The following is a 71,108-nucleotide window of genomic DNA, read 5'->3' as shown; positions in this document are numbered from 1 at the left end:
CACGGCAACGTGGCGTGGAAGGAAACCTTTGAAGGTTAATTGATAGACATGTCACCCAGGATTGCATTCCTCTTCCTGGTGGAAAAACGGGATATAAATGAAGCCAAAACAGGAACTGATTGTAAATTTCATAACGGCAGCTAGATTAGCGACGGCTAAATATTGGGACGGCCATTGTGAGCGACCTGTTTTACGACCGTCATGGGCAGTCCCCGTTACAATCATACGTCAAAGATCACCTCCATTCGATTTGGATTCATTTGCGTTGTTAAGTGTCTGGTTTTGTAACCTCGCTTGCCCCAGGTATCCAGTGAATTCCTGCCGTTGTTAAATGAGTCACCGGGTTGTAAAGCGAGCCTGGCTTTCCCCCCATTGACTTGGCTGGTCCTAAGGTCGCAAAAAGGGAATCAGGAGACCCCAGGACACTGCGACCATCGTCAATGGGAGGCAGTTGCTGAGCGGCTGAATTTGGATCACCTGACCACGGGGGTGCTGCGGTGGTCGCCAATTTTGATAAACGGTCGTAAATCATGTTTTTCAGGACCGTTGTAAGTCGAGGACTGCCTTTATTTTGACGGGACGGTCACAAGAGAGAGCTCTGGAGCTAGGATAGGATTGGCTGAATGGGTAGAAGCCACTGTGGGTAGTCCTCGCATTACAACCATCCTCACTTAGCGTCCAATCAAAGTTACCATGTCCCTGAGAAAAGGGATGATCGGATTTACTTAACAACCGCCATAAACATGGTTGCAAAACCTGGTTGGTCCATGGTACTCACCCAAATGACCTGTTTTACGACCGCCACGAGTTATAATCCAGAAGGACAAGCTCCGTTACAATCGTAGCTGTCTTGCATTACAACCAGCGTGGAGCCCCCCCCCAATTTTTGTGGCGCTAAGCGAGACACTGGTGAAGTGCCCCATCAGACGACCTTTCTCACCAATGTTGCTAAGCGAATCGCTGCGGTTCTTAAATGACGTCACACGGTTGTTAAATGAATCCGGGTTTCCCCCTTGATTTGACTTGTCAGAAGGTCACAAAAGGGGACACTGCAACCGTCGTAAATACGAGTCAGTTGCCCAGCATCTGAATTTGGACCAAGTGACCTGCAACGGTCGTTAAGTGTGAAAAACTCTCATTTTATTGACTTTTGTACCTCGTGGTTTAACTTTGCTATGACTAAAAGAAAATACAGGGGCCTGAGTCGCTTTCTTCGGTGCCGTCGTCCTAACTTCGGACGGTCGCTAAACAAAACGGTCGTAATGCGAGGACCGAATAAGAGGGAAGAAATCTGCTCTCACCAAGATCTGCTACAGTGCCTCCTTTCACCGGCGTGTTTTCGCTGTCCTTCTTCGGATTGACTGCCAAAAAAAAAAATAAAAAAAATCAAATCTTTTATTTTTAATCGATCAATATTCTTAATTTGAATTTGAATTATATTTCTGATTTCTGATAAAAATCAAAATCTTCCGCCCAGTTAGCCTGACGCAAACATCAGAGTTACTCTCCGAGAGTTCAGCCCCGTGACGGTCCTAAAACGAGTCACGTCCGCAAATGGAGCCCAAAATGTCCGTTGGTAAGCGGGAGATTTGTGAAGGGCGTTTGGTCCCCAGTTTTACGACCGTTCTTTGCCACAGGTGTGAAAACGGATCGCTGCAGTCGTCACAGGAGTCACACGGTTGTCGTTAAACGAATCAAACCCTTGTTAAAAGAATCGGGCTTGGCCCCGTTGACTTTTCTCGTTCGAGGCGGATCACGTGACCCTGGGATGCTGCGACCGTCATAATTACGAGTCGGTGGACAAGCGTCTGGATTTTGATCACGTGACCCCGGGACGCTGCGACTGTCATAAATACGAGTCGGTTGCCGAGCGTCTGAACTTTGATCACGTGACCCCGAGATGCTGCGACCGTCATAAATACGTGTCGGTTGCCGAGCATCTGAACTTGGATCACGGGACCCCGCCGGGGAATGTTGCAATGGCCGTTAAGCTTCCCAAAGGTTTCACTTTTGCAACGCAAATTCTGGATCGACGGGCGGTCGTGAAGTCGAGGACTTGCCTGCATTGAGAGCCCTCGGATAAGGGTCTCAAAAGCTGGAAAACTCTCCCTCCCCCGGAAACACGGTGGACAAAGCACGGAAGATTTGCGTGGATCGTTGACTCACCATTTTTGGGAAGGGCCACCTCCTCCATGTTGGGCACCGGGATGGGGTCCTCCATGTCCTTGGTGAGGTCCTCCTGCTCGTCTTCGTCCTTTTGCCCGCGTCTCTTCCCGTAGAGGCTGGCTTGTCTGGGGGAGGGGGGGTTGAGGAGAAGACGGAGAAGATGGCTGATGTCTACTGGGCCATGGATGTTCTCCACCATGACAGGTTGAAGATGGGTGGGCTTCAAGTCCCAGAGTTCCGTGGCCAGCACGTTGAGGAATGATCTGTGTTCTCTCCATCCTTTCATAGATCCACCCACAGATCCAACCATCCATACATTTCTCAACCACGGCGGCTTGAAGATGGGTGGATTTGGATGCCCAGAATTCCTCACCAGCACGTTGGGACATTCTGGTCTATCTCTTTCTCTCCATCCATCCATCCATCCATCCATCCATCCATCCATTTCCCCATCCATCTTTCCATCCCTCCCTCCTGGAATTTCTCCATGTTGACCACCTGAAGATGGATGGACTTCAGCTCCCAGAGTTCCCCACCAGCATGTTAAGAAGTTGTGGTCTATCTCTTTCCATCCATCCATCTGTCCATCCATCCATCCATCCATCCAGGAATTTCTCCACGCTAACTACTTGAAGATGGATGGACCTCAACTCCCAGAGTTCCCCACCAGCATGTTAAGAAGTTGTGGTCTATCTCTTTCCATCCATCCATCCATCCATCCATCCATTTCTCCACGTTGACCACTTGAAGATGGGTGGACTTCCAGAGTTCCCCACCAGCATGTTAACAAGTTGTGGTCTATCTCTTTCCATCCATCCATCCATCCATCCATCCATCCATCCATCCATCCAGGAGTTTCTCCACGTTGACCACGAAGATGGATGGACTTCACCTCCCAGAGTTCCCCACCAGCATGTTAACAAGTTCTGGTCTATCTCTTTCCATCCATCCATCCATCCATCCATCCATATATCCATCCATCCATCCATCCATCCATCCATCCAGAGAATAATAGCTAGATAAATATAGACAGTCATAGAGATTAAGATAGGAGAATAAGATATAAGTAGAGAACAATAGATATAGACAGTCAGATAGAGAATATGATGCATATATAGATACATAGAGAATATGATAGACAGATACAGAGAGTATGATACATAGAGATAGATATAGACAGTCATATATCTAGAGAATATGATAGATAAATATGTCATAGAGAATAAGAGATATGTCAGATATAGAGAATGATAGATAGTCAGATAGTGACAGATATAGACAGTCAGAGAATATGATAGATAGACAGATAAATAGATAGACAGAGATAGAATATTATAGATAGACAGACAGAGAGACACATTAACGGGCTTTTTCTGCTGATCATCTGAGACTGGTAGGAAGGCTCGGGTGATCCAGGATGGATCCATCTTCTAAGGCAGCAGGTCCTCCCCTTCCTCCTCCTCCTCCTCTAACCAACCAACCAACCCAACCAACCAACCAAACTAACCAACCAACCAACCCAATCAACCAACCAACCAACCCAATCAACCAACTAACCAACCAACCAACCCAATCAACCAACTAACCAACCAACCCAACCAACCCACCAACCAACCAACAAACCCAATTAACCAATCAACCAACCCAACCAACCAACCCAACCAACCAAACAGCCAACCAAACAACCAACCAAACCAACCAACCCAATCAATCAACTAATCCAATCAACCTAAACCAACCAACCCAACCAACCAACCAACCCAACCAACCAACCAACCCAACCAACCAACCCAATCAATCAATCAATCAACCAACCAACTAAACCAACCAACCAACCCAACCAACCAACCCAATCAACCAATCCAATCAACCAACGAACTAAACTAACCAACCCAACCAACCAACCCAATCAACCAACTAACCAACCAACCCAACCAACCCACCAACCAACCAACCCAATCAACCAACAAACCCAATTAACCAATCAACCAACCCAACCAACCAACCCAACCAACCCAACAGCCAACCAAACCAACCAACCCAATCAATCAACCAATCCAATCAACCTAAACCAACCAACCCAATCAACCAACCAACCCAACCAACCAACCCAATCAATCAACCAACCAACCAACCAACTAAACCAACCAACCCAACCAACCAACCAACCCAATCAACCAACAAACTAAACTAACCAACCCAATCAACCAACCAACCAACCCAACCAACCAACCAACCCAATCAACCAACCAACCAAACAACTAACAAACCAACTAAACCAACCAACCCAATCAACCAACCAACCAACCAACCCAATCAACCAACCAACCAATCCAATCAACCAACCAACCAACCAGAAAATAAAGGAGCTTCGGACTACAGCTGTCCGGAGTTGCTTGACAGCTGAGATGGTGTGGCCCAATTCAATCCATCCATCCATCCATCCATCCATGAGACGTACCCTTTCTTGCCGACTTTCTTCCTGGATTCCACAGGGGTGGGAGGCAGCGGGGGCGAAGGGGAGGCCTTCCTCTTCCGGACGCCGCCCGCAGCTTTCCGATCTCGCCGCTCGGGGCTACGGACCAGCTGTTGACGAGAAAGAGAAATGATGGTCAACAAGGGTTCCCCAGCACCCACCATCCTCGGCTTGCCCAGCTTGCTGCTTCGAACCTTCCAAGGCCTAACGTGTTGTCTGAAGGACCCACTTTTCCCAGTTACATCCCCTAGCAGGGAGGGAGATGTTATGGGTCTCCTCTCTTAAGGAACTCCATTTGGTGGGACCCAGGAGAAGGGTCTTCTCCGTGGTGGCTTCCTCTTTGTTGTTTGAAGGACCTCTTCTCTCAGTTACATCCATCTGACCCACCAGAGCAGGGAGGGAGGGATGTTATGGGTCTCTTCTCTTGAGGAGGTCCATCTGGTGGGACCCAGGAGAAGGACCTTCTCCGTGGTGGCTCCCTTTTATTGTTTGAAGGACCTCTTCTGTCAGTTACATCCATCTGACCCACCAGATTGGGAAGGGAGGAGATATGGGTCCACTCTCTTAAGGAGGTCTATCAGATGGGACCCAGAAGGGTCTTCTCCGTAATGGCTCCCTTTTATTGTTTGAAGGACCTCTTCTCTCTTACATCCATCTGACTCACCAGAGCAGGGAGGGAGATGTTATGGATCTTGAGGAGGTCCATCTGGTGGGACCCAGGAGAAGGGCCTTCTCCGTGGTGGCTCCCTTTTGTTGTTTGAAGGGCCTCTTTTCTCAATTACATCCCTCCAACCCAACAGAATAGGAAGACAGGAGATGTTATGGGTCTATTCTCTTAAAGAGGTCCACCTGATGGGACCCAGAAGGTCCTCGTGGTTTGAAGGACCTTTTTTCTCAGTTATATCCATCCAATCCATTACAGCAGGGAGGCAGGAGATGTTATGGGTCTCCTCTCTTAAGAAGGTCCATTTGGTGGGACCCAGGAGAAGGGCCTTCTCTGTGGTGGCTTCCTCTTTGTTGCTTGAAGGACCTCTTCTCTCAGTTACATCCACCTGACCCACCAGAGCAGGGAGGGAGGGAGGGAGATGTTATGGGTCCCCTCCCTTAAGGAGGTCCATTTGGTGAGATCCAGGAGAAGGACCTTCTCTGTGGTGGCTTCCTCTTTGTTGTTTGAAGGACCTCTTCTCTCAGTTACATCCACCTGACCCACCAGAGCAGGGAGGGAGGGAGATGTTATGGGTCCCCTCCCTTAAGGAGGTCCATTTGGTGAGATCCAGGAGAAGGGCCTTCTCTGTGGTGGCTTCCTCTTTGTTGTTTGAAGGACCTCTTCTCTCAGTTACATCCACCTGACCCACCAGAGCAGGGAGGGAGGGAGATGTTATGGGTCCCCTCCCTTAAGGAGGTCCATTTGGTGAGATCCAGAAGAAGGGCCTTCTCTGTGGTGGCTTCCTCTTTGTTGTTTGAAGGACCTCTTCTCTCAGTTACATCCATCTGACCCACCAGAGCAGGGAGGGAGGGAGATGTTATGGGTCTCCTCTCTTGAGGAGCTCCATCTGGTGGGACCCAGGAGAAGGACCTTCTCTGTGCTGGCTCCCTTTTATTGTTTGAAGGACCTCTTCTCTCTGTTACATCCATCTGACCCACCAGAGCAGGGAGGGAGGGAGATGTTATGGGCCGCCTCTCTTGAGGAGCTCCATCTGGTGGGACCCAGGAGAAGGGCCTTCTCTGTGGTGGCTTCCTCTTTGTTGTTTGAAGGACCTCTCCTCGCAGTTACATCCACCTGACCCACCAGAGCAGGGAGGGAGGGAGATGTTATGGGTCTCCTCTTTTAAGAAGGTCCATTTGGTGGGACCCAGGAGAAGGGCCTTCTCCGTGGTGGCTCCCTTTTATTGTTTGAAGGACCTCTTTTCTCAATTACATCCCTCCAACCCAACAGAACAGGAAGACAGGAGATGTTATGGGTCTATCCTCTTAAAGAGGTCCACCTGATGGGACCCAGAAGGTCCTCGTTGTTTGAAGGAGCTTTTTTCTCAGTTATATCCATCCAATCCATTAGAATAGGGAGGCAGGAGATGTTATGGGTCTCCTCTCTTAAGAAGGTCCATTTGGTGGGACCCAGGAGAAGGACCTTCTCTGTGGTGGCTTCCTCTTTGTTGTTTGAAGGACCTCTTCTCTCAGTTACATCCACCTGACCCACCATAGCAGGGAGGGAGGGAGATGTTATGGGTCCCCTCCCTTAAGGAGGTCCATTTGGTGGGACCCAGGAGAAGGGCCTTCTCCGTGGTGGCTCCCTTTTATTGTTTGAAGGACCTCTTTTCTCAATTACATCCCTCCAACCCAACAGAATAGGAAGACAAGAGATGTTATGGGTCTATTCTCTTAAAGAGGTCCACCTGATGGGACCCAGAAGGTCCTCGTTGTTTGAAGGACCTTTTTTCTCAGTTATATCCATCCAATCCATTACAGCAGGGAGGCAGGAGATGTTATGGGTCTCCTCCCTTAAGGAGGTCCATTTGGTGGGATCCAGAAGAAGGACCTTCTCTGTGGTGGCTTCCTCTTTGTTGTTTGAAGGACCTCTCAATTACATCGATCTGACCCACCAGAGCAGGGAGGGAGGGAGATGTTATGGGTCCCCTCCCTTAAGGAGGTCCATTTGGTGAGATCCAGGAGAAGGGCCTTCTCTGTGGTGGCTTCCTCTTTGTTGTTTGAAGGACCTCTCAATTACATCCATTTGACCCACCAGAAAGAGGGAGATGTTATGGATCTCTTCTCTTAAGAAGGCAACTGAAAATAGATTTGACACGCCTTTTACGGGGGGAGGTGGTCAACTCAAAAATGGAACCCAAACAAGAAACAACGCCGACAACAACAACAAAAGGCTCACCTCTTCGTTCCTCAAGTAAACCCGCTGTCGATAGCTGACCGGCTTCTTGCCATCGTCCACCTCGTAGTCTTCCTCGTTCATCCACTCGTTGAAGACGTCCATGTCCAGGACCCATCGGGCGTGGACCTAGCCGAGGGACGAGAAAGCCGAGAATCGTCTTCGGGTCTCAAACGGGCCGCGTTGGGGGGGGGGGAGGAAATTTGCGAAGAAGAAATCGCGGTCGATTTCGGGATTAAATTTTTTTTTTTTTAAAAAAAAAACCAGAACACAACAGAAAACAAGTCGACGAGTCGCTTCGGCTACGTCGACGGAACGTTCGTCGTCGACGCGAGACGTTGGTATAGGGAGGGATAGGCAACCTCGGCTCGTTGATGACTCGTGGACTTCAACTCCCAGAATTCCTGAGCCAGCCACGCTGAGGGGAAAGGGAGGGGTTTCCAAGCTGAGCCATGCTGGCTGGGGAATTCTGGGAGTTGAAGTCCACCAGTCATAAAAGAGCCAAGGTGGCCTATTCCTGGTATAGGGTGCCATGCTAGCAGAGGAATTCTGGGAGTTGAAGTCCCCTCATCTTCCTAGTAACTTAGGGATAGGCAGCCTCGGCTCTTTTATGACTCATGGACTTCAACTCCCAGAATTCCTGAGCCAGCCACGCTGAGGGGAAAGGGAGAGGTTTCCAAGCTGAGACATGCTGGCTGAGGAATTCTGGGAGTTGAAGTCCACCTGTCGTGAAGGGGCCATAGTTCCCCACCCCTGTGCCTAGATCAGGAGTAGGCAACCTTGGCTCTTTTATGACTGGTGGACTTCAACTCCCAGAATTCCTGAGCCAGCCACGCTGAGGGGAAAGGGAGGGGTTTCCAAGCTGAGCCAGGCTGGCTCAGGAATTCTGGGAATTGAAGTCCACCAGTCATAAAGCGGCCTAGGCCTAGGCAGGCCACCTCGGCTCTTTTATGACTCGTGGACTTCAACTCCCAGAATTCCTGAGCCAGCCACGCTGAGGGGAAAGGGAGGGGTTTCCAAGCTGAGCCAGGCTGGCTGAGGAATTCTGGGAGTTGAAGTCCAGGAGTCATAAAAGAGCCAAGGTGGCCTACGCCTGAGTTACTAGGAAGATGAGGGGACTTCAACTCCCAGAATTCCTTTGCTAGCATGGCATCCTATACCAGGAATAGGCAACCTTGGCTCTTTTATGATTGCTGGACTTCAACTCCCAGAATCCCTCAGCCAGCCACGCTGAGGGGAAAGGGAGAGGTTTCCAAGCTGACCCAGGCTGGCTGAGGAATTCTGGGAGTTGAAGTCCACGGGTCATAAAGCGGCCTAAGCCTAGGCCAGAGGTAGGCCACCTCGGCTCTTTTATGACTGGTGGACTTCAACTCCCAGAATTCCTGAGCCAGCCACGCTGAGGGGAAAGGGAGGGGTTTCCAAGCTGAGCCAGGCTGGCTCAGGAATTCTGGGAATTGAAGTCCACCAGTCATAAAGCGGCCTAGGCGGGAGCGTCCTGGAACGCCGTGGATTGGGCGGCCGGCGCCGATGCCACGCAAAGCAGAAACACGCACCTTCCAGGGCTTTTCTGGAAACGGAGGGTCTTCGATCTCGGCGTCGACTTCGCTCGCCTGAACCCAGGTGTCGTAGCTGGAAGGTGGGGAAAAAAAAAAGGGAAGAGGCGAGCTCAGACAGGACGGAGGGCAAGAGACATCGGAAGCAAAATCAATCAATCTATCAATCAATCAATCTCTCTCGCTCTGTCTATATCTCTATCTATCTATTTCTATCTATCTCTATCTATCCATCTATCTATTCATCTATCTATATCTTTGTCTGTCTGTCTCTCTCTATATCTATCTGTCTGTCTGTCTGTCTGTCTGTCTGTCTGTCTATCTATCTATCTATCTATCTATCTATCTACCTAGCTAGCTAGCTATCTATATCAATTAACAATTAACCAGTGGAACCACCTGCCTCCAGAAGCAGTGAATGCTCCAACACTGGACGTTTTTAAGAAGAGACTGGACAGCCATTTGTCTGAAATTGTATAGGGCTTCCTGCCTGAGCAGGGGGTTGACTAGATGACCTCCAGGGTCCCTTCCAACTTTATTATTATCATTATTATCTGTCTATATCTATCCATATCTATCTATCCATCTATATCTGTCTATGTACCTCTCTACACACCTATCTATCCATCATCTATCTCTATCTAAATCTAATTCTATCTATATATATTTATCTATTTATACATACCTCTATCAATATCTATCATCTATCAATAGCAAGGGTTGGACTCAATGACCTCCAAGGTCCCTTCCAACATTATTATTATCATCATCATCATCATCCATCCATCCATCGGTATCTATCTATCCATCTATCGGTATCTATCTATCGGTATCTATCTATCGGTATCTATCTATCTATCTATCTATCTATCTATCTATCTATCTATCTATCTATCTATCTATCTATCTATCTATCTATCCATCTATCTATCTACCTACCTACCTATCTATCTATCTTATCTATCGGTATCTATCTATATCTATCTACCGGTATCTATCTACCGGTATCTATCTATCTATCTATCTATCTATCTATCTATCTATCTATCTATCTATCTATCTATCTATCTATCTATCTATCTATCGGTATCTATCTATTGGTATCTATCTATCTATATCTATCTATCTGTCTGTCTGTCTGTCTGTCTCTATCTGTCTGTCTGTATCTATCTATCTGTATCTATCGGTATCTATCTATCTACCGGTATCTATCTATCTATCCATCCATCCATCCATCGGTATCTATCTATCGGTATCTATCTTTCGGTATCTATTGGTATCTATTGGTATCTATTGGTATCTATCTATCTATCTATCTATCTATCTATCTATCTATCTATCTATCTATCTATCTATCTATCTATATCTATTGGTATCTCTCTCTCTCGGTATCTGTCTATTGGTATCTATCTATCTATCTATCTATCTATCTATCTATCTATCTATCTATCTATCTATCTATCTACCTACCTACCTACCTACCTACCTATCTACCTACCCACTTATCATCTCTCTCAATATCATCTATCTCTATGATATACCTGTATCATATACCATCTATCTCTATGTATCCATCTATCCATATCTACCTATAACTACCAATCTCTCTTTCTCTCTACCTACCTACCTACCTACCAAATAAACTGAGAAATAAATAAATCCTAAATCAATGAAATTAAGACATTATTCGATTAATTGGCCACTAAATGGCAGAGAAAGGTCTGGCGGTCTATGAAATCTGCCCCGTTGAGTTATTCGTTATTTGTTCGCTACCGGTAATCACCAACTGACAGTCACCGCCGCGTCCAAAATTTCCGTGGCCGTGTGAGCTGGGACCCCATTTGACGACCATTTTCTTGCCGTCGTTAAGCGAATCGCGGCAGGGGTGGAAGTTAGTCACGCGCGGCTGTTTAACCGAATCTGGCTTCGCCCCCGGACTTTGCTCATCAGAAGGACATCAAACCATGACCTGTCATAAATACGAGTCTGCGACCGTCATAAATACGAGTCTGCGACCATCATAAATACGAGTCGGTTGCCAAAGCTGGCTGAATTTTGACCGTGTGACCCAGGGGGACGCTGCAACGGTTGTGATGCGTGAGAAACAGTCCTAAGTCCCTGTTTTTCACCGTTGTGGCAACTCTGAACGGTCACTAAAACCGACCGTTGTAAGTTGAGGACTACACGCCTTCGAATCTCCGGATTGAACAGCCATAGCCGATTACCTGTCTGGATAATAACCCCAATGCACCAGGACCTGCTTGTCTTTCCTCGTCACCGGTCTCAGCCACTCATCTGACAGAAAGAGAGAGAAATAAAATAAAATAAAACAAAACACAAGATCAGGCTCAGCCGATTTGATTCATTCCCTACGACGGGAGCGAATCCGGCGGCATTCATGCGTAAAGATTCGCAAAACCAGTTTAAGGATGCCTATCAAAAGATAAAAATAATAATAATAATAACAACAATAACAACAATAATAATAAAGTTGGAAGGGACCTTGGAGGTCATCTAGTCCAACGCCCTGCTCAGGCAGGAGACCCTGCCCCATTTTGGACAAATGGCTGTCCAGTCTCTTCATCTTCATCATCATCATCATCATCATCATCATGATGAAGTTGGAAGGGATCTTGGAGGTCATCTAGTCCAACCCCCTGCTCAGGCAGGAAACCCTACACCATTTTGGACAAATGGCTGTCCAGTCTCTTCATCGTCATCATCATCATCATCATAGTAATGATGATGATGATGAAGTTGGAAGGGACCTTGGAGGTCATCTAATCCAACCCCCTGCTCAGGCAGGAAACCCTACACCATTTCGGACAAATGGCTGTCCAGTCTCTTCATATTAATAATAATAATAATAATAATAATAATGATGATGATGATGTGGGAAGGGACCCAGTGGGTCATCTAGTCCAACCCCCTGCTCAGGCAGGAAACCCTACACTATTTTGGACAAATGGCTGTCCAGTCTCTTCATCATCATCATAATAATAATAATAATAATAATAATAATAATAATAATAATAATAGTAATGATGATGATGATGAAGTTGATGAAGTTGAGCAGGAGTCCCTTACAGAATCACAGAATGACAGAGTTGGAAGGGACCTTGGAGGTCAATATTATAATAGTAATAATAATAGTGATGATGATGATGAAGTTGGAAGGGACCCTGGAGGTCATCTAGTCCGACCCCCTGCTCAGGCAGGAAACCCTACACCATTTTGGACAAATGGCTGTCCAGTCTCTTCTTAAAAACTTCCAGTGTTGGAGCATTTACTGCTTCTGGAGGCAAGCTGTTCCACTGATTAATTGTTCTCACTGTCAGGAAGTTTCTCCTTAGTTCCAGGTTGCTTCTCTCCTTGATCAGTTTCCATCCGTTGCTTCTTGTCCTGCCTTCAGGCGCTTTGGAGAAGAGCTTAACTCCCTCTTCTTTGGGGCAGCCCCTGAGATACTGGAACGCGGCTATCCTGTCCCCCCTCATCCTTCTCTTCGTTAAACTAGACCTGCCCAATTCCAGCAGCCGCTCCTTACGTTTTAGCCTCCAGTCCCCTGATCATCTTTGTTGCTCTTCTCTGGACTCTTTCTAGAGTCTCAGCATCTTTTTGACATCGCGGTGACCAAAACTGGATGCAGTATTCCAAGTGTAACCTTACCAAGGCCTTGTAAAGTGGTAGTAACCCTTCAAGTGATCTTGATTCTCTCCCTCTGCTGATGCAGCCCAGCACTGTGTTGGCTTTATTTGGCAGCTGCAGCTCACGGCCGGCTCCTATTTAAGGGATGGTCCACTAGGGCTCCCAGTTACTACTCCCAGTTGGTACTATTGAGCAAGGTACTCCCTATACTATACCTGTGTGCTTGGTTTTCCTTGCCTAAATATAGAACCTGCCTTTTTTTCACCCTTGAATTTCATTTTGTTCGATAGCACCCAGTGGCCCAAAGGTGGAGTCGCTGCATTTCCCAACCCCCCAAAGAGATTTCGCTTCTCATCCAGAGAAGCTTCTTCCAGTTCAGACTGAAGAACTGAAGTGTTAGTCAGACCGGAGGAAGCTTCACTGCAATAGGAGCGAAACCTCTTCAAAGGGGGGGAAAAAAACAGAAAAAGCTCCTTTGGGATAAGCAGGACCAGGATGGACTGAGCATCTCCACGGACACCAGTCCAGTGTCTGTTTTAATGTCGATTATGATGTTTATTGTGGTGGTGGTGGTGGATTAGATGACCTCCAAGGTGCCTTCCATAACTCTATCTGTGTGATTCTGGAAGGGTCTCCTGCTGGAGCGAAGAAGATGGGAGTGGACGAGCGTCAAGGTCTTTTCCAACGCTTCTATTCTATGTAATTTTATGCTGAGCTCCTTCTTGACCACGGGGTTGGACTAGATGACCTCCACGGTCCTTTCCCAATTGTTATTCTAGGATTCTATAAGGGTCTCCTGCTGGAGCGAAAAAGATGGACGGAAAGAGCTTCAAGTTCCCTTCCGACGCCGCTGTTCTGCGTCATTTTATAGCGGTCTCCTTCTTGAGCACGGGGCTGGACTAGATGACCTCCAGGGTCCCTTCCGACTCTTTGTCTTTCGATGATTCTGGAAGGGTCTCCCGCCTGAGCAGGGGGGTTGGACTAGATGACCTCCAGGGTCACTTCCGACTCTATCCGTTCTATGAGATTCTGGAAGGGTCCGCTGCTGGAGGGAAAAAGATGGGGACTGGAAGGTCCTTCAAGGCCCCTTCCAACTGGGCCAGTCTGCGTAAATTTTATAGCGGTCTCCTTCTTGACCAACGGGGTTGGACTAGATGACCTCCACGGTCCTTTCCAAATTGTGATTCTATGATTCTGTCAGGGTCTCCTGCTTGAGCAGGGGGCTGGACTAGATGACCTCCCAGGTCCCTTCCCAGTGTGTGATTCTGCAATTCTGTCAGGGTCTCCTGCTCGAGCAGGGGGCTGGACTAGATGACCTCCCAGGTCCCTTCCCAGTATGTCCTCCTATGATTCTGTCAGGGTCTCCTGCTTGAGCAGGGGGCTGGACTAGATGACCTTGAAGGTCCCTTCCCAGTGCGTGATGCTGCAATTCTGTCAGGGTCTCCTGCTCGAACAGGGGTTTGGACTAGATGACCTCCGCGCTCCCTTCCCACTCTGTGTTTCTAATGATCTCTAATGCTTCATCAGGAGGGTGGGACTAGATGACTTCTCTTCCAACTCTGTTATGCTGTGGTGCTGTCAGGATCTCCTGCATGAACAGAGGGCTGGACTGGATGACCTTTAGGGACCCTTCCGACTCTGTTCTTCTCTTCTTCACATGGGAAACCGGACCAGACAGGAGGAGAGGGAGATTTCCTAATGCATCTGGGAAAATGCTGCCCTCCAGTGACGACCAGAGGTAAGAGAGAAGAGAAGAGAATAGAATAGAATAGAATAGAATAGAATAGAAAATATGGAACGGAATGGAATAGAAAATATGAAATGAAATGGAATGGAACAGGATAGAAGATATGGAATGAAGAGAACAGAGCGGAACAGAATAGAATATATGGAATGGAGTGGAAGAGAACAGAACGGAAGACAATAGAATAGAAAATATGGAACGGAATGGAATGGAATAGAAAATATGAAATAGAATGGAACAGGATAGAAAATATGGAATGAGTAGAAGAGAACAGAACGGAACAGAACAGAACAGAAAATATGGAATGGAATGGAACAGAATAGAATAGAATAAAACAGAATATAATAGTGTAGAGTAGAATAGAATATAGAATACAATGTAGGATAAGAAATAATAACAGAACCGTATAGAAGCTGGAAGGGACCTTGGAGGTCATCTAGTCCAGCCCCCTGCTCAAGCAGAACAAACATTTTATCTATCTATCTATCTATCTATTTATATATATATAGATATAATATATATAGATATAGAGATATTATAGATATATAGATATAGGTAGATATATATAGACACATAGAGATATAGATATTGATAGATATAGATGATATTGATATATAGATAGTATATACAGATAAATATAGATGATATATATAGATACAGATAGAGATATATAGATAGATATAGATAGATGATAGATATATCTATATATCTATATAGTATATACAGATATATATATATAGAGAGAGAGATAGTATATACAGATAGATATAGATGATATATATAGATACAGATAGATTGATAGAGATACATAGATATATAGAGATAGATAGTATATACAGATATATAGATACAGAGATAGAGATAGATGATATATATAAATAGAGATATATAATGTATACAGATAGATAGGTAGGTAGGTATAGATATAGATACATACATATTTTAAGGCAAACCCCTCTGATATTTCAAATGCTAGCTGAAAAGAAAGTTACACAGCTGGGTCTCACCTTCATCCAGTGAGGTAGGAACAGGGTAGATGTGATGGGTGGCCTTCGATTTGTCGTCCGTGATGGACCCCTGGGGGGGGGGAGGAAAGCACAGAGAGGACCAGCCTGAGAAACCGCGTAGAGGGACCTGTCTTCGCGCACTCGTTGGGTCATCAGCGGCCCACCGGAGGACGGGGATGTGCTGGGAATCAGAATGGCACACTGGAAAGAGGGATGCTCGGGAGAGGCAGCTAAACCGGGAAGGGAAGCAGGCGGAGGGCAAACGTCGATGCCATTTTAATGCTCAAAAGTTAAAGTGTGTTTGTGTGTATACACACACACACACACAACCTATATATCTATATCTATCTATCCACCTACATATCCATATCTATATCTCTCTATATATATCTATATATTATATCTATATCTATCTGCCTATCTCTATCTATCTATTCATATCTATCTATTCTATCTGTCTCTATCAATCTATCCACCTATAGATCCATATCTATCCATATCTATCTATATATCTTTATCTATCTTTTCTATCCACCTATATATTCATATCTATATCTATCTCTATCCATCCATCCATCCATATCTATCTATTCTATGCCTCAATCTATCCACCTATAGATCCATATCTATCCATATCTATCTATATATCTTTATCTATCTATCTCTTATCCACCTATATATTCATATCTATATCTATATCTATCTATCCATCTATCCATCCATCCATCCATCCATATCTATTCTATGTCTCAAACAATCTATTTACCTATAGATCCATATCTATCCATATCTATCTATATATCTTTATCTATATATCTCTTTATCCACCTATATATCCATCTCTCTATATACATCTATATCTATATATCTATATATTATATCTATATTTATCTGCCTATATCTATCTATCTATCTATCTATCTATCTATCTATCTATCTATCCATATCTCTCTATCTATTCTGTCTATGTATCTGTCTCTATCAATCTATCCACCTATAGATCCATATCTATCCATATCTATCTATATATCTTTATCTATCTCTTATCCACCTATATATTCATATCTATATCTATCTATCCATCTATCCATCCATCCATCCATATCTATTCTATGTCTCAAACAATCTATTTACCTATAGATCCATATCTATCCATATCTATCTATATATCTTTATCTATATATCTCTTTATCCACCTATATATCCATCTCTCTATATACATCTATATCTATATATCTATATATTATATCTATATTTATCTGCCTATATCTATCTATCTATCTATCTATCTATCTATCTATCTATCCATATCTATCTATTCTGTCTATGTATCTGTCTCTATCAATCTATCCACCTATAGATCCATATCTATCCATATCTATCTATATATCTTTATCTATCTCTTATCCACCTATATATTCATATCTATATCTATCTATCCATCTATCCATCCATCCATCCATCCATATCTATTCTATGTCTCAAACAATCTATTTACCTATAGATCCATATCTATCCATATCTATCTATATATCTTTATCTATATATCTCTTTATCCACCTATATATCCATCTCTCTATATACATCTATATCTATATATCTATATATTATATCTATATTTATCTGCCTATATCTATCTATCTATCTATCTATCTATCTATCTATCTATCCATATCTCTCTATCTATTCTGTCTATGTATCTGTCTCTATCAATCTATCCACCTATAGATCCATATCTATCCATATCTATCTATATATCTTTATCTATCTCTTATCCACCTATATATTCATATCTATATCTATCTATCCATCTATCCATCCATCCATCCATATCTATTCTATGTCTCAAACAATCTATTTACCTATAGATCCATATCTATCCATATCTATCTATATATCTTTATCTATATATCTCTTTATCCACCTATATATCCATCTCTCTATATACATCTATATCTATATATCTATATATTATATCTATATTTATCTGCCTATATCTATCTATCTATCTATCTATCTATCTATCTATCTATCTATCTATCCATATCTCTCTATCTATTCTGTCTATGTATCTGTCTCTATCAATCTATCCACCTATAGATCCATATCTATCCATATCTATCTATATCAGTGTTTCTCAACCTTGACAATTTTAAGGCATGTGGACTTCAACTCCCAGAGAGAAACACTGATCTATATCTATCTATATATCTGTCTCTATCTGTATATCTCTATCTATACACCTATATATCCATATCTATATATCTATATCTATCTATCCATCCATCCATCCATCATTTCTCTCATCTATCATTATCTATCATCCCTCTCTCCCTCTCATCTGCTGCTCAGTTATCCCAGGTGCCCGGTGCTCTCTTGAGCTGGGTGGTTTCCTTGCAGACGTTTCATGACCCAACTAGGTAACATCATCAGGCTGGAGGGGGTGTATGTGAAAAGGAGGAGGAGGAGAGAGGGAGGAGGAAGAGGAGGAAAACAACTGTGGGGTCCTGGGTGCTAGTCTCTGAGCTAGGTGATCTTGCAGACGTTTCATGACCCAACTAGGGAACGCCATCAGAGGTTGAAGGGAGTGTTTGTGTGTAGGGAGGGAGGGAGGCAGCAGCGCCTTGAGCAACGCAACGCGAGGGGCCATTTTGAGATCTCCTGTTGTCAAGGCTGAACCATTTAACAGCCAACCCACCGACGGTAAAGATGTCATGTGGAGGACGCAAGAATCGGAACGAGTCCGCAGGTGTGTGTATCCCTTTAAGAGTCGGAGTTAGAAATGTAAAATTTACGCAGGCTCAAACATTTATAAAATGTTTTACAGCTGGCATTTGGATCCCAGAAAGCTGTCTTGTATGTATTCTAATTTACAGCCCAAATGTTGGGAGATGTGGTAGCTTGGATGCAACCCACTTTCATATTTGGTGGACTCGGATTAAAATTTGGTGGAACATTCCAAAGATTTGTAAAAGAAAAGATAAAAGTTTAGCCCTCAATTATTTTTGTTGGGTATTGTTGTAGATTTTGATGTTAAAGAAACTAGTTTGATGTTGAACTTAATAACAGCAGCAAGGTTATTGGTAGGGCAATATTGGAAGAAAGAGTCCTTGCCTACATGATGGACGTTTAAGGTGTCAAATTTAGCAGAAATGGGAAAAATTTCTGCTTATTTGAAGGATCATACCCTAGAAAGATATATTTCGGTTTGGAGAAGATGGCTAGATTATATTCAGAATAAAGCTGGGATTAAAAAGTTTCATCCAGCTTAGGAGTAAATTTTAGATTAGTATTGATAGTATAATAACTCATTTTAGATTTGGTATTACTATGGCTTAATTAATATTGACTTGTTTATATTATTCTTTTTGTTTTAATTTGCTTATATTTATCTTAAATGGGAGTTAAAGTATTGTATGGATTTGGTTACTTATATAGTTGGGTAATGTTAATTAGAATTTGATTATTAATTTGTAACCTCTGGGAAGTGGGGGGAGGGTAAGGGGTGGGTGGGTTTTGGGATATTGTATACTGTATAAAACTTTTTAATCATAATAATAATAAAAAGAGTCGGAGTACAAAAGGGAAGGGTTTTTTTGGCCGCTGTCTGTCTGTGTCTCTCGTCCCTTTGACTGCCGTTAAGTGCTGTGTGTTTCACCACGTGATTGTCTTTCTAGGGTCTACTGTAGATAGGGTAATCTAAACCACCACTGCATTGACAAACCACGGTTTGCTGTATTTACTCCTGGCTTACCTCGGCGCCACGAGACTGGCGCCTGCTCCGACGTCCTGGCCTCATGTTTCAAAATGTCTTCCCTCCCCAGAAAGAGAGGGAGAGAGAAAGAGAGGGGGGGGGAATAAAAAAACCGTCGCGATCGCTACCGCAGTAAACCGACATCTTCCCATCCCAGTTACCTGGTGGCGTTTGACAATCTCCTTGAGCTTGTTTGCCAGTTTCGGCTCAATGTCCGGAATGAGGTAGATGCTGGGTCTGCTCAGACAGTTATTCTAAAGGGGGGAAAGGTGGGGACAAAAAAAAAAGAATGGAGGAATTTAAAAAAAAAGGAAGCCGGCAAGGTAAATGGGTCGCGACGGTGGTCCACAATCGTCGGGTTTAAAGAGGTATGTTGCAAAACCAACCAACCAACCAACGAACCAACCAACCAAGGTCCATGTAGAGATTGTAATCCTACTTAATGGCAACTTCACGCAAGATGGGGTGAAGAGGAAGGGGCTACTACTGGACACCCCCCCCCCGACAAAAGGGACGATGCTCCCCATTGCGTCGGTATCTGAAAACGAAAGCCGCCCGAGTGAGGCGGTTAGTAAAAAAAAATAAAAATGAGCCAGACTGGGGGTTGGACTAGATGACCTCCGAGGTCCCTTCCAACTCTGTCATGCCATGATTCTGTAAGGCTCTCCTGCTTGAGCAGGGGGTTGGACTAGATGACCTCAGAGGTCCCTTCCAACTCTGTCTTTCTAGGATTCTGTAAGGGTCTCCTGCTTGAGGGTTGGACTAGATGACCTCCCAGGTCCCTTCCAACTCTGTCTTTCTATGATTGTGTCAGGGTCTCCTGCTTGAGCAGGGGGTTGGACTAGATGACCTCTGAGGTCCCTTCCAACTCTGTTTTCCTATGATTCTATAAGGGTGTCCTATTTGAGCGGAGGGTTGGACTAGATGACCTCCGAGGTCCCTTCCAACTCTGTTTTCCTATGATTCTATAAGGGTGTCCTATTTGAGTGGAGGGTTGGACTAGATGACCTCCGAGGTCCCTTCCAACTCTGTCTTTCTATGATTCTGTCAGGCTCTCCTGCTTGAGCAGGGGGTTGGACTAGATGACCTCTGAGGTCCCTTCCAACTCTGTCTTTCTATGATTCTGTCAGGCTCTCCTATTTGAGCGGAGGGTTGGACTAGATGACCTCCGAGGTCTCTTCCAACTCTGTCTTTCTAGGATTCTGTAAGGGTCTCCTGCTTGATCAGGGGGTTGGACTAGATGACCTCCCAGGTCCCTTCCAACTCTGTCTTTCTATGTTTCTGTAAGGCTCTCCTGCTTGAGCACGGGGCTGGACTAGATGATCTCTGAGGTCCCTTCCAACTCTGTTTTCCTATGATTCTATAAGGGTGTCCTATTTGAGCGGAGGGTTGGACTAGATGACCTCCGAGGTCCCTTCCAACTCTGTCTTTCTAGGATTCTGTAAGGGTCTCCTGCTTGAGCAGGGGGTTGGACTAGATGACCTCCCAGGTCCCTTCCCACTCTGTCTTTCTATGCTTCTGTAAAGGTGTCCTGTTTGAGCAGGGGGCTGGACTAGAAGCTCTCTAGTCTCTCCCAGATCTATTCTACTCTAAATAAACGGACATGGGGACTTTTTTTCCGACTTTTTCCCTCGCTCAGGCCTTTCCGGAAGACTCCGGAAAAGCCATGTCCGCATCCCGTAATCCCAAAGTGAAATTATTCGCCTTGCCTGCACTAATGTTTTCTCAATGTTCATGAACATTTCGACGTTGCGGTCCATCCGGGACGGGTTTTGCAAGTCGAATCTCCGCCTGCGAAGACAAAACGCGGGAGAAAAGGACGGACTTTGGGGTATTTCTCACGATTCGGGATGAAAATCAATGAAGTCGTGAAGTCGAGGACTTCCAGTAGGGAAAGGACCACTCACCATCCTTGCTCGTTCTTGTACTTGTAAGCCGCCCCGAGGATGTAACATAAAGTTCCTCCAGCTTTGAAGTCCAGGAAGCACTTGGCCTAAAAGAAGAATAATTAAAAAAAAAAGACAAGTGACATTTGCAAACACGCCGCACGGCACCGACGAGGCGCAGCCGTCTCGCAACGCAACCACAACGGGTTGGGGCAGAGGAGAGGGAGGGGCAAATCCGCAGAGTCCCGCCCCCAAGAGCTTTTTAAGGGAAGTCAGTTTGCTGGCTTGTTTGGTGAGCCAGGGGACCCCTTCGCTGTGTCATCGACACAAGCACAACGCACAACCGAACGACCAATGTCCCGTTTAAGGGCGGGGCGGAACAGTGGTTGGAGGCAGGGGGAGGAGCCTGTCAAGCAGCGGTGTCCAAGTCCTTCAACCAAACAGTTCTGTCCTCTTTTCGTCTTTCTGTTGCTTTCCTTCCTTCCCTTCCCTGCTTTTTCTTTCTTTCTTTCTTTCTTTCTTTCTTTCTTTCTTTCTTTCTTTCTTTCTTTCTTTCTTTCTTTCTTTCTTTCTTTCTTGGCTCTCTCCTCCCGTATTCTGCCTGCCTCGTTTTTCTTTTTCTTTTTCTTTCTTTTTTTCTTTCCTTCCTTCTTTCTCTTTCTTTCTTTCCTGTTTCCCTATACTTTCTTTTTTCTTTCTTTCATCTATTTTCTTTCTCTCCTTCTCTATCTTTCCTGTTTCCTTACTTCCTTTCTTTCTGTTTTCTTTCTTTCCTTCCTTCCCTCTCTATTTCCTTCCTTCCTTTTCTTTCTCTCCTCTCCCCTTTTTTCTTTCTTTTTTTTTCTTTCCTGTTTCCTTATTTTTTCTTTGGTTTTCTCCTTTCTGTCTCTCTCCTTCTCTCTTTCCTCTCCTTTTCGTTCCTCCCCTATCTATTTCCTTCCCTTTTTTCTCTGCTCTCCTCCCGCTTTCTTTTTCTTTTGTGTTTTCTTATTTCTTTCTCTCCTCTTTCCTCACTTCCATTCCTGTTTTCTTTCGCTTCCTCTCCTTCGTTCCAATCTATTTCATTCCTTCCTTTTCTCTCCTTCCCCTGCTTTCTTTCTTGTTCCCTTATACTTTCTTTTTTCTTTCTTTCATCTATTTTCTTTTGCTCCTTCTCTATCTTTCCTGTTTCCTTACTTCCTCTTTCCTTTGTTTTCTTTCTTTCCTTCCTTCCCTATTTCCTTCCTTCCTTTTTCTTTTTTCTTTCTTTCCTGTTTCCTTATACTTTTTCTTTTTGTTTTCTTTCTTTCTCTCCTTTTACTTTCCTTCCTTATTTGCTTCCTTCCTTTTTTCTCTCCTCTCCTCCTGCTTTTCTTTCTTTCTTTTCTTGTTTCATACTTTCTTTTTTCTTTCTTTCGTCTATTTTCTCTTTTTCTCCTTCTCTATCTTTCCTGTTTCCTTACTTCCTTTCTTTCCTGTTTTCTTTCTTTCCTTCCCTCTCTATTTTCTTCCTTCCTTTTCTCCCCCCTCCCTTTTTCTTTCTTTCTTTACTTCCTTTCCTGTTTTCTTTCTCTTCCTTTCCTTCCTTATTTCCTTCCTTCCTTTTTTCTCTCCTTCCTCCCCTCTTTCTTTCTTTCTTTCTTTTTTCTTTTGTTTTCTTATTTTTTTCTTTCTCCTTTTTTCCTTTTTCCTTACTTCCTTTCCTGTTTTCTTTCTCTTCCTCTTCCTTCCCTATTTCCTTCCTTCTTTTTCTTTCCTCTCCTCCCGCTTTTTTTCTTTCTTCTGTCTTTCTTTCTTTCGTCTCTCTCCCCTTGCCATCCTCCTTCCCTTCTCTTTCTCTTTGGGCATAAAGCCAGCTGGATGACTTTGGGCCAATCACCAGGCGAGAGGGAGTTCTAGTCCCGCCTTAGGCATGAAAGGCAGCTGGGTGACTTTGGGCCAATCAGCAGGAGACAATGAGTTCTAGTCCGCCTTAGGCATGAAAACCAGCTGGGTGACTTTGGGCCAATCACCAGGCGAGAGGGAGTACTAGTCCCGCCTTAGGCATGAAAGGCAGCTGGGTGACTTTGGGCCAATCACCAGGGGAGAGGGAGTACTAGTCCCGCCTTAGGCATGAAAGGCAGCTGGGTGACTTTGGGCCAATCACCAGGCGAGAGGGAGTACTAGTCCCGCCTTAGGCATGAAAACCAGCTGGGTGACTTTGGGCCAATCACCAGGCGAGAGGGAGTTCTAGTCCCGCCTTAGGCATGAAAGGAAGCTGGGTGACTTTGGGCCAATCACCAAGAGACGGTGAGTTCTAGTCCCGCCTTAGGCGTTAAAGCCAGCTGGATGACTTTGGGCCAATCACCAAGAGACGGTGAGTTCTAGTCCCGCCTTAGGTGTTAAAGCCAGCTGGATGACTTTGGGCCAATCAGCAGGCGAGAGGGAGTACTAGTCCCGCCTTAGGCGTGAACGCCAGCTGGGTGACTCTGGGCCAATCACCAGGCGAGAGGGAGTACTAATCCCGCCTTAGGCATGAAAACCAGCTGGGTGACTTTGGGCCAATCACCAGGCGAGAGGGAGTACTAGTCCCGCCTTAGGCAAGAAAGGCAGCTGGGTGACTTTGGGCCAATCACCAGGAGACGGTGAGTTCTAGTCCCGCCTTAGGCATGAAAACCAGCTGGGTGACTTTGGGCCAATCACCAGGCAAGAGGGAGTTCTAGTCCCGCCTTAGGCATAAAAGCCAGCTGGTTGACTTTGGGCCAATCACCAGGCAAGAGGGAGTTCTAGTCCCGCCTTCGGCATGAACCCCCAAGTTAAGGCATCCGTCCCAGAATGTTTTCTTGCTGAAGCATCAAAACCTTGGAACTCGGCTCAAATACAAGGGCAAAACTTTGGCCTCTCATCTTCCACCCACAAAAAGAGTGCCCCCCCCCCAGATATCCTCAATACTGACCGGAAACTTGGTGAAGGCAGGATTGGCCACGTGTTTTCCAAAAGCATCTTCCTGGAACTGCAGCAATTGAGCCACCAGCCCAGCCAGGGTTTTATTCGTCGGCGCGTCGGCCTGGACGTACTGTGAAACAAAGAGAGGGCCCTCCGTTGTTGCGGGTGTTACTTTTTCAGCCTGGAGTCACAACCGCACGTCGCCTGCCAAGGTGAGCGCACAACGATTGGTCGTCTTTAGTTTTGTCTTAATCCTGGTTCAGGGGGCTGGACTAGATGACCTCCAAAGGTCCCTTCCCATCTCTGTCATTCGGTCAGTGTCTCCTGCTTGAGCAGGGGGTTGGACTAGATGACCTCCAGGATCCCTTCCAAGTGTTAGTTTATGATTCTGTAAGGGTCTCCTGCTTGAGCAGGGGGCTGGACTAGATGACCTCCCAGGTCTCTTCCCAGTGTTTCCTATGATTCTGTAAGGGTCTCCCACTTGAGCAGGGGGCTGAGCTAGATGACCTCCAGGGTCCCTTCCAACTCTCACTCTATGATTCCGTAAGTGTCTCCTGCTTGAGCAAGGGGCTGGGCTAGATGACCTCCAGGGTCCCTTCCAACTGTTAGTCTATGATTCTGTAAGGGTCTCCACCTTGAGCAGGGGGCTGGACTAGATGACCTCCAAGGTCCCTTCCAACTTTATTATTATTATAGGGTCTCCTGCTTGATCAGGGGGTTGGATTAGATGACCTCCAAGGTCCCTTCAAACACTTGTTATTCTGTAATTCTGTAAGGGTCTCCACCTTGAGCAGGGGGCTGGACTAGATGACCTCCAGGGTGGCTTCCAACTGTTAGTCTATGATTCCGTAAGGGTTTCCTGCTTGAGCAGGGGGTTGGCCTAGATGACCTCCAGGGTCCCTTCCAACTCTCATTCTATGATTCCGTAAGGGTCTCCTGCTTGAGCAGGGGATTGGACTAGATGACCTCCAGGGTCCCTTCCAACTCTCATTCTATGGTTCTGTAAAGGTCTCCTGCTTGAGCAGGGGGTTGGCCTAGATGACCTCCAGGGTCCCTTCCAACTCCCATTCTATGATTCTGTAAAGGTCTCCTGCTTGAGCAGGGGGTTGGCCTAGATGACCTCCAGGGTGCCTTCCAACTGTTAGTCTATGATTCTGTAAGGGTCTCCTGCTTGAGCAGGGGGTTGGCCTAGATGACCTCCAGGGTGGCTTCCAACTGTTAGTCTATGATTCCGTAAGGGTCTCCTGCTTGAGCAGGGGGCTGGACTAGATGACCTCCAGGGTCCCTTCCAACTCTCATTCTATGATTCTGTAAAGGTCTCCTGCTTGAGAAGGGGGTTGGCCTAGATGACCTCCAGGGTCCCTTCCAACTGTTAGTCTATGATTCTGTAAAGGTCTCCTGCTTGAGCAGGGGGTTGGACTAGATGACCTCCAAGGTCACTTCCAGCCCCTAAGATTCAAAGTCATCTCAAAGACATCCAGCAGCCCTGCAGCCCTTGAACGGTGAGAAACGGCACCTTGAATTGTCCCAGGAAGCAACCAGCGCTCCTCATACGGATACGGGAAGTCCTCGACTTACAAGAGTTCCTTTAGCGACCAAAGTCGCTAAACGAAAAACTTACGTAACTTCACGTGATCAAAATTCGGACCCACGGCCAGTGCTTCATATTTACGACCGTTTCTGTGGCTCCGGGGTCACGCGATCCCCCGTTTTTGGTGACCATTCGATGAACCAACTCAATGGGGGAAGCTGGATTCACTTAACAGCCAGATTGCTGCCGAGACTCACTTAACGACGGTGGGCGGAAAAGTCATCACACGGGGCAAAAATTCGCTGAGCCCCGGGAATTTTGGGCTCTCTTCTGGTCGTAAAGGCGAGGAGTGTCCGTATTCGGGGGTGAGGGGGAGGTGGGGGCACAAAGCTCAGGATCCAGACAGTATCCATAATTGCAGCGGCGTCAAGGCTGGGCCCCACGGCGAGCCCGGTGCAACAGTCTAGCTCATTGGCGACCACCGAGGTACCCCAAACTTCTGGCGCGAAAGACATCTGGGCGATGGTGAAATAGGCGACCCCCCGCCTATCCCATGCTCAGGTCCAATCGGACCCATATTCCACAGCCGCCGGATATGTCAGGGGTGCGATTCGGGCTGCTTTGACCCCATTGCTTTGGGGGGGGGAAGGATGACCCCATGTAGGGTTGAAAAAGGAGGGGTGAGGAATCATCCCCCCAGCTCCAGCTGGCGCCATCATCCACAGCCACCTCTCTCCCCCAGACCGTCCAGCTGGCCCCATAATCCACAGCCATCTCCCCCTCTCCCAAACCCCAAAGGGCAGAAAGGTGAAGACGGTAGGACATTATTACTTGGGGGGAGGAGGGAGAATGACCCTATGTAGGCCCCATCATCCACAGCCACTCCCTTCCCCCAGACCATCCAGCCGACCCCATCATCCACAGCCACCCCCCCTGTTCCAGACCCCAAAAGGCAGAAAGGTAAAGACGGTCGGACATTATTACTTGGGGGGGGGGAGAATGACCCCATGTAGGCCCCATCATCCACAGCCACTCCCTTCCCCAAGACCGTCCAGCCGGCCCCAATCATCCACAGCCACAGCCACCCCCTCCCAAACCCCAAAAGGCAGAAGGGGAAATAGGACGTTATTGGTAAAGCAGGCCCCATCATCCACAGCCACGCCATTCCCCCAGACCCTCCAGCTGGCCCCATCATCCACAGCCATCTCCCCTCTTCCAGGACCCCAAAAGGCAGAAAGGTAAAGACGGTAGGACATTGTTACTTGGGAAGGGGGGAGGGGGGGAAGAATGACCCCATGTAGGCCCCATCATCCACAGCCACTCCCTTCCCCAACACCGTCCAGCCGGCCCCATCATCCACAGCCACCCCCTCCTCTTCCAAGACCCCCAAAGGCAGAAAGGTAAAGACGGTAGGACATTATTACTTGGGGGGGGAAGGAGAATGAGCCTATGTTGGCCCCATCATCCACAGCCACTCCCTTTCCCCCCAGACCGTCCAGCAGGCCCCATCATCCACAGCCACCCCCCGTTCCAGACCCCAAAAGGCAGAAGGGGAAAGCCAATAGGCCGTTATTGGTAAAGCAGGCCCCATCCTCCACAGCCAGGGACCGTCCAGCAGGGCCCATCCTCCACAGCCAGGGACCGTCCCGCGGGGCCCATCCTCCACAGCCAGGCGGTGGAGGATGGGTCCCCCTCCCCCTGCCTGGCCCCGCCTCCTCCTCTCCTGACCTCACTTGGGGAGGGGGGAGGAGAGAGGAGGGGTCAGAGGTCAGAGGCCTAGTCCTCCATCCAGACCCCAGCTCGAGTGAGGGGGGGGTGTGGACTCCATCCTTTGGGCAGGCCTGTCAGCAGGAGCCGCCGGGCTGGAGGCGGGGTCAGAGGTCAGGGGTCAGAGGCCAAAGCCCCTGCCGAGGCCCGAAGGAGGAGGAGGAAGAGAAGGCCTCACCTTCTTGTAGTGCTTGGCCAGCCAGGCCCGGGCCGCCTCCAGCTGCGAGGCCGTCTCGGCGCTCTCCCAGAACTTGCCGGCGGGGCCTCCGTCCTTCCGGCGGGAGGCCGACAACGGCGGGCCGGCCGAAGACGAGGCCGACGACGAGGCCGAGCCGGGCCCGCTCCCGCCGGCGGGCCCCGAGACGACGGGCAAAGGACTCGCCGCCGAGCTGACCGAGCCCGCCGCCGACGCCGTCGCCGCCATTGTCCTGCCGGGCCTGCCGCGCCGCCGACGCCGCCACCGCCGCCGGGGCCCCGCGCCGCCTCCTTTCCTCGCTCCGCGCATGCGCGGCGCCGCGCGGGGAGGAGGGGGGAGGAGGAGGAGGAGGAGGCGGCGGCGGAGGAGGCGGAGGAGGAGGCGCCGCGACGGCTGCGGCAGCGGCTCGCCGGCGCTCGCTGGCTCCCTCCGCGCACGCGCACCACGCCTCGCGCCGCCTGACGCCGAACTTTCCCTTCTGTTCTCCCCCCCCCCTTCCCTCCCCTCCCCACCCACACGCTCGCGCGAGAAGGCGGCTGGCCAGGCGGTAGGCAAGGCCGGCGCTGCGCATGCGGCTCCGCAGTCGACAACCAAGGCGCCTGCGCGATGGGAACGCCTTTTTTTTTTCTCTCGCCTCTGCGCACGCGCGGTTCGGACTTTCCCCCCGAAAGTGGCCGTCGCTTTTTGTTTTTTGGGGGGGGGGTCTTTGGCGCAAGCGCGGCTGGACTTGGACTGGACTGCGCCTGCGTGCGAGGAGACGGTGGCCGGAGACCCTAGTCCAGGGGTAGGGGACCTTGGCTCGTTGATGACTCGTGGACTTCAACTCCCAGAATTCCTGAGCCAGCCATGCTGAGGGGAAAGGGAGAGGTTTCCAAGCTGAGCCAGGCCGGCTCAGGAATTCTGGGAGTTGAAGTCCACGAGTCATAAAAGAGCCAAGGTGGCCTACCCCTGCCCTAGAAGAGGTTCGGGCGCTGGAGGAGGGGAAGCTCCGCCCCTGGCTGGAGGGCAGGCCCCGCCCACCCGGACCCAGTCGTGCCACGTGGCGGACTGGACTTCCAGGCCCATGCTCCACTTTCATGGCTGGCCCAGGCGAGGAAGGAAAAGGCAGCTTGAGACCCTAGATCCCCCGTACACCCCACCCAGACTGCCAAACCCGGATTCGTCCAGACTGCACGTGTGAAGGGCTATATACACGTGTATGCTGCGAGTTTTTTTCCGGGCTGTGTGCAACCTCTGACCCGGGTCAAGCAGCCAGACAGGGATTTTCCCCCGCTGTTTTAAAAACTACAGGTAGCCCTTGACTTACGACCGCCACTGAACCCAAAGCTTCCGTCGCTAAGTCAGACAGTTTGGTTTGGTCCGTTTTACGACCGTCCTGTCCACGGTCGCTAAGTGAATTGCCGCAGTTGTGAAGCTGAGCAACCTGGTTGTGAGAGAGACTCCTGCTTCCCCCCTTGACTTTGTGGTTCAGACGGTCGCCAAAGGGGATCATCCCTGTGACCGTCGTAAATACGAGTCACTTGCCAATTTGGATCCCGTAACCCTGGAGATGCTGCAACGTGAAGTCACGACTCTGCTGGTCAGACGGTCGCAAAAGGGAATCGGGCGACCTCCCTTCGACCGTCGTAAATACGAGTCAGCTTGCCAATTTGGATAGGCTGTGACGGTCGTGAAAGCATGAAAAATGGCCATTTAGTCACTCTTTTTGGTGCTGTTGTGACCTCAGTCACTAAAGGAAGCATTGTAAGTCGAGGACTAGCTACACAGAGCCCTTCTGTGGGGGGGCGTGGGGCATAGACCGGGGAAAATTGCGGTAGATAAATAAATTTATCATTCTGGTTATTAAATCATAACAAGGTACGGTAGTGGTATCAAACTGGCGGCCTGGAAGCCGGATGTGTCATGCCGAAACCACACGACACGTCATGTGATGTTGTGAGTTTGACACCTGTGGTCTATGGAGATTCTCGCCCATCCGGGTCACAACTGGACTTCCTTGGGTGTGTTTTTTTTTTCTTGAAGTTTCACTCCCCATCCGAGAAGCTTCTTTAGGTTCTGACTAACAGTTTGGTTTTTCGGTCGGAACTGGAGGAAGCTTCTTTGGACGAGAATGGAAACCTCTTCACGGGGCCGGCAACCTGTGGCTCCGGAGCCGCATGTAGCTCTTTGAGCCTTCTCCTGCGGCTCCCAGCCTCCTCTGCCATTTGCAGAGAGACAGAGAGGCACTTGCGCTCCCCCCCCCCGTGTAAAAAAGAAAGTGGCCTCACACTGTTCTCCCACGAGCTGACAAGCTTATTGGGCAGGGCTCCTGCCTTGGCTGCATCTCAGCAGGAAGCAGGAAAGGGCAGGAGAGAGCCAGCCCAATAAGAATGGGTGTCAGCTTGTTGGAGAATAGCCTGAAGCCAGCTTGCCAGGGGAGCCAGCTTGCCAGGGGAGAGAGAGAGAGAGGAGGGGGGAGAGAGAGAGAGGGAGAGAAAGAGAGAGAGGGAGAAAAAGGGAGGGAGAAAAAGAGGGAAGGGAAAGAGGGGGAAGGAAAGAGGGAGCAAAGAAAGGGGATAGAGGAAAGGGAGAGGAAAGAAAAAGGGAGAGGAGAGGGGGAGAGGGAGAGGAGAGAAAGGGAGAAAGACGGAGAGAAAGAAAAAGGGACAGAAAAAGGGAGGAAAAAGAAAGGGGAAGGGTGAGAGGAAAGAAAGGAAAGAGGGAGGAAAAAAGGAAAGGGGAAGAGGGAGAGGAGAGAGGGAGAGAGAAAGGGAGAGACAAAAAGGGAGAAAGAAAAAGAGGGAAAAGAGAAAGGAGAGAGAGAAAGGAGAGAGGAAAGAGGAGAGAGAGAACGCATGCACAGCAGCCTATTTCTTTTTAATTCAACTCTTCAATCAAGCTCCCCACCCCTGGCGTGTGTGTGCGCAAGCGCGTGCAACTGTTGCAGCTCCTGGTGTTTTCTCTGGGAAACGGGCCCAAGTGGCTCTTTTGAGTGTTTCAGGTTGCCGACCCCTGGACTAAGCGTTTATTTCTTCAGTCAGAACTGGAGGAAGCTTCTATGGACGAGAAGGGAAACCTCTTCAAGGGGAAAAAAATATAGTACACGCTCCGACTCGACGGTGGGGAACGGACGGATCGATACTCCTGGCAGACGGCTGGTCGTTTGCCGCTTTTTAGAGTTGAGGCCACTTGGGAGGTGTATCGGAGTCCTCCGGGTCGCCGGAGTAGCGACGGGTTTCTTCTGCTACGTTTCGTGCCACGAGCTCGTGACGTGGTTGGTTTTTACTTCCCCGCTGCACAGGCCGCGTTGCTTAGCTTACGTCGGGGTGTTTTATCCTAGGGGTGGGACCAGCTTTTGCCTTGGGTTCGAAGTGTGCCTGGGGGTTGGGTTTGGCTGTAGATCGTCTTGAGCTTGTCGGATCTGCCTGGTACGTGTGGGAAAACGCAGGAGGCCTTGTCAGCCAACGCAACATCCGCACACACTTTAAACCCAAGAATACACTAGGGCAGAAGAATAGAATAAGGTAGAATGGGAGTTAGCAGAGAATAGAACAGAACAAGATACAAGAGGAGATAACAGATTATAGAGTAGAACGGGATAACAGATTATAGAATAGGATAGGAGATAAGAGATGATAGAATAGGGTAGAATAGAATAGGGTAGAATAGGAGATAGATGATAGAATAGGGTAGAACGGGATCACAGATTATAGGAGATAGCAGATTATAAAACAATATGAGATAACAGAATAGGGTAGAATAGGGGATAACAGATTAGAAAATAGAATATGAGATAGCAGAATAGGGTAGAATACGACATAACAGATTATAGAATAGAGTAGAATAGAATAAAGTAGAATAGGAGAGAACAGATTATACAATAGAGAAGAATAGAATAGGGTAGAATAGATAACAAATTATAGAATAGGGGATAACATAGAATATAATAGGAGATAACAGATTATAAAATAGGAGATAACAGAATAGGGTAGAATAGGAGATAACAGATTATACAATAGAATAGGAGATAACAGGATAGGGTAGAATAGGCGATAACAGATTATCGAATAGAACATAGAATAGGGTAGAATAGGAGATAACAGATTATACAATAGAGAAGAAGAGGAGATAACAGATTATACAATAGAGAAGAATAGAAGATAACAAATTATAGAAGAGGGTAGAATAGAGGATAACATAGAATATAATAGGAGATAACAGAATAGGGTAGAATAGGAGATAACAGATTATACAATAGAATAGGAGATAACAGATTATACAATAGAGAAGGAGATAACAAATTATAGAAGAGGGTAGAATAGGGGATAACAGAATCTAATAGATAACAGATTATAAAATAGGAGATATGATAGAATAGGAGATAGATTATAGAATAGAGTGGAGTAGGAGAGAACAGATTATACAATACGAGATAACAATAGGATAGAACAGGAGATAACAGATTATAGAATAGGGTAGGAGATAACGGATTATGGAATAGGGTAGAATAGGAGATAGACTGTAGAATAGGGTAGAACGGGATCACAGATTATAGGAGATAACAGATTATAAAATAGAATATAACAGAATAGGGTAGAATAGGGGATAACAGATTATAAAATAGATTAGAACATAGAGTAGAATTGGGTAGAATATGAAATAACAGATTATAGAATAGGGTAGAATAGGATAGAATAGAAAATAACAAATTATAGAATAGGGTAGAATAGGGGCTAACAGAATATAATAGGAGATAACATTATAAAATAGGAGATAATATAGAATAGGGTAGGAGATAACAGATTATAGAGTAGAGTACGAGATAGCAGATTATAGAATAGGGATAATTGGGGATAACAGATTATAAAATAGAACAGAACATAGAAGAGTAGGAGAGAACAGATTATAGAATAGAGGAGGAGATAACAGATTATAGAATAGGGGATAATTGGGGATAACATTATAAAATAGGAGATAATATAGGAGATAACAGATTATAGAGTAGGAGATAACAGATTATAGAATAGGGGATAATTGGGGATAAGAGATTATAAAATAGGAGATAATATAGAATAGGGTAGAATAGGAGATAACAGATTATAGAGTAGAGTAGGAGATAACAGATTATAGAATAGGGGATAATTGGGGATAACAGATTATAAAATAGAACAGAACACAGAAGGGTAGAATAGGAGAGAACAGATTATAGAATAGGAAATAACAGAACAGGATAGAACAGGAGATAACAGATTATAGAATAGTGTAGAATAGGCAATAACAGATTATAGAATAAAATAGAACATAGAATAGAACAGAGATGGAAGGGACCTTGGAGGTCTTCTAGTCCAACCCCCTGCTCCGGCAGGAAACCCTGTAGTACCATTTAAGGCAAACGAGTGTCCAATCTCTTCTCAAAAACTTCCAGTGTTGGAGCATCCACAACTTCTGGAGGGAAGCTGGTCCACCCCAGAGATAAAAAAAAAAAAACCCAACACACAAACTGAGCAACGTGGCGCGTGAAGCACAACGCAGTCAGCCACGCGCAGATCTCATCGGGGACACAAAGCAACCCCTTCCCCCAGCTCGTGGCGCTAAACAGAACACACCCCAATCGGGATGAGATTCAGCTGTCAATCTGCGTTTGAAAGACAGGGGACACTCTCTTTTGGGGACCGCAAAATTCCACCTTTTGGACCGAGAGGACGGCTGGTTTGAAAGAGAGGGAGGTCCAAGAGGCCACACGGGTCAAAATTGAGACACCCTCCGTCAACGGAGGGGTAGGGAGAAGGCATCAACTATCTTCCGTCTACAACGCGGGTAAACGCGTCACGTGACGTGCCGTGACATATTGCGACTATTTGGGCATTGCTGGAGCTGGGGTGGGTGCGGCCTCCACGTGACGGAACCGGCAGTTTGACACCCCTGGTCCGGCAACATTGTCCTTTCAGCCGTTCCGAGAAGGCCCCACACCCGTTTGTACCACGCGGGTGACTCGTGGGACATCGATAAATCTCCAAGTGGCCTCGGCGACTCTCGGAGCGACGTATTGCAACTATTTTGGCGTTGCCGGGGCTGGGGTGGGTGCGCCTCCACGTGACGGAACTGGCAGTTTGATACCCCTGGTCAACAACATTGTCCTTTCAGCCGTTCCGAGAAGGCCCCACACCCGTTTGTACCACGCGGGTGACCCGTGGGACATCGATAAATCTCCAAGTGGCCTCGGCGACTCTCGGAGCGACGTATCGCAACTATTTTGGCGTTGCCGGGGCTGGGGTGGGTGCGCCTCCACGTGACGGAACTGGCAGTTTGATACCCCTGGTCGACAACATTGTCCTTTCAGCCATTCCGAGAAGGCCCCACACCCGTTTGTACCACGCGGGTGACCCGTAGGACAGCGATAAATCTCCAAGCGGCCTCGGCGACTCTCGGAGGGAGCGCAAGGAATGATAAATCCTTCCATACCCCAACGTCCAGTCACAGCTTGTCGTTTCCCCCCCACCCTTGAAGACCTCTGTAGATATTTGACAAAATATTTTTATTTTTTTTTAAAAAAAGTATTCCCAAACAACCGCCCAATGAATGACCACTCCGGAGCCTGTGTGTTAATTCATCCGGTCCAAGTTCCTTTTTATTGATTAAATTAGCATTTCCGTACAACTGCGTAGGATCGACCGCTTTTCTGGAGAGAAAAGTCTAGAAAGCGCCGGTGGCAATCATGATTGCTTTTTTTTTCTTTTTGTTGTTTTGAAACCCCCCCCCCCAAGATCAGGAGAACCATGATTCCAAGTTAGGCAGAAGAAGAAGAAAAAAAAACAAAACCCGCCGATTCCGGAACTGCGGGATTTCGCGTTCGGGAAAAGCGCGGGCTCCAGAACGGCGTAGATTAAAAGGATAAATTTGTGTGAAAATTTATCGCCCTCTCTTCGCAAGCCCCCAACCCCCGACCGCAGCAGCTCAGGGGAACGAAGCCCATCATCCACGAATCCATCTCGCCCATCAATCCACACTTCCCTCTTGCTTTCCAGGTCCCGATTCGACGGCGTCCGTTCCCAAGCGTCCCATCTTGGTGTGTGATACAGCCTCTTAAGCTTCCCCCCCCTTTTTTTGAGTGGGGGGGGTCTCCCGCAGCCCCTAACTTTTCCTTCCGGTGTGGTGCTTCGGATTCTCCCACCTTCCGATGGGCTTATCCAAGTCGCCCCTTCCTCCCGCCCCACAGAGGCTCAGCGGCTCACGGCCCTCTGCTGGACCCTTCCTCGCCGGTCGTGAGGCACTCCGAATCCAAAGACGGGCCTCCGTTTTTGCGCCCAACTTTCCCGGCGCCTGGCTCGCCAGCCGAGCTCGGTGATGGCCTCTCTAGCGTGTGGGTGTGACTCTCCCGACGTCTTCTTTCCGGGGCCCAAGAGGTCATCTGTTGTTCAGCGCGGGCGGGGCGAAAGGTTCGGCCGGGCGCTGCCGATCGCCGTCCTCGGGAGGCGCCGGGCGCTTGGCCAGGAGGCCGGCGTCGTCGAGGTGGTTAGTCCTCAAGGCTTCGTCCCACTGCTGGCCAAAGGTTTTGTGGGAGGGCTCCCGCAGTGCCCGGTGCTCTGCGTCGGAAAGAGGGAAGGTGCGGGGTTCCCAAGGCGGCACGTTCTGGAGAGAAGAGGAAGAACAGAAGGCGTATTCAGCGAGGGAAGACCCATACAGGTAGCCCTCGACTTACAACCTGTTGCTTAACGACCGCTTGCAGTGACAACATACCTCTGCAGGAAGACAGGTAGTCCTCACCATGCAACTGACTCATTTGGTGACCGGCACGGGGAAAAAGCAACTTAGGACAGTTTTTTTTCACCCTTCATAAGGTTGCTAAAGTGAGTCGCCCGGTCGTTAAGCGAATCGGGCTCCCCCTTTTGATTTTGCTCCTCAGAAGCTTAATAATAATAATAACATTAATAAAGTCGGAAGGGGCCTTGGAGGTCGTCGAGTCCCACCCTCTGCTCAGGCAAGTTGCACAAGGGGATTCGCTCGAACCACCTCCCAGACACGGCGACCGGTCATAAAACAGGAGTTGCTCGGTGTCCAAAGTTTGAACCCACGGCTCGGGATACCGGAGCCGTCATAAATGCGAGTCGGGTGCCGAAGCGTCGGAATTTGGATCACCTCACCGGGGGGAGGCTGCGACGCGGACGGTCGTCAGGGTGAGAAAACGGTCGTCGGAGCGTCAAAACGATCGCCAGCCGTTCGGTCGAGGACGGCTGGGATTCCAATTTTCAAGGTTTTCCCACCGGCTTCCCCAATGAAGTCGGTGGGGAAGCCGGGGCGACATGAGATCGTGGTGCTTAAGGCAGGGCTTTTCCAACCAGTGGTACGGGTACCACCTGTGGTACATGGGCGCCTGGCAAGTGGTGCGCGGCCATCCTAGAAAAGGGGTAGCGGGGGAGGGGAATGAGCTGAACCGGTGGCAACACCGCACAAGCCTGAGCGAGAGACGGCTGGAGCTGCAGGGCTGGGCGGAAGTGCCAGGATCAGCGCGTCTTCTGGAACCGTCAGGGCTCAGTGGAAGCGCCAGGATCAGCGCCAGGCTCCAGCTGGAGCTCGGCGCGGATCCTGGCGCGTCCGCTGAGCCCTGAAGAAGCGCCGATCGGCTGGAATGTTTCCCCCTCTCCAGGGTCTTGTGATTGACATTCTGATGCTTGGCAACCGATTTGTATTTATGACGGTCCCAGTGTCCCGGGGTCATGTGAAGGGACCAAAACCTGCTGCAACCACCCAGCAGACCGGGGGGGGGGGGGGAGGGAAATAAAAACCAAACAACCCCCCACCCCACCTCAACAGAAACGCTCACAACAACGAAAACCTCGGACAGGAGGAAGAGCGCGGCCGGGCGGCCAGGCAGGCATCTTGCTCAGCTGTGGCTTGGGGGGGGGGGGGGGAGAGAGACACTTTTTTTCAGTGCCATTGCAACTTCAAACAGTCACTAAGCGAACTGTTGTAAGTCGAGGACTACCTGTACTTTACCACTGTTTTCCTTTTTTTTCCCTTTGTCTTGATCATCAAGTTTTTGACACCTTGCTAGGCGGCGGGGTGGTACTCAGACATTGCCATATCCTAAAAGTGGCCCAATGGGTGAAAAAGGTTGAAAAGCCCTGCCTTAAGGGCAGGGGAGTCTGAGGAATCAGAGGTGGAGGAGAGGCCTGGAGGGACATCGGAGTCAGAGGAAGGCTCTGAGGAGCTCCGAGACGTAACAGTCGGACGAGGAGCCCGGCCCCTCTACTCACGCTCAGGCTGAGACACAGCTGTGCCGGGAGCCTGAGTTGGATAGTGATGAAGAACAGCTGAGACAAAGCTGGCAAGAGAAGAGAGTAGGAATGCAAACAGGGTGGCTCCAAAGGCAAAGGAGAAGGCATTAGGCAGCCACGCCTGGGCTGAATTATAAAAGGGACGGGGTGGGAGGTGCTGGTGGCCGAAGGCAGCCGTTCGTATTGAGGAATCGAGTTCCTGTGAACTGTGTTTTGTTTGCCTTGGGCGTGGACTCAGGTCTGTGAATCATAAAAAGGGGGCTGGTTTTTTCCTGAGGTCCCAGCCTGCTTGTTGGAAGAGGGGCTTCTCCTTGTGAGCTTCACGAGGACTCCCGTAGGCTGGGACAAAACGCACGCCTCTGATGCCACAATCTGTCCGTCGGAGTGACCCACTGTGGGATGCCAAGTTCTCACCTGGATCTCGTCGGCGCTGAAGGACGAGTCCTCGCTGAAGGAGTTCCCGCCTCGCCCTCGGAACAAGAGGGGCGTCGGGACGCTGGAAGGGTCCGGGCTGAGCGAGGCGGTGGGTGAGTTGGCGCCCGGCGGGTAGTGAAGACTATTCAGCCCGCTCTCCTGGTAGCCGGGAGGAGGCACCCAGCGCCCGTCGGCTTTGTTAGAGCTCCTGCAAGGAGAACAGGAAAGGGAACCCGCCCCCATCAAGCACGGAGCCTGACAGAGCAGCCAGAAAAATGCCAAGATGGCGGGCGGGTGGGTGGAGCTGGGGGAGGGGGGAGATCTTATTCCTTCCGCCCCAGTGACGGACAGGACTGTGCCCATCGACAGGCGCGTCTCCCAAAGGCGATCACAAATGGGGAAAATGATTGGGGGGGGGGGGTGCGCGAGAAACGCTGGGAAAGAGAGAAAAGCTCCATGGCCTGCCAGCTCCAGAGAAGAACATTCCAGAAAAAAAAAATTATCCATTGCATTTTCTGGGGTGGTGAGGGAAGCAGGTCGGGAAAGGTTTTAGATGCTTGGTGACTTCTCTCTTCGAAGCCCCCACCCCGTCCCCCTAAGCATCTGCTCTAGAGACGTTATCCCATCATTCCTTTGTAGAATTCCGACGCCACGTAATTCCACACCACCACGTGTGTCTCGTTTGCTGGGCCCAGGTGATTAGCTTCTGGGGGCGTCTTCTTGCTGCATTATTGTCCCTAAAGTAGGATTCCCAAGCCAGCCACGGGGCAATTAGTTTGTCTGTCCCTCCGTCCATCCAATCCACACATTCATCCACTCTCTCTCTCTGTGTCCCTAGCTGTCATATCTCTGGTCTATCCATTCATCTACCTCAATCATTATCCCTCTATCACGTCATGTATCTCTGCATCCATCCATCCGTATCGTCTCTCTCGCTAGCTATCGTGTTCTCCATCAAGCCTTCGATCCATCCATCTCTCTAGCTATCTATCATAGATCATCTTAGGCATCCATCCACCCACCCACCATCTCTCTAGCTATCATCTATCCTGTATGATCCTTCCATCCATCATATCTATAGCTATCATATCCATCCATCCAGTCAACCAATCATATTTGCTGGTCTGTCTTATCTATCTACCCCCCTATAACTCTCCATCAACCTATTCAATCTATCACCTCTATCTATCTGTCTGTCTGTCTACCTACCTACCTACCTATCCATCCTACCTATCCATCTATCTATCCTATCTACCTACCTATCCATCCTATCTATCTACCTACCTATCTATCTATCCATCCTATCTATCTACCTATCATCTATCTATCTATCTATCTATCTATCTATCTATCTATCTATCTATCTATCTATCTATCTATCCATCTACCTACCTACCTCCCTACCCATCCTATCTACCTCCCTACCTACCCTATCTATCTACCTTCCTACCCATCCTATCTATCTACCCATCCCATCTATCCATCCATCATCTATCTATATATCTATCCAGCCACCCTATCTATCTATCTGTCTGTCTGCCTGCATCTGTCTGTGTCTATTTATCTAACCTACCTATCCACCCAAGCTATCTATCATCTTTCTACCTAAATCTCTCTCTATCATCTATCCATCCATCCCCCTACCCACCCAAGCTATCGATAATCTGTCTGTCTACCCACCCACCCACCTAAGCTATTATCTCTAAATATCTATCTGTCTGTCTATATCTATCTACTGTCTGTCTGCCTGCCTATATGCATCTATTTATCTAATCTACCTACCTACCTATCCACCCAAGCTATCTATCATCTATCTACCTAAATCTCTCTCTATCATCTATCCATCCATCCCCCTACCCACCCAAGCTATCTATAATCTATCTGTCTGTCTACCCACTCAAGCTATTATCTCTAAATATCTGTCTGTTTATATCTATCTACCTGTCTGTCTGCCTGCCTATATGCATGTCTGTCTGTCTATTTATCTAATCTACCTGCCTACCTATCCACCCAAGCTATCTATCATCTACCTAAATATCTCTATCTATCTATCTATCTATCTATCTATCTATCTATCTATCTATCTATCTATCTATCTATCTAATCTATCTATCTATCATCTATCCACCCACCCACCTATAATCAATCAATCAGTCTGTCTGTCTATCCATTCATTCATTCATCCATCCACTTACCCAAGCTATCTTCTACCTACCTACCTACCTATCCACCCAAGCTATCTATCATTTACCTCTCTCTCTCTCTCATCTACCCTTCTACCTATCGACCAACCTAACCAATCTACCAATTCTATCTACCTACCTGCCTGCCTGCCTGCACCTGTCTATCCATCTCATCTACCTTACACCTATCTCCCTCTTTAGACCAGGGACCCCCGGGCCGCGGCCACCAACCAGTCCGCACAAAAACCAGCAAAGCTGCACTCGCGGGACGCAGGCAGCACGCAATACCGCGCCCTCTCCGGCCCGCGGGAAAAAACCTTTCTCCACGGAAGCAGTCCCCGGCAAAGAGACCAGGAGCTAATGTAGACCTGCCGTCGTCTCTGGTGTGGAAAGAGCCTCGCCGGAGGGGCGACCCTGCGGGAACACCATACCTGTTTCCCCGTCTCTGGGAGGAGGTTCCCGTCCAGGAATCCCAGCGGGCCCGTTCCAGCTCTTCAAATTTTTGGTGGTGGTTCAGATACGTTTCATCTGACGTGTCTTCCAGCTAGAAGAGAAGGGGGTTCGGGTCAAGAGGTCGGCAATCGACTGCAGAAACGGTGGGGAGAGAAGGAGAAGGGCAAAGAGGAGAAGAAAGAAGGACTGTGGGGTCCTTGGTGCGCTCTGAGCTGGGTGGTTTCGTTGCAGACATCTCGAGACCCAACTAGGGAACATCATCAGGGCTGGAAGGAAGGAAGGAAGGAAGGAAGGAAGGAAGGAAGGAAGGAAGGAAGGAAGGAAGGAAGGAAGGAAGGAAGGGGCTGTGGGGTCCTTGGTGCTCTCTGAGCTGGGTGGTTTCGTTGCAGACATCTCGAGACCCAACTAGGGAACATCATCAGTGCTGGAAGGAAGGAAGGAAGGAAGGAAGGAAGGAAGGAAGGAAGGAAGGAAGGAAGGAAGGAAGGAAGGAAGAAAGGAAGGAAGGAAGGGAGGGGCTGTGGGGTCCTTGGTGCTCTCTGAGATGGGTGGTTTCGTTGCAGACATCTCGTGACCCAACTAGGGAACACCATCAGTGCTGGAAGGAAGGAAGGAAGGAAGGAAGGAAGGAAGGAAGGAAGGAAGGAAGGAAGGAAGGAAGGAAGGAAGGAAGGAAGGAGGAGGAAGGACTGTGGGGTCCTGGGTGCTCTCTGAGCTGGGTGGTTTCCTTGCAGACATCTCGTGACCCAACTAGGGAACATCATCAGTGCTGGAAGGAAGGAAGGAAGGAAGGAAGGAAGGAAGGAAGGAAGGAAGGAAGGAAGGGAGGGAGGGAGGGAGGGAGGGACGGACTGTGGGGTCTTTGGTGCTCTCTGAACTGGGTGGTTTCCTTGCAGACATCTCGTGACCCAACTAGGGAACATCATCAGTGCTGGAAGGAAGGAAGGAAGCAGGAGGAAGGATTGTGGGGTCCTTGGTGCTCTGAGCTAGGTGGTTTCCTTGCAGACGTCTTGTGACCCAACTAGGGAACATCATCAGTGAAGGAAGGAAGGAAGGAAGGAAGGAAGGAAGGAAGGACGGAAGGAAGGAAGGAAGGAAGGAAGGAAGGAAGGAAGGAAGGAAGGAAGGAAGGAAGGAAGAAGGGACCGTGGTGTCCTTGGTGTTCTCTGAGCTGGGTGGTTTCCTTCTGTTGCTTTGGAGAATTCCCTCCCTCCCTCCCTCCCTCCTACCCATACATATCCTTCTTGGGAGCTACACCGGGTTTTGCAGGCCCTCGTCTCGTCACCCTTTGAGCCCATTAAAATAGCTGTCCATAGGGTTTCCTGCCTGAGCAGGGGGTTGGACTATATGACCTCCAAGGTCCCTTCCAACTTTTTATTATTATTATTATTATTATTATTATTATTATTATTATTATTATCCACCTAGATCAGTGGTTCTCAACCTGTGGGTCGGGACCCCATTTGGGGTCAAACGACCATTTCACGGGGGTCGCCAAACAACGCAGTCCGCCATTTTTTTCCCCCTTTTCCTTAGCTGTGCTACTCCCTTTTATTCTATTGGCTTTTGAAAGTCAATCGAAAAGACTCTCTTGAATAGAGTCTCATTCGATTGGCTTTTAAAAGCCAATGGGAATTGTCCAGGCTGTCTCGGCCCTGCTGAGCCCGCCCAAAGTCCCATTCTGCAAACGGTGCTGCACCAGTTGAGGAGTCCTCGACTTACGACCGGTTGAGTAGTCCTCGACTTATGACCGGTTGGGGAGGGGGGGTCGCGGCATTAAAAAGGTTGAGAACCACTGCACTAGACCCTTCCTTTCTTCCCAAGGTCCGTTCGTTGTGCCATCGATCCCAGGAGGTGGGGTTACCTAATTTCCGTCGGAGCCCTTCCCACGACCTCTTCATGTTATGTTCCCGCTCAAACAAGACGTAAGTCTGAAAGGTGGCCACACGCCTCTGCTTGTGCAAGAGCACCCCAGTTTACGACGAAGGCGCGGCACGGGCGTTCTCTGCTCCTCCTACACTGGACACCGGACCCAACGGACAGGAAAAGGGAGGGAGTGGATGCTCCATCATCGTGCGGAGAAAAGGCCTTCAGGCAAGACAAACGCCCCTTCTCCAGCATGAGTGGATGGAGAATCCATGAGTGGGACAGACCAAAGCCCTGTTGTCCCTAAGGGGGTGGGGGGGAAATAGTTTGGGCCTGGGTCCCGCTGGTTGAGATTACATGTTGCCAGACCCTGCGACCACATGCGGCACCCTTCCTTCCTTCCTTCCTCTTTCCTCCCTCGTTCTTTCCTTCCTTCTTTCTTCCCTCCTTCTTCTCTTTCCTTACTTCCTCCAGTCATTCCTCCCTCCTTCTCTTCTTCCTTTTGTTCCTCTGTATTTGCTTCCTTCCTTTCCTCCCTCCCTCGTTCTTCTTTCCTTCCTTCCGTCTTTCCTTTCCCTTCTCTTCCTTCCTTCTTCCTTCCTTCCATTTTTCTTCCCTCCCTCTTCTCTTTCCTTACTTCTTCCCGTCTTTCCTCCCTCCTTCTCTTCTTCCCTTTGTTCCTCTGTATTTCCTTCCTTCCCTTCCTCGTTCTTTCCTTCCTTCCGTCTTTCCTCTCTCCCTCCTCTTCCTTCCTCCCTCCACTTTCCTTCCTTCCTCCCGTCTATCCTCCCTCCTTCTCTTCCTCTGTATTTCCTTCCTTCCTTTCCTCCCTCCCCTCCCTCGTTCTTCTTTCCTTCCTTCCTTCCGTCTTTCCTTTCTCTTCTCTTCCTTCCTTCTTCCGACTTCCTTCCTTCCATTTTTCCTCCCTCCCTCTTTCCTTACTTCTTCCCGTCTTTCCTCCCTCTTCTTCCCTTTTTTCCTCTGTATTTCCTTCCTTCCTTCCCTCCCTCGTTCTTCTTTCCTTCCTTCCGTCTTTCCTCTCTCCTTCTCTTCCTTCCTTCTTTCTTCCTTCCATTTTTCCACCTTCCACTTTCCTTCCTTCCTCCCATCTATCCTCCCTGTATTTCCTTCTTTCCTTTCCTCCCTCTCCTCCCTTGTTCTCTTCCTTCCTTCCTTCCTTCCATTTTCCCCCTCTTCTCTTTCCTTCCTTCCTCCCGTCTTTCCTCCCTCCTTCTCCTTCCCTTTGTTCCTCTGTATTTGCTTCCTTCCTTCCTCTTTCTTCCCTCCCTCCCTCCATTCCTTCCTTCTTCCTTCCTTCCTTTTCTGTGTACTCCCTCCTTTCCTTCCTCCTTCCTTCCTTCCTCCCTCCCGTCTTCCTGCAATATAGAATCAGGGCTGAAAGGGACTTTGGAAGGTCTTCTAGCCCAGCCCCCTGCTCAAACAGGAGACTCCATCCCATTTCATACACGTAACTGTCCAGTCTCTTCTCGAAAAACCTCCAGGGAATGAAGCAGGCACAACGTCTGGTGGCAAGGAGTGCCACGGATTAATTCTGCTCACTGTCGACTTAAGTGTCTCCTTCGTTCCAGGTTTGCTTCTCTCCTGGATGAGTTTCCATCGGTTGTTTCGTGCCCTGCCTTCAGGGGCTTTGGAGAAGAGCTTGACTCCCTCTGCTTTGGGGCAGCCCCTCAAAGACTTGAACGCTGCGAGTCCTTTCTTTTCATTCAACTAGACATTCCCAGTTTCTGTAACCCTTCATTGTATGACTTACTCTCCGGGAACCAGAGCTGGGAGGGACCGTGGAGGTCTTCTAGTCCAACCTCCTACTCAAATCAGGAGACCCTTATAGAATCCTAGAATGACACGAGTCGGAAAGGGACCCTAGAGGTCATCTAGTTCACCCCCTGCTCAAGCAGGAGACCCTGACAGAATCATAAAAGAACAGAGCTGGAAGGGACCTCGGAGGCCATCTAGTCCAACCCCCCCCCCGCTGAAGAGAGGCGGCTACCCCCTGGTGTGCCTGGAGATACGCCTCTTACCTGCGCGTCGGCCTCTTCTAAGATCACCAACTCTTTGGGATCCACTGTTCTCCAGCTAAGGAAGGGGGAGAAAACGAGAGGTGAAATTGGCGTTCAGGCAATGCAATTTTTCTAGAGGCCTCATAAAGCCAGAGGGGTGAAGATGAATATTTGGTATCTATCTATCCATCCATCCATCTCTATCTATCTATATCCGTATATCTATCCATCCATCCATAAGTATTTATCTCTATCTATCTATCTATCTATCTATCTATCTATCCATCTATCTATCCATCCATCCATCTATCCATCCATATCTATCCATCCATCCATCCATATCTATCTATATCTATCTATATCTATCTATCCATCCATCCATAACTATCTATCTATCCATATCTATCTATCCATCTATCCATCCATATCTATCTATCTATCTATCTATCCATCCATAAGTATTTATATCTATCTATCTATCTATCTATCTATCCATCCATCTATCCATCCATATCTATCCATCCATCCATCCATATCTATCTATCCATCCATATTTATCTATCTATATCTATCTATCTATCCATCCATCCATCCATATCTATCTATCCATCCATCCATCCGTATCTATCTATCCATAACTATCATCTATCTATCCATATCTATCTATCTATCCATATCTATCTATCCATCCATAAGTATTTATCTCTATCTATCTATCCATCCATATCTATCCATCCATCCATCCGTATCTATCTATCCATCCATATCTATCTATCTATATCTATCTATCCATCCATCCATATCTATCTATCCATTCATCCATATCTATCTATCCATAACTATCTATCATCTATCTATCCATATCTATCTATCTATCTATCCATATCTATCTATCCATCCATAAGTATTTATATCTATCTATCCATCTATCCATCCATATCTATCTATCCATCTATCCATATCTATCTATCCATCCATATCTATCTATATCTATCTATCCATCCATCCATATCTATCTATCCATCCATCCATATCTATCTATCTATCCATAACTCTCTATCATCTATCTATCCATATCTATCTATCTATCCATATCTATCCATCCGTATCTATCTATCTATCTATCTATCTATCCATATCTATCCATCCATATCTATCTATCTATCTATCTATCTATCTATCTATCTATCTATCTATCTATCTATCTATCTATCGTCAACATCTATCTCTACCACCTTATCTGTCTGTCTGTTTGTCTACCTATCTCTATCATTTCTCTCATCTCTCTCTCTCATCTTTCTATCCACCTATCCACCTATTCTTCTATCCATCCATCTATCATTTCTCTCATCTACCATTATATATCATCCCTCTCTCCTCTATCTATTTATCTCTATCGAAACCAACTTACCTCGGGGTTAAAATCTCTTTATACTGAAGTTTTTCCACCCGGGTCGCTGCGGCCATAGACATCGGAATCACGATATTGTTGATATCGTAGGAAGTCTCCACTTTTTTCTTCTTGGCGGGCTGCTCAGAGAAATTTTTTTTAAAAAAACAAAAACCCACAATCACTTTTTTAAAAAAGTAAAAAAAAAAACAAACCGTAATCATTTTTAAAAAGTTAAAAAAAAACCCAATCGTTTAAAAAAAAAGTAAAAAAGACCACAGCTTAAAAGAAAAAAACTAAAAAACCCCCCCACAATTGCTTTAAAAAAAGTAAAAAAAACCCCAATCGTTTAAAAAGTAAACAAAGGTAAAAACCCAATCGTTTAAAAAAAAATTTAAAAAAATAAAAAAAAACCCCACAATCGTTTAAAAAAAGTAAAAAAAAAAAAAAAAAGTAAAGAGAGACCACAATTGTTTAAAAACATAAAGGTTAAAAAAAAAAAAAAAGAGAGAGAGACCACTTTATGGTAGCCTTTTATCAAGCATGTCCTGTTCCGGTCTCTGACTTTGATTGATGGACAGAGGCGAGGTGGACTCCCCAGGCTGTTTTCCTTGCAGACGTTTCATGATCCAACTAGGTAACATTGTCAGTGCTGGAAGGGGGGAGGAGGAGGAAAAGGAGGAGGAGGAGAAAGGACTGTGGGGTCCCTGGTGTTCTCTGAGCTGGGTGGTTTCCTTGCAGACGTCTCATGACCCAACTAGGGAACGTCATCAGTGCTAGAAGGGGTGTGTGTGTGTGTGTGTGTGTGTGTGTGTATTCTCTGTTTACAGACCCTCCCTTCTGTGCTCAGGACCACCTTCCCGCTCACTCACCAGCGCTGAGCTGCCGGCCGTCGCGGGATGACCCGGAACATTACTGGCGGCTGGACCGGGAGAGTTTTCTAGGCACAAAGAAGGCCCCGGGTGCGAAGTGCCGGGCTTGCTGCGAGGAGGAAGATGAGGGGCGCAGAGGCGGTACCGGGCCAGTCCTTTCAGCAGAGCCCCTGGCAGAGGGAAACGGAGAGGAGAAGAGACAGGCTCGTCAATCGGGACAACACCATCATCCTCATCATCAGAATGATGAGGATGATGAATGACATTCTTCATTAAATTCCTTCGTCCGCCTTGCTTCCCTACAACTGAATCGATTCTTCACTGATCATCCTGACCGATATAAAAACCAGGATAGGGAACGCAAGGAGGGCGTCGCTAAGTCTCCCTTTAGGCCAGTGTTTCTCAACCTTGACCATTTTAAGGCATGTGGACGTCAACTCCCAGAATTCCACAGCCAGCATTGCTGGCTGTGGAATTCTGGGAGTTGACGTCCACATGCCTTAAAATGGTCAAGGTTGAGAAACACTGCTTTAGGCGAATAAAAGGCAAGGTCTCGGCTTAAACACGCTTCCTTTAGTGACCATTTACAGTTCCCAAAGGAGGGGGGGGGGGAAAGACTGCTAATGTAGATAGAAATGGCGTTTGGTTGATGATCGATATACAGATAGATACAGATAGAGAGATAGATGGATGGATATAGAGCTGATATACATGCATGATAGATATCGATAAGTATAGTTGTATGAGATAGATAGAGATAGAGATAATCTAGATGTATGATAGAGATATAGAGATGATGTTAATGCTTGATAGATATTGATAAGTATAGATGTAGGATATATAGAGGAGATAGATGATAGAAATACAGAGATGATCTAGAGATGATCTAGAGGTACGATAGATATAGAGATAGATATAGAGATGATGTAGATGCATGATAGATATTGATAAGTATAGATAGGATATGATGATAGATGTAAGATATATAGATGAAATAGATGATAGAGATGATCTAGAGATGATCTAAATGTACAATATAGAGATAGAGATGATCTAGATGTACGATAGATATAGACAGATATAGAGATGATGTTGATGCATGCTAGATATTGATATTGATAAGTATAGATGTAAGATATATAGATGAGATAGAGATCTAGAGATGATCTAGAGATAATCTAGATGTACAATAGATATAGACAGATATAGAGATGATGTTGATGCATGATAGATATTGATATTGATAAGTATAGATGTAAGATATATAGATGAGATAGAGATCTAGAGATGATCTAGAGATAATCTAGATGTACAGATATAGACAGATATAGAGATGATGTTGATGCATGATAGATATTGATATTGATAAGTATAGATGTAAGATATATAGATGAGATAGAGATCTAGAGATGATCTAGAGATAATCTAGATGTACAATATAGACAGATATAGAGATGATGTTGATGCATGATAGATATTGATATTGATAAGTATAGATGTAGGATATATAGATGAGATAGATGATAGAAATCTAGAGATGATCTAGAGATGATCTAGATGTACGATATAGAGATAGATGATGTAGATGCATGATAGATATTGATATTGATAAGTATAGATGTAAGATATATAGATGAGAGAGATCTAGACATGATCTAGATATATGATAGATATAGAGATAGATATAGAGATGATGTAGATGCATGATAGATATTGATATTGATAAGTATAGATGTAGGATATATTGATGATAGGTGATAGAGATAGATATAGAGATGATCTAGATGTACGACAGATATATAATAGAGATGATGCAGATGCATGATAGGTTGATATTGATAAGTATAGATTTAAGATAGATAGATGAGATAGATATGGAGATGATCTAGAGATGATATAGTAAGATATATAGATGAGATAGATGATATAGAGATAGAGATGATATAGAGATAATATAGATGTACGATATAGAGATGCATGATATTGATATTGAAGTATAGATGTATGATAGATGATATAGATGATAGTCATAGCTGATATAGAGATGATATAGATGCATGATAGATATTGATGTTGGTAAGTATAGATGTATGACAGATAGATAAGATATAGAGGGATAACATAGATGCATGATAGATGGACAGACAGATGAGGTTAGACAGACAACATACATATAGACAGACGTAGCATTTAGACAGACAACATAGAGAGATTAGATAAATAGAAATAGATGTAGACCAGATATAGATAGATCAGATATAGCTAGGTAGATTAGATAGAAATAGACAAATTAGAGACATAGTTTATACAGATACATACATACATATTGATTAGATAGAGATAAATATAGACAAGATATAGATGGACAGAGAGAGAGAGCGAGAGAGCGAGAGAGAGTGAGAGATGTGGAAAGAGAAAGATACATACATATTGATTAGATAGAGATAAATATAGACAAGATATAGATGGAAAGAGAGAGAGAGCGAGAGAGTGAGAGATGTGGAAAGAGAAAGAATAAGAAAGATGGAGAGAAGAGATGGAGTGACAGGAAAAGATGGACAAAGAGAAAGAGAGAGAGAGAGAGAGAGAAAAGGGGGAGAGAGAAAGATGGCAAAAGGGGGAAAAAGTTGAAGAGAAAGAGATGGAGAGAGAAAGATGGCGAGAGAATGAGAAAGAGAGAGAAAAGGGAGAGAGAGAGACGGGAAGAGAGAAAGATGGAGAGATAAAGAGAAAGGGGAGAAAAGTTGGAGAGAAAGAGATGGAAAGAAAGATGGAGAGAGAATAAGAGAGAGAAAGAGACGGAAAGAAAGATGGAGAGAAAGGGGGAGAAAAGTTAGAGAGAAAGAGATGGAAGGAGAAAGATGGAGAGAGAATGAGAGAGAAAGGGAGAGAAAAGAGAGAGAGGGGGAGAGATGGAGAGAGAAAGATGGAGAGAGAATGAGAAAGAGAGAAAAGGGAGCGAGAGAGAGATGGAAAGAGAGAAAGATGGAGAGAGAATGAGAAAGAGAGAAAAGGGAGCGAGAGAGAGATGGAAAGAGAGAAAGATGGAGAGAGAATGAGAAAGAGAGAGAAAGGGAGAAAAGATGGAGACCGAGAAAGAGAAAGACAGAGAGAGAAAGAGAAATGGAAAGAGAGAAAGATGGAGAGAGAATGAGAGAGAGAGAAAAGATGGAGACGAGAGAGAGAGAGAGAGAGAGAGAGAGAGAGAGAGAGAGATGGAAAGAGAGAAAGATGGAGAGAGAATGAGAGAGAGAGAGAGAAAAGATGGAGACCGAGAGAGAGAGAGATAGGAAAGATGGAGAGAATGAGAGAGAGAAAGGGAGAAAAGATGGAGACAGAGAGAGAGAGAGATGGAAAGAGAGAAAGATGGAGAATGAGAGAGAAAGGGAGAGAAAAGGGAGACAGGGAGAGAGAGAGAGATGGAAAGAGAGAAAGATGGAGAGAGAATGAGAAAGAGAGAGAGAAAGGGAGAGAAAAGGTGGAGACGGAGAGAGAGAGAGAGATGGAAAGAGAGAAAGATGGAGAGAGAATGAGAGAGAGAGAAAAGATGGAGACAAGGAGAGAGAGAGAGAGAGAGAGAGATGGAAAGAGAGAAAGATGGAGAATGAGCGAGAGAGAGAGAGAAAAGATGGAGACTGAGAGAGAGACCGAGAGAGAAAGAGACGGAGAGAGAGAGAACGAGAAAGGAGCCCTCTGTCTGAAGCTACGATGGGGGTGGACACTCCTTCCACGAGCCAACCCACACATACACACATAGCCTGAGCAGACTTAGCTAGCTATCATGGTTGGGGAACCCGAGAGAAGCCAGAGGAAGCCAGACCAGGATCCTCTTTCGAGCTACACCGCCCATCCGGCCCTTTTTTTCCCCATCCGTGGGCGACTTTACCTGGAGCGGCGGCAAGCGAAGGGGAGCAGACGCTGTTGGTCAGGTCTTTCAAGCGGCCGTGGGGCGGCTTCCGAGGTTTGGGTTTGGGGCTCGGCCAGTGGTCTTCTCGGAGCAAGGCCTCGATGTGCAAATGCAGGGGGTTGCCTGTGGGAGGGAGAGGAGGAAGGAGAGAGAGAGAGAGGGAGGGAGAGAGAGAGAAATAAAAAGAAAGAAAGAAAAAGAAAGAAAGAAAAGAAAAAGAGAAATAGAGAGAGAAACAGGAAAAAACAAAGAAAGAAATAGAGAGAGAAAAAGAAAGAAAGAGATGAAGAGAGAGAGGGAGAGAAAGAGAAGCGGAGAAAGAGGGAAAGAGAGAAAGAAATAGAGAGAAAAAGAAAGAAAAATAGAGAGAAATAAATAAAAAGAGAAAGAGAACGAAAGAAATAGATAAAGAAAAAGAGAGAGGGAGAGAAAGAGAGAGAAATCAATCAATCAGTAGAGCTGGAAGGGCCCTCAGAGGTCCTCTAGTCCAACCCCTTGCCCAAGCAAAAGACCCTGACAGAATCACAGAAGGGCAGAGTTGGAAGGGACCTTTGGAGGTCCTCTAGTCCAGCCCCCTGCCCAAGCAGGAGACCCTTACAGAATTAGAGTCCGAAGGGACCTTTCTCTTCCTTTCTTCTTTATTTGTTCCTTTCTCTTCCTTCCCTCCCTCCTCCCTAACTCCTGCCTTCCCCTTCTTTCTTTTTCTTTCTTTCTTTCTGTTTCTTTCTCTCTTTGTCTCCCTCTCTTCTCTCTTCTTTCTCTCCCCCCCTTTCCCTCTCCCCCTCTCTTTCTCCCTTTCCCTCTCCCGCTCTTCTTTCTCTCCCTCTCTCCCCCTTTTCTCTTTCTCTCCCTCTTCTCTTTCCCTCTCTCCTCCTCTTCTCTTTCTCTCCCTCTTCTTTCTCTTCTTTCTCTCCCTCTTCTCTTTCTCCCCTTTCCCTCTCCCCCTTTCTCTCCCCCTCTCTTCTCTTTCTCTCCCTCTTCTCTTTCCCTCTCCTCCTCTTCTCTTTCTCTTCTTTCTCTCCCTCTTCTTTCTCCCCTTTCCCTCTCCCCCTCTTCTCTTTCTCTCCCTCTTCTCTTTCTCTTCTTTCTCTCCCTCTTCTCTTTCTCCCCTTTCCCTCTCCCCCTCTTTCTCTCCCCCTCTCTTCTCTTTCTCTCCCTCTTCTCTTTCCCTCTCTCCTCCTCTCTTTCTCTCCCTCTTCTCTTTCTCTTCTTTCTCTCCCTCTTCTCTTTCTCTTCTTTCTCTCCCTCTTCTCTTTCTCCCCTTTCCCTCTCCCCCTGTTCTCTTTCTCTCCCTCTTCTCTTTCTCTTCCTTCTCTCCCTCTTCTCTTTCTCCCCTTTCCCTCTCCCCCTCTTTCTCTCCCCCTCTCTTCTCTTTCTCTCCCTCTTCTCTTTCCCTCTCTCCTCCTCTTCTCTTTCTCTTCTTTCTCCCCTTTCCCTCTCCCCCTCTTCTCTTTCTCTCCCTCTTCTCTTTCTCTTCTTTCTCTCCCTCTTCTCTTTCTCCCCTTTCCCTCTCCCCCTGTTCTCTTTCTCTCCCTCTTCTCTTTCCCTCTCTCCTCTTCTCTCCCTCTTCTCTTTCTCTTCTTTCTCTCCCTCTTCTCTTTCTCCCCTTTCCCTCTCCCCTTCTCTCCCCCTCTCTCTTCTCTCTCTCTTCTCTTTCTCTCCCTGCCTTTCTCCCCCTCTTTTCTCCCTCTCTCTTCTCTTTCTTTCCCTCTCTCTCTTTCCCTCTCCCCATTTTTTCTCTGTTACTCACTCACTCTGTCTCTCTCTCTCTCTCTCTCTCAATTTCAAAATTATGCTTGCAGGGAACTCCCCCCCCCCCGTTAAAAATGTGGATGAAGGGACCCCCAGGCCCACCTTGACTTATCACCCTTCGGTTTGTGAGCATTCACAGTTATAACGGCAACGGACAAAAAAAAAAAGGGACTCGGGACCCTTTTTGGAGGAGACCCCGGAGAGACACGGGCATCCAATTCACACGGCCTCGTCTTTGCGACCGTCGCGGGGACGCTCTCCCCCCCCCCATTCCCCGACCAGCAAAAGTCAAGGGGGGGGGGGTGGGAGGAGAGAGGGGAAAAAAAAAAGCCCGATTCGCTCAACAGGCCCCCCCCCCGGGACTAATTGAACAAGCGCGTTGGAACTTGTTGAAGCAATGACCCGAGGTTCGCTCCGTCGCTGTCAGAATGTCTCGCTCTTGGACGGGAAGGCTGGTCGGCCGGGCGAGGACGCCCTGCGCTTGGCGAGGAAGCCCTCTCCGTTCTTCCTACACACACACACACACACACACAAAAACCCCGAACGGAGGGAGCAAAGAAGCCCAAGGGAGGAGTTGGGGGGGGGGGGGAAAGGAGGCGGTGTAAACTTTACTCACCGTGCGGGAAGGAGAGGATGGGGTGGAAGCCGGCATCCAGCAGGGCGATCCGCTCCTCCAGGGACAGGGTGTCCGGGCGGAGGGCCGGGAGCGAGGCCTTGAACTCGCACAGGACGCAGGAGTTGGGCTGCTCGCAGCTGCACCTCAGGCTCAGGGGCTTGGGCGGCTGACGGGACAGAAGGAGTGAAGGGTCACTTGCATGGCTCGGAAAAGGAAATAAGGAAAGGGAAAATAAAATAAAAATAGAATAGAATAGAATAGAGTAGAAAAAGGAGAAGAGAAGAGAATACAAAAAAAAATACAAAAAGGAGAATAGAATAGAATAATGGAAGAGTAGAATAAGAATAGAATAGAATAGAATGGAATAGAATAGAACAGGGAATAGAATAGAATAGAAAAGAATAGAGGAATGATGAATAGAATAGAATAGAATAAGGAATAGAATAGAATAAGGAATAAAATAGAATAGAATAGAATAGAATAGAATAGAAAAATGGAATGGAATGGAATAGAATAGAACAGAATAGAATGGAATAGAATAGAATAAGGAATAGAATAGAATAGGGAATAGAATAGAATAGTATAGAGGAATGATGAATAGAATAGAATAGAATAGAATTAGAGTGGAATAGAATAAGAAATAGAATTAGAATAGGACAGAATAAGAAATAAGAAATAAAATAGAATTAGACTACACTAGACTAGAAAAGAATTAGAATTCGACTAGAATTAGAGTGGAATAGAATAAGAAATAAAAAACAGAATAGAATAGATAGAATATAAGTAGATACAATAGACTGAAATAGAACAGAGAATGTAGATAAAATAGAATAAAGAGTAGAAGAGAATAAAGAATAGGAGAGAAGAGAGAATAGAACAGAGTAGAATACAATAGAAAAATGAGAATAGAATAGAAAGAATAGAATAAAATATAGAACAGAAAAGAATAGAAAAAGAATAGAATACAAAAAGGAGAATAGAATAGAATACGAAATAAGAATAGAAAAAGGAGAACAGACTAAAATACAGAATATAAAAGAATAGAATAGAATAGAAAAGAATAGAAAAAGAATAGACTAAAATACAGAATAGAAAAGAATAGAAAAAGGAGAATAGAATGGAAACAGGAGAATAGAATAGAAAAGAATAGAAAAAGGAGAATAGACTAAAATACAGAATAGAAAAGAATAGAAAAAGGAGAATAGAATGGAAACAGGAGAATAGAATAGAAAAGAATAGAAAAAGGAGAATAGACTAAAATACAGAATAGAAAAGAATAGAAAAAGGAGAATAGAATGGAAACAGGAGAATAGAATAGAAAAGAATAGAATAGAAAAGAATAGAAAAAAGAGAATAGACTAAAATACAGAATAGAAAAGAATAGAAAAAGGAGAATAGAACGGAAACAGAATAGAATAGAAAAGAATAGAAAAAGGAGAATAACTAAAATACAGAATATAAAAGAATAGAATAGAAAAAGAATAGACTAAAATACAGAATAGAAAAGAATAGAAAAAGGAGAATAGAATAGAATAAGGAATAGAATAGAATAGAATAAGGAATAGAATAGAATAGAATAGAATAGAATAGGACCTGAGCGGTTGACGTTTTATTATCCAGTCCCCAACTGTGTAATCGAATTGAGGATTAAACCTTTAATAGTAATAGCAAATAATAATAGTAATAATAATAAAAATCATAATAAAAATAATGATGGTAATAATAATAGTAAATAATAACAATGATAATGATAATGATAATAATAACACCTCAACAGGTCTTAGATCCTTGCTTAGGACTTGAACTGTTTTTACCAGTCCCAGACCGATGACGTTGCCTTGTTGGGTCACGAGATGTCTGCGAAACGCCCCCTCCCCACCTCAGAGACTCTCCCGGGACACCCCCGCCCCCCCCCATTCACGCGTCCGCGCCTTCGGAGCGTTGAGGCGCTCCGACGTACCTTTCGGTTTAGGTGGGCGACGGAGTGGATTCTCACCAGCCGACGCTTCTTGTACCGGCAGATGGGACGGATCCGGGCCGCCACGCAGCTGCTGTCCAGGGCGGAGGCCACGGCGGGCAGGCTGTGATTGGCTGGCGCGGGTCTCTTGAGGTGCCGGTCGGGGGCCGAGCCTTCCGGAGGGCTGCCGCCGCCGGAGGTAACGGCGCTCAAGCTGCACGGGGGGGGGAGGAGGGAGGGTCAAAGAGAAGAAAAGCCGTCCCGCTGAGAGACGGACCGGACGGCTCGGGAGGGACGTCGTGGCGTGGGAAAAAGAAGGCAATCGCCAAGCAGCAAGTAGCGCGACTCTGGGACCGCTCCAAAGTTGGGACAGCATGACAGGAATCAGAGAGTGGGAAGGGACCCGGGAGGTCGTCTAGTCCGGCCCCCTGCTCAAGCAGGAGACCCTGACGGAACTGTAGATTGACCAGAGTGGGAAGGGACCTCGGAGGTCATCTAGTCCAGCCCCCTGCTCAAGCAAGATACCCTGACGGAATTGTAGATTGACCAGAGTGGGAAGGGACCTCGGAGGTCGTCTAGTCCGGCCCTCTGCTCAAGTAGGAGACCCTGACAGAATTGTAGATTGACAAGAGTGGGAAGGGACCTCGGAGGTCGTCTAGTCCGGCCCCCTGCTCAAGTAGGAGACCCTGACAGAATTGTAGATTGACAAGAGTGGGAAGGGACCTCGGAGGTCATCTATTCCAGCCCTCTGCTCAAGCAGGAGACCCTTAACACAGAGTTGGAGGGGACTTTGGAGGTCATCTAGTCCAGCCCCTTGCTCAAGCAGGAGATCCTGACAGAATTATGAATCGCAGAGTTGGAAGGGACCTCAGAGGGCATCTAGTCCAGCCCCCTGGCTCAAGCAGGAAACCCTATAGCTTGTGGGTGCTCCATCATTGGAGGATTTTTAAGAAGAGGTTAGACAGCCCTTCATCGGTGATGAGAGGGTCTCCCCTCCTGAGCAGGGGGTTGGACTAGATGACCTCCCAGGTCCCTTCTAGCTCTGTAAAAGGAGGTCTCCTCCTTGAGGAGGTGGCTAGGCTACAGTAGATGGCCTCCAGGACCCTTTCCAAATTGTTCGTAGTTGGAAGGGACCTGGGAGGTCATCTAGTCTGACCCCCTGCTCGAGCAGGTGACCCTGACAGAATCGTAGAATGACAGAGTCGGAAGGGACTTTCAAGGTCATCTAGCCCAACCCCTTGCTCAACCGGGAGACCATTATAGATCATAGAAAGACAGAGTCGGAAGGGACCTTCAAGGTCATCTAGCCCAACCCCTTGCTCAACCGGGAGACCATTGTAGAATCATAGAAAGACAGAGTCGGAAGGGACCTTCAAGGTCATCTAGCCCAACCCCTTGCTCAACCGGGAGACCATTATAGAATCACAGAAAGACAGTCGGGAGGGACCTCGGAGGTCATCCAGTCCAACCCCCCTGCTCTAGCAGGAGACCCTGACAGAATCGCGAGAGGGGAGACTACACTCACCAGTTGCTTATCCCGTTGACTTGATGGGGGGTTGTGCAGGTTTTGGGGGGCTCCGGCGAGCCGTTGATGGGGGCGCAGGAGGGGTTCTGACAGACCAGGTTCCTCAAGGACTGGGCGAGGTGAGAATTCTAGGTTGGGGGGGGGGGGGGAGGAAAGAAAAGAAAAATGCAAAACGTTTGAGAAAAGTGTTTTTCTTGTTTCTTCTTTTCTTTCCCAGCAGTTCTAAAGCCGGAGGAGCATCTTGAAAGCCGGATTGTGGTTTTCCTCCTAATTCTGCCATAAACACATGATGGCTGGGGGATTCTGGGAGTGGAAGTCCTCCCCTCTTAAAGCATGCCGGCTGGGGGATTCTGGGAGTCGAAGTCTTCCCCCTCTTAAAGCATGGAGGCTGGGGGATTCTGGGAGTCGAAGTCTTCCCCTCTTAAAGCATGGAGGCTGGGGAATTCTGGGAGTCAAAGTCCTCCCCTCTTAAAGCATGGAGGCTGGGGAATTCTGGGAGTCAACGTCCTCCCCCTCTTAAAGCATGGAGGCTGGGGGATTCTGGGAGTGGAAGTCCTCCCCTCTTAAAGCATGCTGGCTGGGGGATTCTGGGAGTGGAAGTCCTCCCCCTCTTAGAGCATGGAGGCTGGGGGATTCTGGGAGTGGAAGTCCTCCCCTCTTAAAGCATGGAGGCTGGGGGATTCTGGGAGTCAAAGTCCCCCCCTCTGAAAGCATGCTGGCTGGGGGATTCTGGGAATTGAAGTCCCCCCTCTTAAAGTATGCCGGCTGGGGGATACTGGGAGGTGAAGCCCACCCCTCTTAAAGCAAGCTGGCTGGGGGATTCTGGGAGTTGAGGTCCATCCCTCTTAAAGCAGGACAGCTGGGGGATTCTGGGAGTCGAAGTCTTCCCCTCTTAAAGCATGGAGGCTGGGGGATTCTGGGAGTCAACGTCCTCCCCCTCTTAAAGCATGGAGGCTGGGGGATTCTGGGAGTGAAAGTCATCCCCCTCTTAGAGCATGGAGGCTGGGGGATTCTGGGAGTGGAAGTCCTCCCCTCTTAAAGCATGGAGGCTGGGGGATTCTGGGAGTCAAAGTCCCCCCCTCTGAAAGCATGCTGGCTGGGGGATTCTGGGAATTGAAGTCCCCCCTTTTAAAGTATGCCGGCTGGGGGATACTGGGAGGTGAAGCCCACCCCTTAAAGCAAGCTGGCTGGGGGATTCTGGGAGTTGAGGTCCATCCCTCTTAAAGCAGGACAGCTGGGGGATTCTGGGAGTCAAAGTCTTCCCCTCTTAAAGTATGCCGGCTAGGGAATACTGGGAGGTGAAGCCCACCCCTCTTAAAGCAAGCTGGCTGGGGGATTCTGGGAGTGGAAGTCCGCTCTCCCTCCACCTTTTCCAGCAGCTCGATCCAAACCAGAGCTTCAAAGGCCACCTTTTTTTTTTTTCCCCAGGAATTCCCTTTCCGAGCGGTCGCATCCGCCCAGCGACTCACCTGTTTATCTGCGTTTTGCAGGAGGTAAGAAGGGATGCAGGGCGAAACGCCGCCGGGCGCCACCTTGAGGTGAGGGGAGGAGGGAGGCAGGGCCGGGTTCCTCCTGGAGTTCATCAGCGTGGCCGGCGGGGCGCCCAGGCGCCCGGTCGGTTTCAGCCCATCGTCCGGCTGGAGGTTGCCCAGGATGACTGGGCCCTTGGGGGGGGGGCGAAAGGGGGGGGGAAGTAAAGAATTATCCGAAAAAGATATATATGTTGAGACTCTAGAAAGCGTGCAGAGAAGAGCAACAAAGATGATTAGGGGACTGGAGGCGGAAACATATAAGGAACGGCTGCTGGAATTGGGGATTCGTCTAGCTCAGTGGTTCCTAACCTTTTTAATGCTGCGACCCCCCAACCGGTCGTAAGCCGAGGACTACTCAACCGGTCGTAAGTCGAGGACTACTCGACTGGTGCAGCATCGTTTGCAGAATGGGACTTTGGGCGGGCTCAGCAGGGCAGAGACAGCCTGGGCAATTCCTATTGGCTTTGGAAAGCCAATAGAATTAGACTCTATTCAAGAGAGTCTCTTCCATTGGCTTTCAAAAGCCAATAGAATAAAAGGGAGGAGCACAGCTAAGGAAAAGGAAACAGGACAGGCGCCTTCCAGTATCTCAGTTTCAGCACGTGACCATGATTTTTTTCATCGCTGAGTGTGAAAAATGGTTAGGAGCCCCTCGTTCCGAGGCCGTCGTGACTTCAAACGGTCCCTAAGCGGACCTGTGTTCCAATCTATCGCTCTCCCCCCCCCGGGCGCATACAAAGGTAGCCGATGGGAAGAAAAGAATTGAACTGCCCCCCCCCACCTTGTTGGCCCTTAGCTGCTTGTAAACGTCGGTCTGCTGCCTGATCCGATACTCCAGGTCCAAAACCTGAGCCTGGAGCCACGTCCAGCGACAGATGATGGCCGCTCGCTCCAGGGCCCATTGGCGCTGCGCCAGCCGTCGCCTGAAACGGAAGCATCGCCACAGCGGGGTTAGGCTCTTACTCGCACCTCAGGGCATCGGAGACACAATAGTTGATAGAGATGATAAGATAGATAGATAGATAGATATAAATAGATAGATGAGATAGATAGATAGATGATATAGATTAGATAGATAGATGATATAGATAGATGATATAGATAGATGAGATAGATAGATTAGATAGATTACATAGATATAGATAGATGGTATAGATAGATAGATAGATAGATAGATAGATAGATAGATAGATAGATGATATAAATAGATAGATATAGATAGATGATATAGATAGATATAGATAGATAGATGATGGATGGATACATAGATATAGTCAGAGAGAAAGAGAGGATAGATAGATAGATGATATAGATAGATGATGGATGGATAGATAGATATAGTCAGAGAGAAAGAGAATAGATGATATAAATAGATAGATGATATAGATAGATGATATAGATAGATGAGATAGATAGATTAGATAGATTACATAGATATAGATAGATGGTATAGATAGATAGATAGATATAAATAGATAGATATAGATAGATGATATAGATAGATATAGATGATGGATGGATACATAGATATAGTCAGAGAGAAAGAGAGGATAGATAGATAGATGATATAGATAGATGATGGATAGATAGATATAGTCAGAGAGAAAGAGAATAGATGATATAAATAGATAGATGATATAGATAGATGATATAGATAGATTAGATAGATTACATAGATATAGATAGATGGTATAGATAGATAGATAGATAGATGATATAAATAGATAGATATAGATAGATGATATAGATAGATATAGATAGATAGATGATGGATGGATACATAGATATAGTCAGAGAGAAAGAGAGGATAGATAGATAGATGATATAGATAGATGATGGATGGATAGATATAGTCAGAGAGAAAGAGAATAGATGATATAAATAGATGAGATAGATAGATAGGATAGATAGATGATATAGATAGATAGATGGATAGATATAGTCAGAGAGAGAAAGAGAGCATAGATAGATGATATAGATAGATAGATAGATAGATAGATAGATAGATAGATAGATAGATAAGATAGATGATGGATGGATAGATAGGTAGATATAGTCAGAGAGAAAGAAAGAATAGATAGATATAGATAGATTAGATAGATAGATGATATAGACAGATAGATTAGATAGATATAGTGAGAGAGAAAGAGAGAATAGATAGATAATATAGATAGATGATATAGATAGATAGATGATATAAATAGATAGATAGATAGATAGATAGATAGATAGATAGATAGATAGATAGATAGATAGATGATGGATGGATAGATAGATATAGTCAGAGAGAGAGAGAGAATAGATAGATAGATTGATTTTGATAGATATATAGATACATATAGATAATATGGATAGAAAAATACTTTCACAGTCCTCAACTTGAGACAACGGTTCGCACAGCCAGCCGGCATACTTTAAAACAGGGGTGCCCAAACCCCCCCAGTTTGTGGACCGGGACGTGGCCTGCCAGCAAGCGGTGTGCACGCACACAGACACACAAGCCAAGTTCCCATCCGTGGGATGCAGGCAGCGCTCTCTCTCTCTCCCCCCCCCCCGCGGTCCGTGGGGGGGGGAACACCTTTCTCCCCGGTGCCTCAAAAGGTTGGAGACCAGAATTCCACAGGGATTCTCCTTCCCTTCACACGTGTCCACAGGTCAGGCTCCGTTCCCACGTTATCTCCCCAGCTCAGGTCCCTTTCACACATGTAGACACGTCAGGCTGCAGTCACCCGCTTATATCCCCAGCCCAGGCTCTATTCCCACCTCTACACAGGCCGGGCTCCACTCACACGCATATATGCCCATCTCAGGCTCCGTTCACACAGGTACACTGCTCGGGCTCTACTCCTAGGTGCATCCACCCGTCTCAGGCTCCCTTCACACGTGCAAGCATCTCCGGCTCCCTTCTCCTGCATCTATCCCCGGCTCAGGCTCCCTTCACACGTGTACACAGGTCAGGCTCCCTTCACCCATGTCGCTCTATATCAGGGTCCCTTCACACGTGTACACAGGTCAGGCTCCCTTCGCACACGCACGCCCCCATCTCAGGCTCCACTCGCACGCATATAACCCCAGGTCACACTCCATTCACACATGTACACAGGTCAGGCTCCCTTCACCCATGTCCCTCTATATCAGGCTCCATTCACACGTCTCCACAGGTCAGGCTCCACTCCGCCATGTACTTCTATTCACACCTGTACACAGGTCAGGCTCCATTCCCACGTCTCCACACCCAGGTCAGGCTCCACTCCCTCATGTACCTCTATATCAGGCTCCATTCACACGTGTCCACAGGTCAGACTCCTTTCACCCATGTCCCTTATATCAGGCTCCATTCACACGTGTACACAGGTCGGGCTCCACTCACACGCATATATGCCCAGCTCAGGCTCCATTCACATCTGTACACAGGTCAGGCTCCACTGACCCGTGTCCCTCTATATCAGGCTCCATTCACACGTGTACACAGGTCGGGCTCCACTTATAGGTGAACCCACCCATCTTAAGACTCCCTTCACACGTGCAAGCATCTCAGGCTCCACTCGCACGCATGTATGCCCAGCTCAGGCTCCATTCACATGTGCAAGCAGCTCAGGCTGCCTTCTCGTGCATATATCCCCAGATCAGGCTCCATTCACACGTGTCCACAGGTCAGGCTCCACTTATAGGTGCACCCACCCATCTCAGGCTCCCTTCACACGTGCAAGCAGGCTCCCTCCTCATGCATCTATCCCCAGCTCAGGCTCCCTTCACACGTGTACACAGGTCAGGCTCCCTTCACACACGCACAGCCCCATCTCAGGCTCCACTCACACGCATATAACCCCAGGTCACGCTCCATTCACACATGTACACAGGTCAGGCCCCATTTCCCCGTGTACGTGTATATCTGGCTCCCTTCGCACGTGTGCACAGGTCAGGCTCCACTCCATGTCCCTCTATATCAGGGTCCCTTCACACGTGTACACAGGTCAGGCTCCCTCCACACACGCACACCCATCTCAGGCTCCACTTGCACGCATATAACCCCAGGTCACGCTCCATTCACACATGTACGCAGGTCAGGCTCCACTCACACATCTCCACGCCCATCTCAGGCTCCCCTCCCTCACGTGCCTCTGTATCCGGGTCCATTCACATGTGTCCACAGGTCAGGCTCCACTCACACGCATATGTGCCCAACTCGGGTTCCATTCACACATGTCCACAGGTCAGGCTCTACTTTTAGGTGCACCCACCCATCTCAGGCTCCATTCACACGTGTACGCAGGTCAGGCTCCACTGACCCATGTCTCTCTATATCAGGCTCCATTCACACGTGTCCCACAGGTCAGGCTCCCTTCAGCCGTGTCCCTCTATATCAGGCCCCATTCACATGCATCTATCCCCAGCTCAGGCTCCATTCCCACGTGCATGCAGGTCAGGCTCCCTTCACCCATGTACCTCTGTATCAGGCCCCATTCACACGTCTACACAGGTCAGGCTCCCTTCACATGCATATATCCTCAGCTCAGGCTCCATTCACACATATGCACAGATCAGGCTCCATTCCCGCGTCTCCACACCCAGGTCAAGCTCCCCTCCCTCACATGCCTCTGTATCCGGCTTCATTCACACGTGCAAACCCATCTCAGGCTCCAATCGCACGCATATAACCCCAGGTCACGCTCCATTCCTACATTTACACAGGTCAGCCCCCCCCCCCTTGCCCATGTACGTGTATATCAGGCTCCATTCGCACGTTTACACAGCTCAGGCTCCACTCACACGCATTAAGTACCCAGCTCAGGCTCCCTTCTCATGCATCTATCCCCAGCTAGGCTCCCTTCACACGTGCAAACATCCCAGGCTCCATTCACACGTGTCCACAGGTCAGGCTCCCTTCACCCATGTCCCTCTATATCAGGCTCCATTCACACGTGTACACAGGTCGGGCTCCACTTATAGGTGCATCCACCCATCTTAGACTCCCTTCACACGTGCAAGCATCTCAGGCTCCCTTCAGACAGGCAAGCAGCTCAGGCTCCCTTCTCATGCATCTATCCCCAGATCAGGCTGCATTCACACGTGTCCACAGGTCAGGCTCCACTGACCCCCGTCCCTCTATATCAGGCCCCATTCACATGGGTCCACAGGTCAGGCTGCCTTTACCCATGTACTTCTATTCATACCTGTACACAAGTCAGGCTCCATTCTCACATCTCCATACCCAGGTCAGGCTCCACTCCCTCATATACCTCTAGATCAGGCTCCATTCACACACTGTCCACGGGTCAGGCCCCACTCACATGCATATATATCCTCAGCTCAGGCTCCCTTCACACGTCTCCACACCAGGCTCCCCTCCCTCACGTGCCTCTGTATCCGGCTCCATTCACACGTGTACACAACTCAGGCTCCCTTCACACATGCAAGCATCTCAGGCTCCACTCACACGCATCTATGCCCAGCTCAGGCTCCATTCACACATGCAAGCATCTCAGGCTCCCTTCTCATGCATCTATCTCCAGCTCAGGCTTCATTCAGACGTGTCCACAGGTCAGGCTCCACTCACACGCATCTGTGCCCATCTCAGGTTCCATTCACACGTGTCCACAGGTCAGGCTCCACTCACACGCATCTGTGCCCATCTCAGGCTCCATTCACACGTGTCCACAGGTCAGGCTCCACTCACACGCATCTGTGCCCATCTCAGGCTCCCCTCCCTCACGTGCCTCTGTGTCCGGCCCCCTTCACACGTGCAAGCATCTCAGGCTCCACACACGTATCTGAGCCCAGCTCAGGCTCCCTTCACACGTGTCCACAGCTCAGCCCCCCCCATCTCTACCCCCCCAGGCGAAGACACTCACCCCACCCGGGAGCTGCACTGAGGCCGGGGGTCCGGCTGGGGAGCCTCACTGTCGGAGGAGGAAGAAGAGGAGGAGTTTTCAGGCTCTATTCACATGCGTGTACACAGGTCATGCTCCACTGACCCGTCTCCCTCTGTATCAGGCTCCATTCACACGTGTCCACCCCTGTCCCTCTATATCAGGCTCCATTCACACGTGTACACAGGTTGGGGCCCACTTATAGGTGCATCCACCCAGCTCAGGCTCCCTTCACATGTGCAAGCATCTCAGGCTCCACTCGCACGCATCTATCCCCAGGTCAGGCTCTATTCACACGTGTCCACAGGTCAGGCTCCACTGAGCCCTGTCCCTCTGTATCAGGCTCCCTTCACACGTGTATACAGGTCAGGCTCCACTTATAGGTGCACCCACCCATCTCAGGCTCCCTTCACACGTGCAAGCAGCTCAGGCTCTCTTCTCATGCATCTATCCCCAGCTCAGGCTCCCTTCACACGTGTACACAACTCAGGCACCCTTCACATGTGCAAGCATCTCAGGCTCCACTCCCACGCATCTGTGCCCAGCTCAGGCTCCCTTCACACGTGTCCACAGCTCAGGCACCCCCCTCCCACGTCTCTCCCCTCCCCGGCTGGGGAGCCTCGCTGTCAGAGGAGGAGGAAGAGGAGGAGTTCCACAGCTCAGGCCCTATTCACATGAATGTATACAGGTCAGGCTCCACTGACCCGGGTCCCTCTGTATCAGGCTCCCTTCACACATGTACACAGGTCAGGCCCACTTATAGGTGCATCCACCCATCTCAGGCTCCCTTCACACGTGCAAGCATCTCCGGCTCCACACACGCATCTGAGCCCAGCTCAGGCTCCCTTCACACGTGTCCACAGCTCAGCCCTCCCCCCACATTTCTACCCCTCCAGGCGAAGACACTCACCCCACCCGGGAGCTGCGCTGAGGCCGGGGGTCCGGCTGGGGAGCCTCGCTGTCGGAGGAGGAGTTCCACAGGTCAGGCTCTATTCACATGCGTTAAACAGGTCAGGCTCCACTGACCCGTGTCCCTCTATATCAGGCTCCATTCACACGTGTCCACAGGTCAGGCTCCACTTATAGGTGCACCCACCCATCTCAGGCTCCCTTCACACGTGCAAGCAGCTCAGGCTCCACTCACAAGCACCTATGCCCAGCTCAGGCTCCCTTCACACATGCAAGCATCTCAGGCTCCCTTCACACAGATCTATGCCCAGCTCAGGCTCCCTTCACACGTGCAAGCATCTCAGGCTCCCTTCTCATGCATCTATCCCCAGCTCAGGCTGCATTCAGACGTGTCCACAGGTCAGGCTCCACTGACCCCCGTGCCTCTATATCAGGCTCCATTCACACGTGTCCACAGGTCAGGCTCCACTCACACGCATGTATGCCCAGCTCAGGCTCCCTTCACACGTGCAAGCATCTCAGGCTCCCTTCTCATGCATCTATCCCCAGCTCAGGCTCCCTTCACACGTGCAAGCATCTCAGGCTCCCTTCACAGGCATCTCTCCCCAGCTCAGGCTCTATTCACACATGTCCACACGTCAGGCTCCACTGAGCCCTGTCCCTCTGTATCAGGCTCCATTCACACGTGTACACAGGTCAGGCCCACTTATAGGTGCACCCACCCATCTCAGGCTCCCTTCACACGTGCAAGCATCTCAGGCTCCCTTCTCCTGCATCTATCCCCAGCTCAGGCTCCATTCACACGTTTACACAGGTAAGGCCCACTTATAGGTGCACCCACCCATCTCAGGCTCCCTTCACACGTGCAAACATCTCCGGCTCCCTCCTCATGCATCTATACCCGGCTCAGGCTCCATTCACACATGTCCACAGGTCAGGCTCCACTGAGCCCTGTCCCTCTGTATCAGGCTCCCTTCACACGTGTCCCCAGGTCAGGCTCCACTTATAGGTGCACCCACCCATCTCAGGCTCCCTTCACACGTGCAAGCATCTCAGGCTCCCTTCTCCTGCATCTATCCCCAGCTCAGGCTCCCTTCACACGTGTACACAGGTCAGGCTCCACTTATAGGTCCACCCACCCATCTCAGGCTCCCTTCACACGTGCAAGCATCTCAGGCTCCCTCCTCATGCATCTATCCCCAGCTCAGGCTCCATTCACACGTGTACACAGGTCAGGCTCCACTTATAGGTCCACCCACCCATCTCAGGCTCCCTTCACACGTGCAAGCGTCTCAGGCTCCACACACGCATCTCTCCCCAGCTCAGGCTGCCTTCACACGTGTCCACAGGTCAGGGCCACTTATAGGTGCACCCTTCACACGTGCAAGCATCTCAGGCTCCACACACGCATCTATGCCCACCTCAGGCTCCCTTCACACGTGTCCACAGCTCAGCCCCCCTCCTCCCACGTCTCTCCCCCCCTCCAGGCCAAGACACTCACCCCACCCGGGAGCTGCGCTGAGGCCGGGCGCCCGGCTGGGGAGCCTCGCTGTCGGAGGAGGAGGAGGAGGAGGAGGAGGAGGAGGAGGAGAAGGAGGAAGAGGAGGAGTTCCACAGCTCAGGCTCTATTCACTCGTTACACAGGTCAGGCTCCATTGACCCATGTCCCTCTGTATCAGGCTCCATTCACACATGTCCACAGGTCCGGCTCCACTTATAGGTGCACCTACCCATCTCAGGCTCCCTTCACAAGCATCTATCCCCAGCTCAGGCTCCCTTCACACGTGTACACAGGTCAGGCTCCCTTCACACGCATCTCTCCCCAGCTCAGGCTCCATTCACACGTGTACACAGGTCAGGCCCACTTATAAGTGCACCCACCCAGCTCAGGCTCCCTTCACACGTGCAAGCATCTCAGGCTCCCTTCTCCTGCATCTCTCCCCAGTTCAGGCTCCCTTCACACGCATCTCTCCCCAGCTCAGGCTCCCTTCACACGTGTCCACAGGTCAGGCCCACTTATCGGTGCACCCACCCATCTCAGGCTCCCTTCACACGTGCAAGCATCTCAGGCTCCCTTCTCCTGCATCTCTCCCCAGCTCAGGCTCCCTTCACACGCATCTCTCCCCAGCCTAGGCTCCCTTCACACGTGTCCACAGGTCAGGCCCACTTATCGGTGCACCCACCCATCTCAGGCTCCCTTCACACGTGCAAGCATCTCAGGCTCCCTTCTCCTGCATCTCTCCCCAGCTCAGGCTCCCTTCACACGCATCTCTCCCCAGCCAGGCTCCCTTCACACGTGTCCACAGGTCAGGCCCACTTATCGGTGCACCCACCCAGCTCAGGCTCCCTTCACACGTGCAAGCATCTCAGGCTCCCTTCTCCTGCATCTCTCCCCAGCTCAGGCTCCCTTCACACATCTCTCCCCAGCTCAGGCTCCCTTCACCACAGGTCAGGCCCACTTATCGGTGCACCCACCCATCTCAGGCTCCCTTCACACGTGCAAGCATCTCAGGCTCCCTTCTCCTGCATCTCTCCCCAGCTCAGGCTCCCTTCACACGCATCTCTCCCCAGCCTAGGCTCCCTTCACACGTGTCCACAGGTCAGGCCCACTTATCGGTGCACCCACCCAGCTCAGGCTCCCTTCACACGTGCAAGCATCTCAGGCTCCCTTCTCCTGCATCTCTCCCCAGCTCAGGCTCCCTTCACACGCATCTCTCCCCAGCCTAGGCTCCCTTCACACGTGTCCACAGGTCAGGCCCACTTATCGGTGCACCCACCCAGCTCAGGCTCCCTTCACACGTGCAAGCATCTCAGGCTCCCTTCTCCTGCATCTCTCCCCAGCTCAGGCTCCCTTCACACGCATCTCTCCCCAGCTCAGGCTCCCTTCACACGTGTCCACAGGTCAGGCCCACTTATCGATACACCCACCCAGCTCAGGCTCCCTTCACACGTGCAAGCATCTCAGGCTCCCTTCTCCTGCATCTATCCCCAGCTCAGGCTCCCTTCACACGCATCTCTCCCCAGCTCAGGCTCCCTTCACACGTGTCCACAGGTCAGGCCCACTTATCGGTGCACCCACCCAGCTCAGGCTCCCTTCACACGTGCAAGCATCTCAGGCTCCCTTCTCCTGCATCTATCCCCAGCTCAGGCTCCCTTCACACGTGTCCACAGCTCAGCCCCCCCCCCCAGGCCAAGACACTCACCCCACCCGGGAGCTGCGCTGAGGCCGGGCGCCCGGCTGGGGAGCCTCGCTGTCGGACGAGGAGGCGGACGACGACGAGGAGGAGTTGCCCAGCGAGGAGCCCGACGAAGAGGAGGCCGACGAGGAGGCGGCGGAGGCGGAGGAGGAAGCGGCCGAGGAGGCGCTCTCGGTGGCGTCCGAGTCGCAGCCCCGCTGGGCGGCGCGGAGGCGGGCCGAGGCGCCGGCCGCCAAACGCCTCAGCTCGGGCCCGCCGCTCCGACCAGGCCGCGGCGTCGGGCTCGTCCGCCCGCCCAGCCCGCCCAGCTGCTGCCGGACGTGCCGCTCCACCTGGCGGGCCTGCAAAGCCCGGAGGCGGCGGCAGAGGCTCCGAGCCCGGCTCCACAGGGCGGCTTGGCGGGCTCGGGCGGCCGCTCGGCCCCGGCGGAGCTTCGCCTCAGCCGCCTCAGCCGCCGCCATTGCGGTGGCGCCAAAATTTCCCCTCAGGGCGGGCCGGGACTCTCCATGGCCGGGCTGGGCGCGCGGGACAATGCCAGGCAGGCCCCGGGCGGCAGCGCGCATGCGCCGCGCCAGCCTGAAGGCGCTGGACGCCGACGGAGACACGCCCGAGCGGGGGGATGGGGGAAGTGGAAGAAACCCAATTTAAAAAAAAAAAAAAAAAAAGAGGTGCGGAACTGCGCCTGCGCTCGAGGCTCGGGGCCGCGCCCGGCTTGGGAGACGCCCCGCCCGGGCTTTTGCGCAGGCTGACAAGCTTCGGGCTCGGTCGGAGGCTTCGCTCGGGCGGCTGCGCATGCGCGCGAAGGGGGAAAAGAGCCCGGATGTTACTTTTTTTTTTTCTTCAAACTTGGCCCTTCGAGGACTGGCGGACTGCAACTCCCGCCAAGTCGTGACTTGGCGTTGCCCGGCGGAGGAATTCTGGGAGTTGAAGTCCTTCAGTCATCAAAGGGACAAGTTGGAAAGACCCCTGTAAATTTAAAGCGTCCTGGCTGAGGAATTCTGGGAGTTGAAGTCCTCCAGTCATCAAAGGGCCAAGGTTGAAGACCCCTGTCTTAAACCGTCCTGGCTGAGGAATTCTGGGAGTTGAAGTCCTCCAGTTATCAAAGGGCAAAGTTGAACACCCCTGTCTTAAAGTGTCCTGGCTGAGGAATTCTGGGAGTTGAAGTCCTCCAGTCATCAAAGGGCCAAGTTGGAAAGACCCCCTATAAATTTAAAGCGTCCTGGTTGAGGAATTCTGGGAGTTGAAGTCCTCCAGTCATCAAAGGGCCAAGGTTGAAGACCCCTGTCTTTAAAGCGTCCTGGCTGAGGAATTCTGGGAGTTGAAGTCCACCAGTCATCAAAGGGACAAGTAGGAAAGACCTCTATAAATTTAAAGCGTCCTAGCTGAGGAATTCTGGGAGTTGAAGTCCACCATTCATACAAGGGCCATGTTTGAAGACTCCTGTCTTAAAGCATCCCAGCTGAGGAATTCTGGGACTTGAAGTCCCCCCAGTCATCAAAGGGACAAGTTGAAAGACCCCTATAAATTTAAAGAATCCCGGCTGAGGAATTCTGGGAGTTGAAGTCCCATAAGCCACAAAAGAGCCCAGTTTGAAGAGCTCCATCTTAAAGCATCCCGGCTGAGGAATTCTGGGAATTGAAGTCCACCGGTCATAAAAGGGCCATGTTTGAAGACCCCTGTCTTAGAGCATCCTGGCTGAGGAATTCTGGGAGTTGAAGTCCTCGCCGCAGTCCTCGACTTAACAGCGGTTCGTTTAGCGACCGAAGGTAGAACAGCACGGGAAAAAGCTGACGGGTTTTCAGCCTTAGCGACCATCGTTGCGGCATTCGACACGGTCCCGTGATCAAACTCCGACCGCTTGGCAACTTTTTCGTATTTACGACAGTCTCGGCCTCCCGGGAGGCCGCGGGATTCCCCCTTTGCGACCGTCCAACCAGCAAAGTCAACATCGGGAGCCCAATTCACTTAACGACCATGCTCTTAGCTTAACAACTGCCGCGATTTGCTTCAACAACCGGAGCCAGAAAAGTCCTAAACTGAGGCAAAACTCACTTCACGGAGTCTGGACTCCATGGTCGTAACCCGAGGACTAGCAGGATGGACGTTAAATCTCTGCGTTCCACTCGTGACCGTTTGCAAAAATGATACGCGTCGTCCTCGCGTTACGACCACATTTCCGTGGTTAAGTGAGGCATTGGTTCAGGGAGCTTTGCCCCCGTTTAGGACGTTGGCTTGCCACGGTCGTTAAATGAATCGCTGCGGTTGATATGTTAGTTGTTAAATGAAGCCAGCATCCCTGTCAACTAATCGGAAGGTCGCAAAAGGGGATTTGGGGGATCCAGGGGCTCTGTGACCGTCATAAATAGGAGTCCGTTGCCAAGCGTCCAAATTTTCATCGCAAAACCATGGGGATGCCACAACAGTCATTAAGGGCGAAAAACAGTCCCACGTCACTCTTTCCGGTGCCGTTATGACTTTGAACAGTCGCTAAATGAAGCGTTAAGTCAAGGACTATCGGCAGCCAGCTCTGCACTGAGAGTCACGATCGGAGCTGCTGCCCATTTGCAAAAAAAAAAAAAAAAATGATCTAAACTGTATACAGCCGGTCCTCGGTCGTTAAGCAAAATCTTTGTTCAGGGAATTTCGCCCATTTCCCGAACTTTCTTTCTGCGGCTGTTCAGCGGATCCCTGTGGCTGTTAAGTTTGTACAGGCAGTCCTCGACTTATGATCGCAACCGAGCGCAAAAAATATATCACTAAGCGAGACCTTTGTTCGGTGAGTTTTGCTCCATTGTACGACTTTTCTTGCTGCGGTTCTTCAGTGAGTCACACGGTTGTTAAGCGAATCTGGTTTGCGTGTCAAAAGGGGGAAATCATGTGCCCGTCATAAATGCGAGTCCCTTGCCAAGCGTCCAAATTTTGGATACTGCAATGGTAAGAGTGAAAAAAACAATCCGAAGTCCCTTTTTCCCATCTCCTTGTAACTTTGGACTGCCTGTTGTCCAAAAAGTAGACTTCTCCTGGGCTGCAATACTCCATCTTGTCCTGTAGGGAGCAGTATGATTTAATGTTGTTTGCTTCTTGCTGCCATCTAGTGGTGACTCTAATTGTTTGCATCTCAGATCCGCCGCTTTTTAAGAACCTGGACAATCTTTTCTATCTTAAAAACAAGCCACATAAGTAAAGTGGCGACACCTCCGTCATTCGCACACACACACACCAACTATTCTAGCTAGAAGGTGTATGCACGCAGTCCTCGACGTACAACGATTCGTCTGGCGACCGTTCAAATTTACAACGGCAGCAAAAAAAAAAAAAAAAAAAGGAAGGCATTTGCCTTCTCTTTCGCACTTACAACTCTCCCGATAACGGGATCAAACTTCCGACGCTTGGCAACCGATTGGTATTTACAACAGTCACCGCGTCTGGGTGACCTTCCGATGAGCACAGTCAAGGGAGGGGGGACTCCAGATTCACTTAACAATCGTGTGGCTAGCTTAACGACGACGGCGCTTCGACGTCACAACCGGGTCCCCAAGTTAACAACCGTCGGGATTCTCTTAACCAGTGTGGTAAGAAAAGTCCCAGAAGCTTCTTCAGCTCTGCCTGGATGGTGGGGAATGGGAATATTTATACTCCTTTCAGACAGCTGGTCATTTGCATTCTTTTAGAGAGCCGTTGAGGCTACTTGGAGGTTTCTCTGTATCCACAGGGTCACGTAAGTGATGCAAATGGGTGTGGAGCCTTCTTGGCTGCAGGATGTTTTCTGCTCTGTGTCCCTCCTGCAGCCAAGAAGGCTCTGCACGGATTTGCACCACTCAGGTGACCTTTAGTGGCCTCAATGGCTTTCTAAAAAACGCAAATGACCAGCTATCTAAAAGGA

At 48.6% G+C, this 71,108-nt stretch overlaps 2 protein-coding genes across 4 annotated transcripts in view; both read right to left on the bottom strand.

The window, feature by feature from the left end:
- Window positions 1–27,839, bottom strand: part of SMARCC1 (SWI/SNF related, matrix associated, actin dependent regulator of chromatin subfamily c member 1) — a 75,220-nt gene extending 47,381 nt beyond the window's left edge. Inside the window, exons 1-12 of the mRNA XM_039369574.1 lie at window positions 27,493–27,839; window positions 24,027–24,146; window positions 21,134–21,219; window positions 20,936–21,017; window positions 19,388–19,480; window positions 15,473–15,542; window positions 11,302–11,371; window positions 9,077–9,152; window positions 7,527–7,652; window positions 4,628–4,752; window positions 2,167–2,291; window positions 1,302–1,361 (exon numbers count right to left, since the gene is read on the bottom strand). Coding sequence (XP_039225508.1) covers window positions 1,302–1,361; window positions 2,167–2,291; window positions 4,628–4,752; window positions 7,527–7,652; window positions 9,077–9,152; window positions 11,302–11,371; window positions 15,473–15,542; window positions 19,388–19,480; window positions 20,936–21,017; window positions 21,134–21,219; window positions 24,027–24,146; window positions 27,493–27,819 — 1,360 coding nt within the window. The 5' untranslated portion in view covers window positions 27,820–27,839. The remainder of the gene's footprint in view (window positions 1–1,301; window positions 1,362–2,166; window positions 2,292–4,627; window positions 4,753–7,526; window positions 7,653–9,076; window positions 9,153–11,301; window positions 11,372–15,472; window positions 15,543–19,387; window positions 19,481–20,935; window positions 21,018–21,133; window positions 21,220–24,026; window positions 24,147–27,492) is intronic.
- A 6,250-nt stretch (window positions 27,840–34,089) lies between these two features.
- LOC120320116 (KAT8 regulatory NSL complex subunit 1-like) lies at window positions 34,090–67,833 on the bottom strand. Of its 3 annotated transcripts, none has more exons than XM_039369571.1 (14): window positions 67,232–67,833; window positions 63,102–63,149; window positions 58,031–58,172; window positions 57,187–57,381; window positions 55,718–55,845; window positions 54,196–54,406; window positions 52,236–52,401; window positions 49,847–49,990; window positions 45,961–46,130; window positions 45,110–45,228; window positions 43,720–43,774; window positions 39,793–39,905; window positions 37,179–37,386; window positions 34,090–35,118 (listed from the first exon to the last, which is right to left on the bottom strand). In XM_039369571.1, the coding sequence occupies exons 1-14, from the start codon at window positions 67,786–67,788 to the stop codon at window positions 34,894–34,896; spliced, it is 2,481 nt and encodes an 826-aa protein (XP_039225505.1). In that variant the 5' UTR covers window positions 67,789–67,833; the 3' UTR covers window positions 34,090–34,893. The 3 variants fall into 3 exon arrangements, with proteins under 3 accessions (XP_039225505.1, XP_039225506.1, XP_039225507.1); XM_039369572.1 differs by lacking the exon at window positions 63,102–63,149 and adding an exon at window positions 65,530–65,596 and having other exon boundaries at window positions 67,296–67,832; XM_039369573.1 differs by lacking the exon at window positions 63,102–63,149 and having other exon boundaries at window positions 67,232–67,832.
- Window positions 67,834–71,108: the final 3,275 nt, after the last annotated feature.

This window comes from Crotalus tigris, unplaced genomic scaffold (assembly GCF_016545835.1).
Source record: "Crotalus tigris isolate CLP2741 ecotype Arizona unplaced genomic scaffold, ASM1654583v1 scf7180000021169.355214, whole genome shotgun sequence".
In the NCBI taxonomy this organism is placed as follows: Eukaryota; Metazoa; Chordata; class Lepidosauria; order Squamata; family Viperidae; genus Crotalus; species Crotalus tigris.
This window is presented reverse-complemented; position numbering and strand designations above follow the sequence as displayed.

Coding starts and splice junctions, on each gene's coding strand:
- LOC120320116 (XM_039369571.1), bottom strand. CDS start 67,788: ATGCGCGCTGCCGCCCGGGGCCTGCCTGGCATTGTCCCGCGCGCCCAG. Junction 55,846..57,186: donor TGCAAAACGCAGATAAACAG/GTGAGTCGCTGG, acceptor CCCCCAACCTAG/AATTCTCACCTCGCCCAGTC. Junction 52,402..54,195: donor TCGCCCACCTAAACCGAAAG/GTACGTCGGAGC, acceptor CTGTCCCGTCAG/CCGCCCAAGCCCCTGAGCCT.